The sequence below is a fragment of the Crocodylus siamensis genome, chromosome 4 (assembly GCF_052110815.1).
Source record: "Crocodylus siamensis isolate JL-2025a chromosome 4, ASM5211081v1, whole genome shotgun sequence".
In the NCBI taxonomy this organism is placed as follows: Eukaryota; Metazoa; Chordata; order Crocodylia; family Crocodylidae; genus Crocodylus; species Crocodylus siamensis.
This window is the reverse complement of record NC_143398.1, coordinates 138,587,021-138,655,140: the sequence shown is the minus strand read 5'-3', so window position 1 is coordinate 138,655,140 and position 68,120 is coordinate 138,587,021. Positions and strand designations below refer to the sequence as shown.

Genomic DNA, 68,120 nt, shown 5'->3' with positions numbered 1-68,120 from the left:
TTTGAAACCTACTATGAAGCCCACTATGAACTTACTATGAAATATGTTTTGCTCATACCAAATGCACGAGCAAAGTTGGACAGAGTGGGTAACATAATTACTGTATAGTTTTGTGGAAAAAACCCAGAATGACTTGATCTTATTGTTTCTGTGACTGTGATTTCTGGTGACTATTAAATTCAGCAATGCAGGGAAGCATAAGCCTTTTTACTGCTTACTTAATTGTTGCAAAGATATTACATTAACATAATATTTTATAAAGGGTCACCGAACACGGATGTTGTGAGAGCTAAAACTCAAAACTTTTTCAATTCCCATTACTTAATTACACTGTAAAACTGACAAACTAAAAGCCTCTGAATTAGTATATTCAGTCTTCCTAGAAATACTGAAAGGTCAGAAGCTGATTCAGATTTGTGATTCTAACCTGGGATTGACTGCATGGCAAAAACAAGGGAAGAAGCCATCTGGTACCCAGAAATCAACTAAATCATGACTAATAAAATGCTTTCTTGCACTGGTAGGCACGTAATGACCCCAACACACAGAAAAAAGTTAGTATTGCTTGCTTGATGAATTGTGGATGTCAGTTACAGATGTATTTGAGGACAATGGACAACTGCATTTAGTGTTAGTTAATTATTTTCCATGTTTCATAGAGATGTGACAGATGCTCTTTACGTTCTGCAAGATGGTGATAAAAAAGGAAAGTGTCTTCACATTATGGAATCACCAGTCTGTTAATTACCAATAATTTTCACCCATACATTTTAAGCATTCCTCTCATACAAATTAACCTCTCAGGGATGGAGAAACAGAGACAAAAGTCCAGACTAACCAGAAGCAAAATGATCTATTTCCCGCCTTATTGAGCAAAGGTTCAAACAGGAACTTAATAACAAAACTTCAAAGTTACATAAACAGTATCTTTATTCTCTTGAAACACAGAACCTTACTGGCCAAATGTTGAAAAAGCTAAAAAGTTCTATCACAGAAAGATTTTCATAAGATTTATCAGGTCAAAATGTTTTATAAACTCTTAAGCTCTGCAAAGACTGGTAAGTGGAATAGAAATACCGGCTAAAGAACCATTCCAAAATTGTACTTCATCAAGGCTGATGAAGAAAATTTTACAAATTCTGCCTATCCCAAACTCTTGGCTAGATTTCGTTAGCATTTTACAAACAACTAAACAATCTCAACCTAGGCTGCAGAGTGAGCATGGAAAATATAAGCCTAAACAGACAAAGCTTTTTGAGATTTATGAGTAACTAGAAATAAAAAATTATAATGACAATCATTGTGTAATGTTAAATAATATTTTTTATTACTATGAAAGTGTTTATTGCCAAGCCATGTTATATATCTACCTATCATATTGCTTAATTTCAATAATTTATAACAAACTTGCCACAAAGGCAGATATCTATATGCAGTTTTATTAGTAATAATGTAGCTGTATGTAGACAAAATTGCTTATTAGTTTAACTTGGGGTTTATTTTCTTTTTTATTCAAGTTCATTATTTATTCTGGCAAGTTACTTATCCCTGTACAGAGCACTGGAGAGCCAGGATGAGGATAACATTATGGCACTGTTCATAAAGTACTGGTTAAACTTTTCTCTCATTTTAAGAAAATCCCATGTGTCATTAGAAGTCATCACCTCTCTCTAGATTCTCTTCCCATACCCATCAATGTAGTATTTCAGAAATAATCTGTTTGCGACTGTTTTATTTTTCCATCCTATGTTCCAAGCATGTGTGTCAAGTTCAGGAATGTAAAATATTCTTTCCATATACAGAGTTAGGACAAAATCTTGTGTCCAGAGGCAAAATGTGCCAGAGAGTTCTTAAAGGAGTATAAACCTGGAATATGCCAAATAAAGCCCTGCACAATAGATAAAAATTATAGCAATGCAAATAAGTGTTGGACTCAAAGGGAAGGTTTTAACTTCAGTGTGAAAATACTTTTCAGAAGTACATAAGTACTGCAAGCCTTTTTACAACTTCCAAAACATTCTGCACATCCAGGACATGTATCCACCCTACTATTGTTTTCCACTCTCATTTTTAATGAGTTTTAAATTAATATTCCAGGCATGTTATGTTATCAAGGCTTTCAACCTCCCTTTCCAAGTATCACACACCTTGCCAAATAAATGTCATTTGAAGATCAGTTATCTTTTGAAAACTTTCCTGTCATGACTCAATAAAAGGTTCAGTTTTAACATGCACATAAATCTTAATTTCCAACCTTTCATCCATGGATCTTAGTGTAGACAGAAATGTTTTCCACGAGATCCCCAGTGAATCACCATTTCCAAAAGCAGGGTCAGTGGGAGTTGCCTGGCACGAAGGAGAATAAGGAGTTGCAGTGGGGGTACCAAAACCTTTGGCTCCATCCCACCAGTTACCAGTACTTAACTTCAAATTGTATTTATTAGGCCCCTGCCAATTTTGCACTTCTGGTGATTTCCTTTTTTTCCGTGGCATCCTCCTTCCCCTCAAGGGAGTATCAAGTGAGGAATACAAAGTCTGATGACAAAAGAGACTGGCTGCAAGTATGTACACCTACTGCATGAACCTTCACAGAACCATCATGCTGTACTGTTCCCAAGATTTAGCCATTTCAAATCTACGTTTTAAAAAGCAAGTCGGAGCAGGCGCATGGTGTGTTTTGTTCAGTGGAATTTTGCTGGTTGTGTCTGTGACGCGGCAGTATTCTTTATGACAAACTGGCATTCTTGTGATCATAGTAACCAAACTGCAGTGGAACATTATGCAATAGTGTATATATTTGCCCATGAGATTTAAGCTGTATTATTACCAATTTCACCTCTAGAAAAAGGCATCTTGGTTTGCATATAGCACAAAACGCCCTCCTTGTTATTCTACATTGACAAGTGTCTTTTTGCATCAGCTAGGCTGGTTATTCAGAACTATAATTTTTAAAAGGACTTGAAAGCAAGATACATGCCTAGAGCACACAGCGAGGAAGCTTTTCTATGCTAACCTTTTTTCTTACTGTTACACTACCACCATTGCCTTTATATAGTGACCTCTGAGTGCCCTCTTAAAGCAGGCTGCAGATTTCTCAGGAGACAAAGCTTCTTATTCCAGGATCCTACCAGACCACTCTCCTATTTCATGAGCCTGTAAAGTATAAGAGATAACACCTCTCCTCCCTCCTGCAATCAGGACTAGGTCAAATTACTGTAATTTCTCACATATAACCTGTACCTTTCCCCCAAAACCACCTGGGGAAAATTAGGGTGCATTATATGCAAGGAAAAGAGATCCCCATGGATCCAGAAATTTGGCAGGAGGGAACAGTGGGAGGAAGAGCAATGGCAGCATTAATTGCTGTGGCTCTGGCACCAGCTCCCAGCTGCCTTCCACCTGCTCCTCCTGCCCGGCCTGATGAGCAACCACTTGTGGCTGGGAGCTGGAGCTGGGGCCCCAGGTGCTGGGACAGGAGCTGCCCAGCTGAAGCCTCCCCACAGCCCAGAGCAGTGCAGCAGCACAGGAGCGGGAGGAAGAGCCACCACTAGAGGTGGAGGGAGCAGAGCAGCACCCGACCATCTGCAGCTGCACTGGGAACAGACCCACTGGAAGCTGTACGCTGGCTGAGGCTTGGGTTGGGGCCAAGCCAGTGGGCATGGGTGGGAGTGCAGTGTGGGCTGCCCTGGGCAGGAGCAGGTGGGTCTTGGCCCCGTGTGGAGTGCCACGGGAGCAGCCACAGACCACACCACCCAGGCAAGCTCTGCTGCATGCTCCCCCTCCCCCCCCGCCCCCACCCAGCTCCTCAGACCTAGTGCCCAGGCAGCCCCTCTCTCACATATGCACACTCCATACACCACCCCCCATACACACTGCACAGGGCAGGGGCATGCGGGGAGTGGATCATTTCCTGGTCACTGCCCCTTGACCCAGCGCCACGATCCTGGCCTCACGTCTGCCCTACTCCTGAACACTGCACCTGGCTTGCCTGCAGCCCCCTAGGGTTCTGCGGTGAGCCGCTGGGGGGAGCAACCCTATAGGGAGTTGTTGCAGGGATGGGGGAGTGCTGACCTGCTCCACAATGGCTCATCAAAACTCCTCATGTGGCCTTTGGGCCCAAATAATTGCCCACAAAAATTCCCATGAACTTAGAAGACCACCAGACTGGGTCCAAGACTTGTTCTACTAACTTCAATCAATCTTGTGACAAACGTACCAAAAAGGATGGCCATCCCCGACGCAGCACCTTCAGCAGGACCTGAAAGCGCTTTACAAACTACAGGGAAAAGATGCACAAAGAACACATAATGTTACTCTGAAGAACAGTCATCAGAGGAGCGAAGCATGAAAAATACTGTGTGGTGTTGTACAACATTAAACAGCTTTGGATAGGGCCCAAAGAGAAGACTATTGCATGTATTAGACTTTGTGGCCACAATTTGCACAGAAAGAGAACTTCCTGAGGTGGAAATTGGTTAGGATTACACAAGCACATCTTTTTCTGAGAAAAGAGCCCATTATAACAGATGGGCAGGGCCCTGAGTTTTTGCATTAAGCATCCTCTCACTTGGATACTTTAGTGTCCCTCAAGAAGCTGAAAGAAAAAGACATCCTAGCAATGACCACCCCTACCAGTAAACGCAAAGCAACCTTGACAAAGAGTCATAAGCCAGGTGGAAAGGATTCAGAGCTGTGTCTGACCAGCACGTAAATGATACTGTTATTCCCCTCATGCTGAGAAATGACCTTTTAGGGAGGCTTTGCGTACCACATCTCATAAAAAAGCATAAAAAACAAGACAAATGCGGGGTTATGAAGTCCAAACTCTGGATGCTGAGACATGTTTAAGCTTGGGTACATTTTTCAAACAGTATCTCTGACTTACAAGCCTAAACGCCAGGTGCAGAAGTGACTCAGGCACTTTTAGGTGCCTAATGGCAAAAAGTAGGGTAGGATGGCACACACTAAGGCAGCGTTTCTCAAAACTTTTTAGACTCGGGGCACCCCTTCATAACCCCCTTTTGTGAACTAAGCGGCACCCCATTTCAAGAGTATTTTGTTACAGTGCTTACCTCCTTGTAGAGGATCCAGACAACATGTGTATGGTAAAGAAATGGCTAGGGAAGGATAAACCCAAGCTTGTGGTTTACTGGCTTATCTCCTCACATCTTACAGCATGCTTCAAAGGACCTTGGGGCACCCTACCTGAAAATCACTGAGGTAAAGGGATCCATAGCATCACTGGGCTCCAGCTGAGTGTGACAGTCCATCCATCTGCACTGCAGATTTAATCTGTCTCTGTGGGGCTTTCACTCAGAAGACGAGAGGGAGAGCCCCACAGAAGCCAGAAGGGTGATTGTTAATCCATAAAGGAGGATTTGGGGATAGGGGAACAACTGGAGAGCACAAATGTCAGGGCTGGTGGATGGATTTAGTCCAAATGTAGGTTTCATTCAAAGGCTGCAGAATGGGAAAGAGAAAAAGGAAAGGAGCTCATAGAAATGCTTCTTTGAAAGCCAACGAACAAATACAAGCATATTGGCAAAAAGCAAGGTCCCTCTTGTCATGGACAGCTCTGCCTTGCAAACTGGGCAGGGCCAGGCACGAGAGCCTGACTCCAACACAAATGCATGCATAGCTAGGATTAACATGTGCACGTGTGTGCATACACACACAGGGCCAGGTTTTACACAAATGCACACGGAGCCAGGTTTTGCACACGCATACACATAAGCCCACACATGGGGCCGTTTTACATACGGACACACAGAAAGAACCAGGTTTTACACACACACACACACACACACACAGAGGGCTGGGTTTTACCCACATGGGACAGGGTTTTACACACACGTGTGCATACACACACACACTTGGGCCTTTTGCATGCACACAGAGGCACAAAGCCCAGCCCTCCATGTGTGCAAACCCTGCAGCAGGGGGCCAGGGGGAGCTGGAAGAGGTACTGATGGGGCAGGGAGGGGAAGGTTACCTGTCACCTTGGGGACCTCATAGAGCAGAGCTTCCCAGGGTGGAGCAGGGGGAGGGAAAGGGGTCACTACACTGCTCCTCTGCTTCCCCCTCCCTGGTGCCTGGGGCTGTTCTACTGCAGAAGCCAGGCCCCTGCACCCAGCATCCCTCAGCCATCATTAAGAGGTTAATCACCTCAAGTCAGGACCTGGCCACCCGCCCCCTCCAGAGCCAGGGAAAATACAGAGCAGCAGGGCTGGCAGGGACCTCTGGGGGTCATCTAGCTCCCCCCACTGGCAGGATCAGCCTTGTCCAATCCATCCTATACAGCCATAATCTCACCACATAAAACCATCCTCAACCCTGACACAACACAAACCCAATGCCATAACCTGCCACAGGCGAAGCAGGTGGGCCACGGCAGCCAATGTCCTGCTTCTGTGAAGTAGGGTTAATATATAATTCATGGCAGGAGGAAACTCTGAATCAGTGCCGCATTTTGTGGCTGGCTCCCATCACGCCTGTAATCCAACCTGGGGTCAGTGGTCCCAGCCTCTGTGCTCCCGAGTGGGGGGTCAGCCCATTGGGGTCCCCAGTGAGCTCCCCCAGATAGGGGTCCTCGTAAGCCAATAGAGCTCCCAGTTTCAGGAGCACAGGGTGCCCCTGCCAGAGCTGGGTGCACCAATAGCTGCTGGGGCTCCCAGCCACTGTGGGGTGGGCGGATGCACCCTGTATCCCTGCAGCTGGGAGTGCCTTCAGTGTTTAGAGCTCCCAGCCACAGGGGCACTCCCATGGCTGGGAGCTCTGTCAACTGATGTGGCTCCCACCCACAGCAGCAAAGATTGCCAGTGCACAGGGGAGCCTAGGATCATGATCCCAGGTTCTCCCAGCACCAGCCTAGTGATGTGATCTGATACTCAATCCCACAATCCTGTGATCCCACACTGCACGTGGCATAGCAGGAGATAAAACTGTTGGGATCATGCATCAGATCCCATCACACCTTCCTGTTTTTAATGGCAGTGGCCTGAATGTCACAGAGCATAAGCCCCTTGGCACAACTAGCCCCAACTTGGAGATGAAGGCAAACACACAATACAATTAATGTGAAGTAAATTTACTTAGTAATCAGGAGCAGGCACATGTGCATAGTAGGTCCTATCACAGTGCCTAGCCCAAAAGGTGCTGGGAGAGCTAGTTTGGGTTGGCAGCTACAGCAGAAGAATGCTGACAAAGAGAGAGGACACACTGGGCATTTCAGTAGTAGCTTTTTCCCATGTAGCAAAGCTAATACATATTTTTCACAAGGTAAATCTGAATTTGAGGTATCAATGTGTAGTAGAGCTTTTCTTCGTGTTCCTATTCCACTTTTACTATGCAATTAAGTCAATGTACTTACTATACAACAGACTGCATGATCAAATCCAAATTTCCTACTAGATCCTGCCAGTAGGTCAGAGGCATCAAACTCATTCAGCTTGCAGAGTGTCCTGGGACTGGTCCGCAGGCTGGTGAATGGCATGGGACAGGTACAAGCTAGATTGGGCATGTAGACTAGTCCCACATGTCAGATCCAGTGTGCGAGGCTGGGCTGGTGCAGGTGCTGTATGTATGGGCATCCCAGATGAGCTAGAGCATGTGCAGTGGCAAGAGTCCTGGATCAGCTAGAGCATGTGCCATATGCAGCATGTGTCCCAGACTGGCCAGAGTGGGTACAGCATGCAATGCGCATCCTGGACTGGTCCTGCATACTGTGTGTGATACATGTCTGCCCTGGCCCTGCACATCACATACAGCACACAGAGCCGATCCAGTGCATATTGCATGCAGTCTGTGGGTCCACTCCAACATGTATAATTATACATATATATGAGAAACATTAATTTCTATTAAGTTAAACTTTATTGCAAACTATTATATTTTACAAAAGCATATTATTTACCTACTATATCATTATCCTGACCACAGGCCTATTAATTTCTTTAGTGATTCTACTACATATTCCATACAAAAGGACAATAAGGAGGTAAGTAGTCAGCTATTTAAAAATTATTGTTTCACTTTTCCAGATGTTATTAGTAGGCCATATTCATCCCTTCTGTACACTGGTTCAATTGACATAATGAGAATGCGCCTGACTCAGAGAAGCACAGATTTTGATCCGTGGATTCACTATTTCCATATTAAGTGTTTTAGTTCTGATGGTTTATGAAAATCTATTCATAGCATACTATACCTAAAATCTTGATCCTGCTAAATAAATACGTGCCTGCCCTTACAGACATAGGACCTGATCTAAAGATTGCCGACATCAACACAAAAATTCCCATTAACTTCAAAGACCACCAGACTGGGTCCAAGACTTGTTCTACTGACTTCAATGGAACCAACAGGGACCAAACCTTGCAACTGATTTCCAAAATTCATATAAACAACTTTTGTTGTAAAATATGACTATAAAATATTTTATTTTACAGTTTTTAAAATACAATTTTATAAACACAACATTATATACATTTTAGCAATAGCATTCACACTTAACAAATACAAATAGGATTAACATTTTTTTAAACACAGATCTGAAAGTCAAATCTTCTAGTCTGGGCCCAGTGGTGAGAGGGGTGAAAGACAATGATTTCACCTTATCAAACACTTATTTCAATTGTGACTTCCAGTGTTTCTTAAGAATTCATATCGTTTATAATGGTTCGTAACTGATATACTACTGTTTACTCTGCTTTGCCATTTAAAACATGTAATACTTATCATTTTTTAAAAAAGAGGTTAGGCATTAGATGATTACAATCATATATACATAATCCATTTTATTGGGCTCTATCAAGTCACTAATTACCCTGAGGTCTCCTCAACTAAATATTATTATTTAACAAAAGTTAAGGGTATCTAGCACCTTTCAGGATGAGAGCCCTTTATAAGGAACAGACATATACATTAACAGCATTTTCTTCTTGTGAAGGAAAATTTAATGAGGAACTTATTGCTTCCTGGTTTTAAACCTTTGGGTTTAAAATAAAACAGTCAGGTCTTTCAAAATGTTATCCTTCATCCATCACAAATCATTCAACTGCTGGCAGCACTTGGGTGCAGTGGTTTGACTCGTGCTAATCTAGAGAGGCCAAGTCTGAGACCTTGAGTAGGTGACTTAACTGAAACACCTTTCAATGTGTTGTTACTGCTTCCTGATGCAGCTGAAAATATTATAAAACAAAAAGTGTCACAAATTAACAGAAAAAATCTTCTACAACAATTACTTTCAAAATAGACATTACAGATGTAGTAACTATTCTCCAAAACAAACTGTGGAAAAGTCTGAACAATGTACCATCAGAAGGAAATCAGCAACTATCAGTGGAAATATATGACAGCCAAAGCAGAAGGAAAACAACAGATGTCAGAGATATTATAAATAATCCATACTAAAACACTCATGGAGTGATGCCAACACATTTCATCCTGCTGCCATGGCAATGTGTACAACTGTGCATTTGCTGAGGCACAGCAGGGTCTGCACGCCCTAATGTATGGTCTTTTTCCACCTTCTTACCAATGTTACGCCTGTTCAGTCTTTATTTTCATGTAGAGTTTTAATGCATATTTGAAGAACTGGGAACAAAGTGCCTGCAACCTATTAGTTTCCTCAAAACTCATATGAAAAGGAGGGAAAAAAATAAGGGTTTGCCACTAGGGTCCAACTTGGAGATGGGCAAAATACGGCCCGCCGGCCACATCCAGCCCGCCAGGCACTTTCATCCAGCCCACAATGCCACCTCCACCCCTAAAAAATTGTGCCCCTCCCAGCCTTTCCACCTGGGAGGGTGGGAGCAAGGCACCTACACCCACCCCAACTTATCCTACTATGCCTTACTCCCACCCTCATGGATGGAAGGGCTGACTCCGCTAGCACGCAGTGGGGATGATGCTGCAGGATTCTCGGCATTCTGATCCCTCTGGGCAGCAGGTAGGGAAGCAAAGTGTGGGCAGGGCTGCAGCTGGGTGGAAGCAGGGAGCATGGGGCTGGCTACAACGTGGAGCCCGTGCCCCTGGGCAGCAGCAACACAGAGCTGCAGTGGGCAGGGTGTGGGTGAGGGGAGAGGGGACCCCTCTCACACTCCACACATGGAGCACAGCCCTGACAAGCAGTGGGGGCAGCAGCAACAGCAGGGAAGGGAAAGGGGGCCTCTGCTCCGCGCTGCTGCTACTCCTAGCTAAGGCCACAGCTACAAGAAGAACAGCTCTGGTGCTCCCCACACTTACAGAGCACAGGAGGGAAGCCCCAGGTAATGGAGTGGGCTGAGGCAGTGAAAGCATCCAGCTCCAGCACCTGGGGCTTCCCTCCTGTGCCCCATGAGTGCAGGGAGCACCAGGGAAACAAACAGCCTGGCAGGGGCTGCGCTCTTTGATGCGACATGCAGCACTGGCCAGCGCCAGGCACCAGTGTCCCCACCTACTGCTGTACCATGGGGAGAGTGTCAGTGGGTCCCACACCCCTCCCACCCCACAAACCAGACAGACACACACAGACACACCCTCCCCCACCCAGTGTCACCTGCATTGACTGCAGGAGAGGCCAGTGTGATCCAGAGCCACATACGCCACACCCCTCCATCCCCACTCATACCCTATGCCCCCCCACACCCCATACACCCCCCACCACAATATAAAAGACTAAGAATTTATTTTTGAGTTATTATGCAATCACCTCGATATACAATACACAAACACAAATGACAAAACATTTTTTTTGAAATAAAATTAAAACTTTACAGTAGGTGTTTGCGTTTTAGTATATGATTTGGTTTTTTCTGGTTCTATGATGGCAACCCCCCTCCCAAAAGGAGTATTTCCAGGGGGTAAGGGGAGGGACTTCTGGTGGCAAAGGTCAGGGGTTAGGAGATGGGACTACCCATGCAGCCCTTGACAGCTCACCAAACCTTGTTAAGCAACCCTCTGCCTGAAATAATTGCTTGCCCCTGCTCTAACTAAATCAACTCTCTGTAGGAACCAACATGATGCATAGTTAACGGTATCAACAGAAACTATTAAGTGCAAGACAGAACCAAGCAGTGGGCAGAAAATGTGGAAGGAAAGGACTAAACAGAAAGGAGGGAAAGCAAGGTGAAATAAAATGCAGGAGTCAACAGCAGTGCATTTAACTTGTTCAAAGAGACAAAAATGTATTGCACTAAAGGCAGATAAAAATACAAGCATAATTGTCTATGATAGCAAATAATGGATTGCAACAGGGATGTAGCAAACTCTTATTATGAGAGAAATGCCCTCAAGACATCTCTACTGAGGTTTGGTTCCCATTTTGGGAAAGGGTTTTAGGTCCCTTATTCTTTCAAGAGGAGAGAGTTAGTGGAGCAGCTAGGGTAGTGCTTATTAACCTTTGAAGACTCAGGACATGCCTGATAAACTAGTTTTGAAATGGGGTGCCAGTAAATTCTGAAAAGTTATTTCTTACTTCTCACACCTTGCAACATCTTAAAAAGGATCTCCCAGAGTGGCAGGCTAGGTGGGCAATCGCATGCAGGGCATCCCTGACAGGGGATAATTCACAGTGCTCAGTGACAGGAGCTGTTTGGTGAGGCAGACTGGGGAGCCTGGTTGAGCAGACAGGGTGGGGAATTAGACTCCTGAAGGAGTCAGCTATCCCAGTAGGAGGCAGAAGGGGATTGCAGTAAACACTGATGCAGAGGCTGGGACTATTTTCCACAGTCTGCCCCCTCCCTGCTCCCAGTCTACAGGTGGGTGTGGCCCCTGCTTGCTATGGCTGCTCTTCCAGGGACTTGAATGCTGGACCAGTCCCTGCGGCCCCTCCCACCAGCTCTGGGAGCATAGGAGGAGCAAGGGAAAGTATCAGGCTGAAGAAGTGCAGCCCTGCATCTGCCTGCCTGTAGCACAGCGCTCCTCAAGGAACACAAGGCAGGTAGTGCAAAGTCTGTGCTTTTCAGCTCAGCTCATTCCCCTGCTCCCAAAGCCAGTTGGAGGGGGCCACAGGGGCTGGAGATCAAATAATCTGGCAGCACCCCTCTTGAGAATCACTAAGGTATGGACAGGTTTAAGATTCTGCGGAGGGCGAGAGGTGGAGTCTCTAAAACAGGGCTGTCCAACTTCTAAGTGGCTGCGGGCCAAGTGCTTCACAGACCACACAAGCAGGGGCCACCTGCATACAGGACGTACCAGGCCAGCTGAGGGACTTCTAAGCTTGCACTCATGGGTGCCCTCCCTTCCCACGCTGATGCTGCATCATGTACCTGTGCCCTACCACCACAGCACTATGGACCCATGCAGCCCCAGGCTCACCTTCAGCTCCCTGGGCTGTGCTAGGCTGCACTATGGAAGCAAGCAGAAAAAGCTGGGGAAGAGGGACAGCCCAGAGACCCTGGTTGCTGTTGGAGGATGTGAGGGGAACAGCAGCTGGGCAGGAACCTGGGGGTTGGAACTTAACCTCTACAGCAGAGGCAGGCACCCCCTGGCACAGGTGCCAGAGAATGGGATGTGAAGGCATTTTGCTTCACACACATGCCTCTGGGTGAACAGGTGGGAAAGGGGCTGGGGCTGCACTGCCACAAAAAGTATTGGGCCCCTTGTGGCTCCCCTGCTGTCTGCTTCTGGTACACTAACATCACCCTAAAAACATTGCTGACTCAAGCCCTAGACCATAAAACCGAGCAAGGTAACTTGCATTTTTATGAAGCATCAATTATTAGTAAGTGCCAGTATTTTTTAGAATAGCTTTAAACACACATGTAAATAGGCATATTTGTTTGAAATTAACATCCTGCAAATACCTGGTGGTGTCCATTTGGGCTTGTTCTTGTCTGTTGAAGGACTTGATGTGTATAAGGGCTGTCCAACTGGTTCTGACAAATCTGGTATCTTTTTCAGTGTTGGTTCAGATTTTGTGTGGATTACCCGTGAAGCAGAAACTATCAGAGTTTGGAAAAAGGCTTTAGAAAAAATGCTCTTTAAACAGAGAAATTGTCACATTACACAATCTTGCATAAGAGATCATTTAAATTAAAAGAAATGCTGGGACATATATGTTAAGAGTATCACACCTTTCAATGAACAAAGGAGCATTCATAGAGAAATAGATCATGTTACATTCCCCATATTTACGTCCCCATTTGGATGCAGGAAGTACAATGACTTACATCAGTGGTGCTTCACCTTTTGGCCCTGCAGGCCAGATGAGCGGGATGGGGATCAGATCGGGCCCTGGGGCCCAGTACTGCCTCCTCCCTGCTCTGCACACTGGGGTTGGACCCTTTGGAGGCCCAGCACTGCTTCCTTCCAGCCCCATGGATTGGGTCCTGGGAATCCAGCTCTGCCCCTGCCCCCCCACCCCACACACACTCAGGGATTGGGTCCCAAGGGTCCAGCACTGCCTCCTCACACCAGGACGGGGTCCCAGAGGTCTGGCACCACCCCCTCCTGCCCCCAAATACCATGATTGGGCCCTGTGGCCTGATGTTGCCCTCATCCAAATCTGTGTGCTGGGATTAGGAGCCAGATCCAGCGCACAGGGCTTCAGGCTCCTCACAGGTCTGGTAATCTGGCAGCAAGGGAACAATGCTATTGTCCCCATGCCACAAAATTTCCAGACCTGTGGAAAGCTCTGGGGGGAGCTCAAGACATGGCACTGTGGGCTGGATCTGGCCTACAGGTCAGAGATTAAGCACCCCTGATTTATATAATTAAAGTTACACCAAGAATTGTAAAATTATGCAGAAAGATGAGTTGACACAAATTTGCTGCAAACTTCACAAAGAAAAATCATGCTCGCACCAGAACAAAAACTCATTAAGGTACACAGGCCATCAGACAAACCTTAAAAAAGGCCACATGTTGGCAACAACATATTCAGAATCTATTCATGAATACCCTGGACAAAGTAAGTACGAACGGCTATACCCAATAAGGAAAGCATGAAGGATGGTAGAACCAAACCTAGTACAATAGATACAAGGTGTATGTAAAAAAGTTGCAATGGACCATGTATTAATAAACAGTGTGATACATGGTGAGTTCATTCAAAGAAATATATTTTAAAAAGCTTTCTGTGCAGAAGAAAGCTGCATGAGATAGTGAACCTATAACTCAACAAACATCAATAAATTAACAAAGGTTATAAGTACGGCTTTGATAACCTGCAATCAAACCATGGGAGTGCAAAGATCCATTTTCACAGAAGTAATTATCAGATCAGAATGTATTTAAAAAACCCAAAATCATTGAAGTCTACCCATTTTTAAGCAGCCTAGTCAATTAAATCACATCATATATGACTCTTCATTTTTATTCTACTTTTATTATAAGCAACATAAAATATTTCACAGAAAAAAAAAATCTCAATTTTTTTCCAGGTTTTTTTCTTTATACATTTAACTGCACTTTGAGTACTGGTCAATTTCATTACTATCCTCAATAGTTAATCAGTCAATTTCCCTATTACTGTATTTCTTCCATACAGTATACATGAAAAAAGCATAACTGCTTGTTATTGTGTAGGAAAATGTGATTATGAAACAACAAAACTAAATTATCAGGATCTACAAGTGCAAACACTTGGCACATCTTTCCATTTACTCCCAGGAAATGACGTTTTTCAAGTTGATAGCGTCAACCTTACCTGTAGAATTAACTCTGGATTTTGGGAGTTTTTTTTCTCTACCAGTTTGGACTTTCACCTTAGTTTCCTTTCTTATTTTTTCTTTGATTTTCTTCTTTTTTTTCACAGCAAAGTCTTCTTCTTCATCATCTTCACTGAAATCTGAACAACTCTCTGATTCCTCATCTAAAACAAAAGATATTGGAAATATGAATATATTTTACTTTTGCCCCAGGGTTTTCTAAGCTAATTCTGAACAGAAACAAATGAGTTTGTGTCTCTATGTTAAATCAACCTGAAGGAAAAAGCACTTTAATTATTGAACCAAAAAAGGAAAAAAAATACTGAGAAAGAAAATCTAGCTATTAAAATGTAAAGACTAAAATTGGACATCAGTAACAGGTAACATATAGAGCAATAGTTCTCAATGTTTCTGGACTTGACGCATCACTCACTGAGTTTGAGGCATCCCTCCATAGCTTTTGTGAATTGAGTGGCGCTCAATTTCAAAAACTAATTTATATATTACAGTGCCACCCCTGAAGCACATGTAAATATGCCCAATGAGTAATAAAAAAAGGTATAAACTGAAATTCAGCACACAATTCGCTGAAAATACTACTCTCAACATAACTGAACGTATTAAAAATATACCCAACTACGACGAGTCTCACAGTAGAATACCTACCAGATACAGACGCTGGTTCATAGTCATCAGCACTGTCTCCATCATCACTGTCATTTGTCTGTAACTTCTGCTGTGATGTGACCTTGGATACTGCTCTTCTTTGCATGCCAACATCTGCATGGATATTATTTTCATCTGTAATCTGAGTGACACCTACAGGAAAAATGTTGATCTAATTAACACTAACTTAGTCCTAAACAACTGACACATTTAAAAGATAAGCAGGTACTTTAGTGTTTAGGATCTTTTTACCTGTATTACAGGTGTTCAGTTTGTTGGTTACTGATAAGAAAAGAAAGAGACATATCAACAGCCTGACCTTTTACTGTTTACACCTCCAACAAGAAATACTTATCCTGTGTCTATCTGGCTGCCAACAACAGTGCAATACAGATTGTCACCTATATCACTTGAGTAGAGTCAGGAGGGTAATAGCACACAGACTTGTAAAACGGTCCTCTTTAATTTGCTGAATTCTTCAATTTTTCCTCCAGACCATCCATATCCCAATATTTATATAAGGCTCACTGTAATATTAATTTTCTTATTATTTAAATCCACAGAAATCCTTGCCTCCATTTTGCTGAGATTTTGATAATGGGACCGAACCATTTTATCTAGGTGTCAAGTTGATGAAATTTATATCCACATGAAAAATCACAATTTTATTAAAGATTTCTTATCTCTTTCTCTCACCATTATTGAATGTTTCTTCCCATGATCCTGTTTTGTCTTCAACTTGTTTTATGGTCTTCACTGAGAAGGCTGTTTTTGTTTTTACAACTCATCTAAGAAACTTATCAAAAATATATCTATTATAGCACAGCTACATCTAACACATTAGATTACATCAATCAGTACTACTTAGGTTGTCAAGTTACAATTGTAATATGCTAAGTTTGGGTTACCTACGTTAAGGCCTTCCCCTAAAATGTCTCCTCTCAAGCCTTTTGTTCCATCTGTTTTGATCTCCCTGCTCATTTAGCTGGACACATTAACTGCTTTCTTTACTTTGCTGACCAGGCTAATTGTAAAGTCTGCAAAGGTTCACCAATAGGTCAGAAACAAGCACTGAAGCCTTCTGCAGCTTGGCCTAAGACCCTTGAAAATGGCAGGGATGTTATCAGCCTTGACTATCTAAAACCGATTCCCAGTTTTTCTGAAGATCATTACCCAGGGCCCAGCATCAGAGTGTCCTCAAATGCTTGAAACTTTCATTTTACTCATATTAAAAACTTGCTCTGAAGTGGACGTTCTGTAAATAGTTGCCAGTGTTATTCTGGAACTGAACATCCAGACAAAAGATAAAAATAAAATGAAAAGAAAGCATCACATTCATAAAGCTTCCTCCCCACCAGAAAATCTGAGCCTTGAAAGTTCATACGTTATGGCAGACAAGGTTCTTTGGATAAATGTGATATCTTTTAATAGACCAACTAATAATTGGAAAAATTGTTCTATGCAAGCTTTTAGTGCAAACACCCTTCTTCAGGCCTAGGAAGAGTTTGCTGTTTTGTGTTCTCCTGGGTAGAATAGAAGACAGTATGCAAAATGCAGGTCTGTGAAAATGCAGATGTGTGGCAGTGAGCATCATGAGGCAATAGGAGATAATAGGTGTGACACAGGCAGGTGGGGAAGGAAAAGTGGGAGATGTTGACTTGGTGACAGAACCTAGCATACATAATGGGGACATCATTACAAGGTGCTACCTGCATCCTACAAGGTGCTAATAGTGAAGTCAGGGAGGTGAGGGCCCCAAGGCATTCCAAGGAGATAATCAGCACCTTAAAACATTTGTGAACATGCTTATTCCTTTTAATTCTTATTGGCTGGTGATGGAAATATCTTTTTTTTTTTTTTTACTGGTTTTAAGACAGGGTCCAACTTTAAAGCTTTCAGAACTTCTGAAACACACCATAGGTACATAGTTTAAAACAGGGATGTCAAACTCACTCATGGCCCTGTGCTGGAACCAGACCACAGGGTTCCCCCACAGGCCAGACCTGGACCCCAAGTAGCTTCCTGGCTGGATCCAGATATGGAAGAATGAGTGTCAGCATGGGGGTTAATGAAGCCATTGTTCTCTGCTCCTCAAATGTATGTCCATCAGGTCTCTTTAGCTTGGAGTTTGGTAGCAGGTTCTGCCCCACCTGCCCCACCTTTAATTTTCCAGCCCCTCTAGGAGCTCTGCAGGCTGGGTGAAACTGCTCTGAGAGTCAGATTTGGCCCATCGGCTGTATGTTTGACTACCCGATTTAAAAAAAACTCAGTATTTCCTCTCAGGAAAATGAAAACAAAGTACTGGGGGGTGGGGGGAGGAGGTTGTGTTTCAGAAATACCATATACATTTTTGTCTACATAAAGACAGGCATGGAAAAAAAAACAACTTACCTAAGACAACACTATCTGCACTGCAGTTGGAGAGAACAAGACTGCTATCTGCATTTTCCAATTCAGGGGCTTCACATTTTTTGATACCTATATAAAAATAAAGTGAAATACAGATCTCTGATAGAGCCAGGATATCAATTATTTCAGCTGGTGGGGCACTTAATGAGTTTTGGTGAGCTGTCAAGGGTTGCCCACATAAAATCTTCCAAAAGATACTATTTTGACTAATTATAGATAAAAAAACAAATCATATCCTAAAAAAAAAAATCAAACATCAACTGTAACATATTTTAATTTTATTTAAAAAGATAATTTTTGTCCTGTATTTTGCTTTTCCATAATGTATTAGTGGTGATTGTCTAATAGCTCAAAATAAAGTTTTACCCTTGTACATTGTGCGTAGGGTGTATGTGGAGTGGGGTGTGGGAAGCTGCCTGTGCACTCGGTCCCAGAACCTGGTCAGGGGGAAAGGAAGCTGGACCAGGAGGCGCATGCAGGACAGTTTCCCTGGGAGGTCCAGTGCAAGTGCAGGTGCAGTCAGCCCCCACCCCCACTCCATCTGGCCCACAGCTGCCCCTGCACTGCTCCACATTAAAAGTTGCAGGGGCCAAGCCCTGCATATTACTGCCCAGGGAACCCACACCATGCTCCTGTCTGGACCCACCTCGCACCTATCGACAGCACTGACCTCGCCCTGGCTAGCACGCACAGCTTCCTGGTGGCCACCCAGGTATTGCTTGTCCCCCACCACTCCACACAGTTCCTCCTCCTCTTCCTCCTGCCCCTGCTGTGCTGTGCTGGAAAACAGGTAGTGCAGGGAAACAATGGCATCACATACCCAACCGGAGGGGGGGCTGGGGGAAGCTGCAGTTGGGCAGCTCCTGCTCCAGTGCATGGGGCTCCAGCTCCAAGCTGCCTTCTACCCACTCAGCTGCCTGCAGATGGCTGCTCATTGTGTTGGAAAGCTGTGCCTGCTGGCCAGGGCTGGGGCCGAGGATGTGCAGTCAGTGGGCATAGGGTGGACTGCCCAAGACAGGGCTCAGCTCCATGCAGAGTGCCTTGGGGGCAGCCACGGGTCAGATGCAATCAATTAATAGGCTGGATCTGGCCCATGGGTTGTATTTTGCCCGCCCCTCCTTTATTTGAATCTGTAGTCTGAGTGGGTTAAGAGGCTGAAATGGACAAAGGCATTTCTATAACCCCAATTCAATCCCCATTAAAATTAGCTGAATCAGATCCTATAAGAGTTGGAGTATTGCCCCTGGAAATTTTAACTCAGATCCTCCAAAATTCCTAATACTTAACCTATATTATAAAGAAGTAATTATGGGAGTTTAGCACATAAATGGTTTCGTATGACAAATGCATCCATAACTGGATAAAAAGAAAACATTTAGTTTTCTGAATTAGTCTACTCCAAAAAGATAAATACTACCTGCACAATTAGAAAGCAGATACAAAGGATGCCAAACAGCAGTATATGAAGAAGTGGCTTCCAGTGGGAAAGGCTGAAATGTTTTTTTAACTAAAGAAATAACCTTGTTCTTGTGAATCCTGCACTTCAAAGACTTCTGCAGATTGTTGTTTGACAGACAAAGCCAATGCAACTTCTAAATCTCTCTTGTAAAGCTTATCATCCAAAGCTATCCTGAAAAAAAAAAAAAGAAACTCCTAGGAAAAAAATTCTAGTAATTCTGCTAAATAATTTATTTGTGAAATAAAACATTACAAAACTATTTCTGACTCACAATTTTACTGTAAGTCAACAGTTGCATAGGAAATAATCAATGAAAAGTATTTCAACACTTAATCTATACCATATTGCATAAAAATGTCTTACTCAAGAAAAACTTTATTAAATACAGATGTTATAATAGTGCAGGACACCCTACAGTGTTCATATTCTGATGGCTCACAACCTGTTTAATTTGCTAAGTTGTTAAGTACGTAACAAACTATACATTTGTTTGCTGCAGTTTTTACTTCAAAGAAGGCATTGTAGATGTGTAACTTACAGACTAACTATATCATAGATGCATAAGCTCTTGGAAGCAACAGCTTACTTCATCAGATGCTATGAAGGGACTGCAGGAAGTACAGCAAACAGAAAGCACTGATTAGAATATAAAGGGTGGGGGGGAACAGTAACTAGGAGAGGCAAGGTGGGTAGGCAAGAGAAAAAACAATTGAGGAATACTGGAGTTATAAAAGCTAAACAAGGAAATGGGATAAAAATCCATAATCTTGGTTTATATCAGTGGTGCCCAACCTTTTTGCTTCATGGCCAAGATGGCCAGTGCCAGGTCCCTCCATGGGCTGGATCCGGCCAGTGGGCTCAATCCAGCTGCAGGGGTTTGTACAACCTGACTTTAATTTGTCCGCCCAGGGTGGGGCCAGAGTGGGGTGGAGAGGCCCCAATCTGGATGCATATGGCAGGAGGGAGCAGCCTAGTTCAGATGCATGTGGCAGGGACAGGTCAGGGAAAGGTAGCCCCAATCCACACATGGGAGAGAAGCAGCCCAGACCTGATCTCGCATGATCGGGGTCAGCAGGGCAGGCCCCATGAGGACAGGCTATGGGACCTGAACCTGTTCAGCCTCCTCAAGAGAAGGCTGAGGGGGGATCTACTGGCCGTTTAGAAACTGGTCAAGGGGGACCAGCAGGCATTGGGGAAGTCCCTGTTTCCCCAAGCACTACCAGGAGTGACTAGAAATAAGTCACAAGCTGGCAGAGGGTAGCTTTAGGCTAGGGGTCTTTAAGACAAGGCTTGACAATCACCTTGCTGGGGTCATTTGACCCCAGTACTCTTTCCTGCCATGGCAGGGGGTCGGACTTGATGATCTGCTGAGGTCCCTTCTGACCCTACTAACTATGAAACTATGAACTGGATTAGGGGGAGGTTGGGGTGGGGGAGGAAGCAGCCTACTCCCACTGTGGATGCGTAAGCAAAACAGGGAAGTGGTGGGGGTAAGGGTAGCACAGGGCAGCCCTGACTCCAACACAGGAAGGGGGTGGGAAGCAGCTTGGTCCAGGTCTGGAAAGGGGGAGTGGGGCGGTGGGGTGGAGAGACCCCAATCCAAGCGTGCAGGTGGGTGGGGGGAACAGCCCAGCCTGTCCTGGACACGCAAGGGGCGGCTGGGCCCTGATCTCACTGCATGAGCAATGGCCTGGGTGAGGCTGGAGCTGGCCACACAGAGCTTCCAGTGCTCCCCATTGCCAAGTTTCTGACCCATGGGGGAGCCACCAACATAGATCATACTTAACACAATGTGGACACTCCTTCTCCACTTAGCTGGTGCATTGTTTGCAAATCCTCATCTTCTCAGGGACTAAGGAAACTAACCCTATAAAATACCTAGGTTCTACTTAAAATGGAATACTTTAGGACTTTAAAGTACTGCAGATATACCCTGTTCCTGATAATTAGTTAATATACCTACATGAAATGCTAAAGGTTTAGTAGACTAATTTTTCTGCACATTAGTGTCACAAAAAAGTGTGTACTGATTATGGCGCTTTAATTTAATACCTGTAATTACACGTACTAAACTTAATGCACTGTAATTATGGCACATTAATGAACATATAGATGCACCCACACACTGGAAAAACTACTTCATTTGTACAGAATATCGTACTGAAACATCCACCTACATTTTTGTGGTACAATATATTATTTAAACTGAGCATAAATAATTAAGTTTTTGTTGCGTTCTTATTAATATTTACTTCAGATTTTCTGTTAAATGATTACACATGAACTCTTGGTGAAGTAAAGTGCAAATTTTTCCATTTTTTTACATTTTCCCACTTTTTGTAGCAAGCCTGTGGACCACGTGCATGCTAACAGCATACAAACGAGTGCTCCAGAAATGCCAACAAGGTCACATTTCTGCTTTAGGTTCCAAACTTCATTTGGATCCATGTGGGCAGACTGCTGTGGCCATGTAGAGATGATCCTTCTCTCATGAATATAGCAACAAATATGAAAATAAATATTAAACTAACACTTTTAACTACCTAAAAATAAAGATCTAGTCTTTCTGAAAAATCAGAAGCCAAGAAATAAAGAAACCAAACGAGATTCATTATACTTAGCCATATCTCACCTTTTACCTGATGTCTTTGTCTGCAATGAAGTCACCTCTTTCTGTGGCCTTTTCTGCTTCTCCTTTTTCTCCCTTTTTGTATCATTGGGCTCTTTTTTGGATTTTTTGTTTAAAGGTGCAGGGATAGAGGCAAAGTCTTCATCTGTTTAAGGAAACATATGCAACGTAGCAATTGGTTTCCCTATACAAGGCAAAATCTTCCAAGTTACCAGGAAAGAGAGCCTCTTTCCTTAAAAAACTTTTTTTGGTGAAAATTGTCACTATTCCAAAAAGATACATTCTTACAAACCCTTATAAAAATATTAAATGGATTTTTGGAATCAGCACAGAAAACAGATATTGCTGAAATGGGCCCCAGGACACTCTTGACCAAAAGGTTCAAGATAATAATAGGTCAGAATCACAGCAACCCCTTATTAATATATTTCTGATTCAATTTAAGTTATATTCAAGTTAGTTGTTTTGAATATGAAGATGGGTGCAATTTCAAATATGTTACCAGAATTCTCAATACTATGAGTTTCAAGGATTTCTGACAGTTGAGAACCACTCAACATAAACCACTGCTACAGTTCTTGGTTATTTTTAGGGCCTTTCCTTTTAGTTCCAATTTTTAAAAGGATCACCGGCTCATTCATAAAGAAAAATCAGTCTTAAACCTAATCAATCAGAACAAAGAATGGTAGGTGTAATGGAAGACAGACACTAAGGGTCAAAGTGCAAGCCAAGGGTGATATAGACAGTTTTTATCTCAGCATGATGCACAACTGCTCTCTACAAGAATATTAAAGATTTTGCCTTTTTCGAATTCACCTTACCCCCATATTTAAAAGAACTTTAACAAAAATTCTCTGAGGCTCACAACTTATATCTCAAGTATAATAAGCTACAGAAAATTTCTATATCAAATTCAAACCCCTGAACAAATGGCAGTGGAAAGGACTATACACACGGCAGTGATCTCCAACACTGTCTCCCCTACCTCCCACATAAGGGAAGGTTCGGTAGTTTTTATGACACTCTTTCCTACTGACTCCAGAACCCAGAAGAAACTTCTCTATGGGTCCAGTATAGAAGAAGGGTAGGTTATGGGTGAGCTGGAGGATATGTGGCACCCATCACTGTTCCCCTCTCAGATCCAAAGGAAAGGTAAGCTAGAGCTGTATTTACAATTTCAGAGGCAGTGTGGACTTGGCTTGCTATGGACTGGGGTAGAACCAATACAGACACAGAGCAGCAGCAGAAGCATTCAACATTTACACTAATGATTCAGGACTTTTAAGATCCCTGATATTTACAGGGAGGTCCTGTGTCCATCCCATTCCACGGAAGAATATGTAATGTATCACAACCCCTGAGGAAAGGTGTCAGAGCTCCCCTGCCCTGAGCTTCCTCCTGCAGGTTTTCTGCAAAAGAGGTTGAACTAGTGCAGGGGTGGCCAACCCACAGTAACATGGTCAGTCTCTGTGGGTGACATGTGATGGATAAGAGAGGGGGCAGGGAACACAGAAGCAGATACGACAGGCAGGAGTGACAAGACCAGATCACACAGGAAGCAAAGGGCAGGGAGCAGCAAGCAGAGCCACAGCTAAGCCAGGGAGCAAATAACAGAGCAACAAATTGGGCAGGGCAAAAGGATCAGAGTGGCACTCAAGTAAAGTGCAGGCTTACCTTGTGGCATGCTTGACAAGAAGGTTGACACACATTGAACTAACCCAATCTTATGAATGAGCTATAGTATAAAAATCAGTATTGTGCTGTGCTATCTGCTTAAAATATAGATTGCAGTCCAATAAGGCCCAAAATATGCTTCCAGTTAAGCCAGTGTTTTGCAATTGATTTTAACACAAATAATGAAAGGGTTGACCTCTTTCATTTCCAAACTTGACACTTTTTTGCACATGTAATAGTAAACAGCTTACCATCATTTTCTAAGTCCCCAAACTGTGAATAATCAACAATTTTCTTATTCCTGTAATAAGAAACTTCCATCAGTCATTCAGTACCAAAATTATTTGTTAATTTAAGTCTCTCAGCACTGCATAAAATTCCATTTAAAAAGATGTACTTAAAAAAAATAAAAATGAGCCTAGATGCATATGTATGCTTGGTTACTGCTATCATATAAACCCAAGTTCTATTCAATACATATTGTTTCCAGATAGTCAGCGTTTCTGGTGGGAATTCACTTTTATGAGGCTTAGCGCCTTCGTTTCTTCCATGTAAACGTCTCTGAATTATTCTTTTCTGAAAAACTTACTCATCTTCTAAATCCAGGGTACTCAACCCGAGGCCTACAGGCCAGATCCAGGCCCTGGCACTGTGTCATCCAGGCCACTGGACTCTCCACAGGTCTACAGGGAGCCCCACAGGCTATGGCCCTGTATGCTCAATTGGGCACATGGAGGCAGCACGGTGGACAGGAAAGGGCTATGCAGGGCCCCAGTCCTTGCATGCTGTCTGGACTTGGAACAGTCCTTGATCCTGGCATGTGGGATCAGGCAGAGGTGGTACAAGGCTCCAAGGCCCGTTCCCAGCACACGGCACCAGATCTAGGTGTGCAGGCTCGATCCTGCTGTGCAGGGTCCAATCTGACCCGGGGACCAGCCTTGCACTACTTATCTGGCCCACAAGTCAAAAGGTTGAGCACCATTATTTTAAATCATCTCATCTAATTTAGTCATGTGCAATGTGTTTTCCACAGTACATTTAGTTTCCTATTATTTGTACACAAAACACATGCAACTTGCGGCCTCTGCCCCCTGGCCTGGTGCAGCATGGTGCACCGAGGCCCTGCCTTGCAATGAGGCAGGGTGAGACAGCCTTCGCTGAGCATTATCACCACCACTGATGACCAAAGAAAAAAGGAAGGGTGGGGGGGCAGGGAGAGGAGATTTACTGCAGGTCATATGAGGAGTGACTAAAAGACTTGGGACTGTTCAGCCTGGAGAAGAGAAGACTCAGAGGGGACTTGGTGGCAGCCCACCAAGGTGTGGGGGAGCATCTGTTCACCAAGGTACCCCAAGGGAAGACAAGAAACAATGGGCACAAACTGACTGAGGATTGCTTTGGACTGGACATAAAGAAAAACTTCTTTACAAGTTGAGTGGCAAGGGTCTGGAACAGACTCCCTACCTTAGTGATCTTCAATAAGCACTGTGACACCCACCTTGCTGAGGTCATCTGATCCCAGCAGTCTTTCCTGCCCAAGTGCAGGGGGGGCTGGACCTGATGAGCTGTAAGGTCCCTTCCAGCCCCTAACATCTATGTACTGAAACTTTCGTCAGGTTTAGACCCTCATTCATCCAATAAGCTTCATGAAGCTTGAAGCCCAGAAGACCCCTCTAATGTCAGGGGCGTTCTTGATGACTGCAGGGATCTGTCTTTCTACACAGTATCCATCATCACGAGACAGAGAGAGAGAGAGAGAGAGATAGACTTTTAAGTGACAAGCTACTGTGCACTCAGTGTCACCAAAAAGACATTCGGTAGAGGTGCATCAATACATTGGTCTGATATTGGATCGGTTCCGATATAAAGAAAATTGTCTATATTGGATATCAGCCTGATGAGGCTGATAAATGCCTGTGCTGCATGCAGTCGCTGATAAGTCCAGCTGATAAATCAGAAGAGGGGGGGGGGGGGGAAATGGGGTGAGGGGGGGAGATCAATGCCTCCATGGTGAGGGAGGGAGGGGGCAGAGGCACAGTTTGTGGGGTGGGCGTAGCTCTCATCACTGATTGCACCCTGAGAGGGTGGGGGTGGAGGGGGTGTGCCCCTGAATCTGAGTGGTGCGGGGCATGCTGCAGCTGCAGGGTGGAGCTGGAGCTGGTGCTGCGCAGGGCTTTTCTTGCCAAGGGCTGGGCTCGGAGTGGGCTCTAGAGGCAGAGGGAAGAGGCTGCAGCCACCCCAAATTTTGGTGAAGCTCCACTCCCAGCCCTGCACCACTGCCCGGCACAGGATGGCTGGATGCCCTGCCTCCACCCAAGCGCCGGAAAACGCTGGGGCTGCACTGGTGGCGGTGCCCAGCCCCTGGCAAGAAAAGCCCTGCGCAGCACCAGCTCCACCCCACAGCTGCAGCCCACCCCACACTGTGCAGATCTGGGGGCACACATCCCTGCCCCCCCGGGATGCAAGCAGAGACAGCAGCTACCCCCACCCCACAAGCTGCACCTCTGTCCCGCACCCAGCCCCAGCGCCCCTTGCACCACACCGGACTTAGCAGCTGAAGGCAGCTGCATCAGATAGCGGGATGGGTATCAGCCAATATGCCTCTTTAAATATCGGCTATCGGTATCGGCATGGGCTCTCTATCGGTGCACCCGAACCGCTCGGGGACACGACTGCACAGTAACTCTGGTTGCTGCCGAGTCTCTGAGCGCAGCGGTTCCCAAACTCTGATAAACTGCGCGCCACCGATTTAAAACGATACAACCGTCGGTACCACCAGCAAGTGCGCGTCATACAAAGTAACTGTAATGTGTTAACCCGCACCACCGACAGGCTGTCCGCGTGTCACCGGGGCTCCACGTAGCACAGGCTGGGAACCAGGGTACACGCAACGGTGGGGGTGAGCGAGGAGGCGAGAGGCCTCGGGAACAGGGCGGGAAAGCGGTGCCCGCAGACGGATCACAGGCGACTGCCCATCACAGGACTGAGGAGCCTCCCCGAGTACGGGGGGCACCGGGGACACATGAGTTGCGGGCGGCGGGGGAGGGGGAGTCGGCACTCACCTCCTGACCGGCCGATCCATGGCGGCGGCGGCGCGCGGGCTGCGGCTCCGCCCCGGCACTTTCGCCGCCAAGTGAAAAGGGGCGGGAGCGCGGAAGCGGCGAATCTACTGGCGGCGATGCGAAGGGCGCAAGAGGGGCGGGGCCGGGGCTGGCCCAGGGGTCGCTTCCCGGCGTGGCGGGGCCCAGGTGAGGCGGGACCGATGGGCAGTAGGGGTCTTCCTCTGCGTGACGTCGCGGGGGTCGTGGCTCTTGGGGGGAGGGGTAGAGATGTCGCACTGGGCGGGCGGGGGTGCTGGGTTGGGAGCGCGCTGCCAAGTCTCGCGATAGCTGGGGAGGGGCGGAGCAGCGGTGCCCCCCCATTAGAGGTCGAGCTAGGGCTGGGGGCTATGTGGAGGAGGGTTGTGGGGTTTCCTCAGGGCTGGCAAGGGAAGCCCAGTAGCCTCTAAGTCCTCTTCCAGGGCGTGCTCTGGTGGCTAGGCTCCGTGCTGTAGAAGGGGGGGGGTGCACTGGCATGGCCACCTGCATCTGCCTGTCATTTTCCTCTGTAGCCCCAAGGCGAACGCTGGCATTTGGTGCAGGGCTAATGAGGCCAAAAGCCCTAGGTCCATGGCGGTCCCAGCATGTGTCTGACGAAGCCTGCATGGTGCTGGCATGAGCAAATGGGTGTGTCTGCATCGCTCTTTCTAGAGCTGCATGTGTGTCATAGCCACTGTGTGCACCTTTGGAGCCTGGGGCAAATCTTGCTGCCACTCTCCCTCTTTTGCCATGGGCTCCAGAGTTGTGTGAAAACAGTGGCTCCAGCCAGAGTCTGGACCAAGACCTGGTGGACTTTGAGCAGTGCTTTTCTGCGTGGTCCTCAGCCCCTTTTTGATAGCAAGGTTTGGTCCACTTGTTGAAAGTGTTGAGCGACGTGGCTGTAGGGGCTTCTAGTTCCTAATCCTTTAACACAAGTGTTCATTCAGAGCAGGAGAGCTGCTGGCTCGTCTTCCCCACATCCCTATGCTTGGAAGGTGAAACAAAGGCCCTTGACAGACTTCATGCTTGTGCGTTGTTTGCAAACATCATTTGATGCATACTACAGTGCCAGACATTAAGCCAGTTTATCCAGGAGGAAAAGGGGCAGATCATTGCTGCAAAGAAGTTGCTTGTTGAAACAGCAGGAAATAAAATGCAGTGATTTTAATGTGCGGCCTGTTGGCATGCTATGATTGATGGCATGATACTTGCTTGTGGCGTGCAAAAGGTGGAAACTTTCCTGTGGTCATGGGCCTAAGTCAACTGGTTATACTTTTTTAGTTCTTGTCACTAGGGCAAAGCCAACTTTGCAGGGGATTGCTGGGTAAAAACACCATGCAAAAAGTGTATGTGGATCTCAGTAATCCCCAGGGACTGGACTTAGTCAATGTGGAAGTTCTTTCCAGTCTCCTGTGCATGTGGTTTGTGAGAAATGCAGATAGTCATTTTCAGTTTTGTAACTCATTAAAATGATCTTGCCACTCTTATACTCTCTCATTTCTAAAATTCCACACCCCCTTTCCACACCTGTGCTGCTTGTCTTAAATTCAAGAGGTCTGGTTGGAGGGGAAGGGAGATCCTAATACAGATGTAGGCTCATGAACCAAAGAAAGCGTGCAAGGGCAGAAGGCTGTATGATTACTCACAATGGCTCCTACTGTTGCAATGGTGCATCTAAATATGGGAGCTTAGGCCAAAATTTTCAAGAATGGGAACTGAATCAGTTTCTGCATTTAGGTGCTAAAATCAGTGAAGGTTTCCAGTTAGTCAAAACATCTGAAAAATCGGGCCATGTATTTAAGGAACGATACATGGGTTTAAACATTTAAATTTTGACTTGGCCATTAGATCCTCTTCCCCAAAGTTTTTTTTTGTTTTTTTTTTTTTTTAAATTATTGTCCGAGATGTGGTTTTTGTGTGTGTGTCTCCTTTTGTTGACATTTTACTTTTATGTTAAGATACTGCTTTTTGCTGATTATTCAGAAAGTCAATCAAAGATGAAGGCCAACCAAGGAAGAAGCTGCACAAGAGAGAGAGAATTTGAATATAAATTCAGTGCTGGAAATCAGCGTTTTGTCCTTACAGTGCCTCTCAAATTTCCTGTGCAAGAAAATGTCAGTCATTTACATGGACGTCTAATGCTTCTGCACAACTTGCCATGCTTTATAGAAAACGGTAAGAATCTGACATGAAAGTGATTGGTGTCATATGTACTATAAGAGCCAAAGGAGAGGATATTATTGATTAGACTTCTTAAAAACAATGTTTAGCTGTTTGAGATAATCAGTAGTAAGAAGGTGGGTGGTTGGCAAATTTATGAACTCTGAAAACTCTTTTAAACCTTTCTTTTTTTCTATCCATGAAAATCTCTTTGAAGCTTTGTTTGTTTGTTTCAAACAGACTTAAAGCAGTTTCTTAGTAAGTTCATAGAAGAGGAAACTATAAAAGATTATGATAGAGAAGCTGAGGCAGCCCTGGAAGCTGTGAAATCAGGAAAAGTAGATCTCGGCTATCTGGCAGATGCTTGGGCTAAAGCTTATAAAGAGGTAAGACAAAGTCTGAAACGGGAAATTCCAGGGGTTTAGTATTGTTGGCTTCTACTACCACACATGGATACGCCCTGGAATTCCCTTTGATCATCCCATGCACGTGATTATTTCTACAAAACTTTAGGACATCATCCTAAAAGTCCATAATCCAACAGGATGACATTCAATTAAAAAAACCTTGATCTCAAGCTATCATCAAGAAGATCAATAAAGACAAGTTCTATACATAGGAATGAGATCAAAAGCACAAAAAGAAAACGTAGAGTAACTGTAGGCAGCGGCATGGAAGAATCTGGTTATAGTGGTGACAAACTTTAAATGTGAGAATGTGGTACTGTTTAGGTGAGGTGGAGGCAAATCTTGCTTTGGGACATATGACACCTATTAATATGTAAAGCTAGGAGGTAATTGTTCCTCTGTACTTTGTGCTGATGGGGCCTTAGCTGGAATACTTGTCCAGTCTGGAGCACTATACTTTAGGAAAGATTAGACTAGACTAATTGGGAGAGTGTCCAAATTAAAAAATAAGAGTAAGTTATGTTGGTTTTTTTTTCTCAATGTTATAAGAAAAATATTTTATGAAATTTAGGTTTCTTTAGTTTAAAAGAAAAATATGGATTACAGAACTTATGTTGCCCCTTAAAAGGTGATCAGTTGTACTCAGTGGATACCAATGTGAGGAGGTCAAAAAGAAAAGAGCTTTTAAGTTGTAGCAAAAGAAACATAGGTGGGTTATTAGGAAACATTTATCTCTGTTCAGAGTGGTAAAATGCTGGAAACAATTATTTGGGAAGCTTGTGGAATAGCCTTCACTGGTTAAGAACAGGTTGGACAAAAAACTGAAGGGAATGGGTACAAGTTACTATGAGGTAGCTACCCTGTAAAAACTGCTGGTATGCATGCTCTTACCCTTCAATACACGAAAGCTAAACTATGGCAGTTTTTTTTTTTTTTTTTTTCTTTGAAAGGTAAGATACCCCTGTGTACAGCATGCACCTAGATAGTTTGAACACTAGCTACTGAACTGTACATTTCTTCCCTTGTTAAAATCTCTTAATACTTGTTTGTGGGCCCATGTCCTACATATACTATACTTAATTTACCCTCAGTGCAAGAGGGTTTTTTTCTTTTTCAACATCGCATTCAACCTTGTATTTTTGTAATTCTGTGTAAAATAATGCCACTGAAGTCAATTGGACTGTCAGTATGACTACTTCGTAATATACTGATACCTTCAGGCTGAACTGTCTTGTTGGCTAAAATGTGTAAGTTTTCTGAAAGACAGTGGAGTTGAAACGATGTAAATGGGGCAGAACTGAATTTTATACTTTGTAGAATGTTTTCTGTTACTCCTGGTTGGCCCCTTTCTTGAACTGATCAGTTGGGATTCTGGCTGTAGAGCTCAATTTTGGAAATTGTTCAGGTAGATTTCTTCCCCCCCCCCCCCGCAGTATTTCCAAGGATAGGAAACCAGTTCAGCTTTCTTTTAAACTGTGTATAAGGTATTGAATTAAATCAGGTTGTCAATTTAAATCTTATTCTAGAGAGTGAGGAACTCCTTTTTACAGTTGCCAGCTGAAGGTACAGACTAAGAGAATAAACATGATAGAAATTAGGGTGTAGGGAGAAGGCAAGTATCAGGGAAGAGAGCACAAGCTTGGTTCTTTGAACTTCCTTAAAAATGTCTTACCATATTTTAAAATACTCTGCCTTTTTAGACAACTTTGGAACATGCAAATCCTGAAGAGCCCAGTTGGGATGAAGATTTTGCAGACGTTTACCATGATTTGATACATTCTCCTGCTTCTGAAACTCTGTTAAACCTGGAACACAATTACTTTGTTAGTATTTCAGAATTAATAAGTGAAAGAGATGTGGAACTGAAGAAGTTACGAGAGAGGTATTTCTTAAATGTCTTATTAAGCATGGCTTTTTACAAATCCTGTTATGCTCTCTTAGGCCTTATATTTCAGGCTCTTTCTTGGCATTCCATGTTAGAAAGAAGAATACAGGGATGTTACATGATGTAATTTTTGTATTTTATTTAGCGTCTAAGTGTAAACACAAAGACTGTTGAATTACAAATACTAAGGTCAATTGGTAACATCAATATGTTCATGCACATACATTTATAAGAATCCAAATAAATGTTAATAATACTGTATTGCACTGAATGTGCTTGTACAAAATTTTCTGCACCTTTTTAATATTTCTCAAAAAGGGAAATCAACAATTCTTTCAGACCAGGAGAAGGGGAGAGAACCTGAATTCCAGCTAGTGATTTTTAACTCCAAAGGCATGTTTTGGAACCTTAGATTTTTAGGAAGCTATAGAAGTTCAAAAAGCTGCCAGCGTAGCCTTTAGCCACTAGGGGAGGCTTTCATTTCACAGTGGGAATAAAATGTTTGAGGAGAAACATTGAGAACATATTCTAAATATTTAAAACATTTTTATATAAGTGTGTAGCTTAATTATATAAATACCAAAGTGTCCCAGTTACATGTGTTCTCTTAAGGATGAGAAATCTTCTCAACATCAACTTTGTATGTTTTAGAAATAGTATAAAATAAGTACAGAATATACAAAGCATGCAAACTTCTGTTGGTCTTTCTCAGAGTCCTTCCAAACTAAAACCACTTTATTCATGATAGCTGTGGAGATGCAGAATTGCAGGGCCCTTGGCACGGCTTTATGAGCACTCTTGGTGCTCGGGCCAGGTGCCAGATGATTGGAAGGTAGCCAATGTGGTCCCCATCTTTAAAAAAGGGAGGAGGGAGGACCCGGGCAACTATAGGCCCGTCAGTCTTACCTCAGTCCTAGGGAAACTCTTTGAGAAGATCATCAAGGAGCACATCTGCAATGGGCCAGCTTCAGGGCAACCAGCGCGGTTTCATTAGGGGCAGGTCATGTCAGACCAACCTGATTGCCTTTTATGATTAGGTCACAAAAGCATTGGATGCAGGTGTCGCCCTGGACGTAGTCTTTCTGGACTTCAGCAAGGCCTTTGACACCGTCTCCCACCCCATCCTCATTAAAAAATTGGGTGACTGTGGTATTGATGCTTACACAGTCAGATGGATTGCAGATTGGCTGAAGGGTCATACTCAGAGGGTGGTGGTGGACAGGTCATATTTAACCTGGGGAGAAGTGGGCAGCGGAGTTCCCCAGGGCTCGGTCCTTGGGCCTGCACTGTTCAATTTCTTTATCAGCGATTTGGACAATGGGGTGAAAAGCAACCTGTTTAAATTCGCTGATGATACCAAAATTTGGGGTGAGGTGAGCATGCTAGTAGGGAGGGAAAGGCTGCAGCAAGACCTGGATAGGTTACAGGGGTGGGCTAACAAAAACAGGATGCATTTCAATACTGACAAGTGCAGGGTGCTGCACTTGGGCAGTAGTGACTAGCAGCACACTTATAAGATGGGGAAACTCCCTTCTTGAGAGCACGGACGCAGAAAGGGATCTTGGAGTCATTATTGACTCCAAGGTGAACATGAGCTGACAATGCGAGGTCATGGTTGGCAGGGCTAACCGGACCTTGTCGTGCATCTCAATGTTTGAATGTTACTTAAGTTGGAAGTTAATCTAATTGGAAAGGGAATTGATGATGTCAGTTTTAGTTTCTGGTGACCATATGCCCATATCAAAAGGGAACTGGAAGCCCCCCAAAAGATGGAAGGAACCAAATGGATAAAGAAACAGAACTATCTTACCTTGCCAGATGTTCCTTCAAGTTAGGATTGGGATCCCTCAACTTCTGTTGTTCCCTTTTATAAAATGATACTAGCTAATTGCCTGTCAAGAATGACAGATTTCGGGGAGTATTTTACATGCCCCCCCTTCATTCCCACACTCAACCTTTTGGGCCGGCCATGTAAAGACTCCCTCTGCCTCACAGCGGAGCATCCCCCCACCTCCCGTCCCATCCCCGCTTTGCTCCCTGCTGGCTGTTGTTGGGGCTGGGCTGGGGGCGGGGAGATACTACCACCATGATCCTCCCCTCTTCCTTCCTTTCCTGCCTCCTAGCTCTGACCAACAACTGCCACCATGACCCCCACTCTTCGTCTCCCCCCTATCAGCTGTTGTTGGGGCAGGGGGGCCCTTCCTGCTCCCATCCTCTCCTTGCCTGTCGCCTCCCCTTCCTTGCTGGCTGTTCTAGGGGACAGTGGAGATGGGCGGTGTGGGGTGCTGCCACTGTGAACCCCTCCTTTGCCCTCAGGCAGGGGGAGGCATGGGGCAGCACCACTGCTTGGGCAGCTGGGACATGTTCCGCTACCACAACTTCCCTGGCAGTGGCTCAAACTTGGACCCGTGCAGCCTGGGCCTGTGCAGCCAATTGCTGCCTGCCCTCTCAGCAGTGCATGTGCAATTGGCCAAAAGCATTACAGATGGACAGACTAAGCCTTTTATTATATTAGAATTAAGCTTGTATTGAAACTTGTCTAGTTCATGAAAATGTTGACGACACTTTAAGCAGTCAGCACTGACTAACAGTAATTGTGCTCTGATTTTTGTTTTAGACAAGGTGCTGAAATGGATAAAGTGATGCAGGAACTAGGAAAAACACTAACAGATCAAGATGTGAATGAACTAGCAGCTCAGCATTTTGAATGTCAGCAGGTAAATTTTAAATACAGTGACTTGGCGGGGGGTGGGGGAAGAACATACGAACAGTTTTTGATTTAAAAACCAAAATAAATTAATTGGTTGGGATGATGTCTGCTTTTAGGACTTGGAAAATAAGTGGACCAGTGAACTCAAACAATCAACAGCTATCCAAAAGCAGGAGTATCAGGAATGGGTGATAAAACTTTATCAAGATCTAAAGAATCCCAACAACAGCTCCATCAGGTACTTAATTGCTGTCTTCACTTTTTGTAGGTTAAATTTAATTTTTAGTAATAAAATATTTTAATAGTAGCCATTTCAAATGCATGGGGAGTCTCAATCTTGCGGCTTAGACCTGCTGGAAAATAAACACTTCCGCTTAACAAAGATTGGTGATTCTGTTAGCCCTTTTCCACATTTTATTTAAAGAAAGAGAAAAGAAAAATATTCCAAGGCTTTAAATTGGATCTTCTTAACTTGCATCCCCCTATTTGACCTACTTTAAATGTGTATCCATCTTCAACATTCCAGAATGAGATCACTTTGTGGAGGGCAGCATTGTACAATGTGACAGATGTAATAAAAAGTACTGCAGTGGTTTGCAGTAAATCAATATCATATCATCCTTGGGTGATGTCACCCGATAACTGGACAGTTTTTTGGTTTCTGTTTTGTGACAGTCTGTGCAAAATCAGATGGAACACCAGGTTAGATTTAAGGCCTGTAGTAGGGGAAAATTCTTGCTTGTCTGTCTTCTGTAAGGTGCCTCCTCCCTAGTTATCTGGTGTTCTTGCTGCTGTTTTTTAATTGCTTTCTCAAGCCATGATCTAAAAGGGGAAAACTTAGTTGTGTGTGGAGGTTAGGGTAGGGAGTAGCAAAGAACCAGCCTGCCGTGCACAGCATCTTTTCAGAGGTGGATGGCTAACAGCATGAGGTGGACATGTGAAATGTGATGTGGGTGACTTGCCTGTGGTATTTCATACTTGGTGAAATAACAAGGCGGCAATAAAAGGGAGGAGGGTGAGTGAGCGAGTGGGTGGAAGAGGTAAGGGAGAGGAAAGAGGATGAAAACTGACATGCTTTCAGTAAGTCCTTCTTCCAAAGACTATACATTAATTGTAGAGGTTATTGCAAAATACATTTTGAGAGTACCTCTACAGCATCAGATAATATTCCTGTAAACGTGTTCTAGAAATACCAGCTCAGCCTTGTTTTCCAATTTATCTAAAAAAAATTACTTTATTTTTTTAAAATTGTTTGACCTCTGTTCTGTAGTTCAAGTTCTAACTTGAACTACATACTTGCATACTTCTGTTGACTCAAGTTCTAACTCCAGTCCCAGACTAAGAGGGTGTAAATGTAGTCCGTGTAATAATTAATGAAGCCATAGTTAATTTCTTGCTGAGTGAATAGGCCAGGTCATGCTTCTCAGCCTCGCAACTCATGCATTCATTTTTTACAACAGTAAAACTCCACAGACTTAGTGGAGTCTCCTCTGATTTACCGTGGTAGGAAATGAGAAAATTGGGACCCAGAGAAGGAAACAAACAATAACAACAACTCTAGGGGCTAGGAACAGGTTTTATGTGACCTTAATTTTGTGTGCTCAGCTTGAAAAGATGAATCAAGAGGTCTCAATTTATATAATCTGGTTTAGCCACACAGTTGTTTTGACTGACTTCAACTGAGAATCTGGCCTCTTGTGCCCAGTTCTCAGTCTTGAAGGCTGAGAGTGTCAGAAAACAATGTAAAAAGAGTTTCACCTTTTAAAATATCAAGCTGTTTACATAAAGCACCTCTCTCATCAGTAGGTCTCAAAGTCCTTTACAAAGGAGTTCAGTCTTGCGAGTCTCCTGTTTTTATAGTAGAAATGATTACTTCTGCTTATCTTGGAATGGGCATCACATGCTGGGATTTGAAACCTTCTCTAGGTTGTATTATTGTAGGTTGTACAGCTAGGCTGTAAGACTGGCTTAGTTGTGCATATTTCAGTGCAGCCTTCTCATTTCCATAAATTAGCTAGACAAACTCTTCCTGTGACTCCTCTCCTGCTCTTCCCAAAACATTGATAACTTCTCCCCCTCCCCACAGTGTCTCTAAGATGGCGGGCATCTTAGCTTGAGCTTTTTGACTTTTATTTATGTATGCCTTTTTAGTGATGAAATTAAGGTTCAGCCCAGCCAGTTGAGAGAATCTGAAGAAGGAAATGGAAGAATCTATGAAGAGCAGAGACAATTAGAAGAGAGTTTTACAATTCATTTGGGTAAGTATAGTCACTTGATCTCTTAGACCAAGTATGCAATGAATGCTGAAATACTGAACAGAATTTTGATGTTGGTGCTTATTTTCCCCTTTTGTCTCTTTAAAACCACATATAACATTTAAAAGGCAAAATCATCTGTGGTGTCGCACCTAATTTAAGTCTTGTAAAAATGTTCCTGTTGATATAACATCTTGAACTTGATAGATGCTAAAAGGGGAAAAAAAGAACTATTTTTTTTCCTCTTTCTCCATTCTAGGTCCTTATCACATGCACAGATCATGCTTTGAGCATGTATTGATAGCTCTAAGTAACCTAGTGTGTACATGAAGTTGCATGTATTTAAGTTTTCTGGGTCTACTTTTTCACACAGGGGCCCAGTTGAAGACCATGCATAACCTGAGACTATTGAGAGCTGATATGCTAGACTTCTGTAAACATAAGCGTAATCATCGAAGTGGAGTAAAACTTCACAGGCTGCAAACTGCAATGTCTCTCTATTCCACTTCTCTTTGTGGTCTGGTTCTGTTGGTGGACAACCGCATCAGTTCATACAGTGGTATCAAAAGAGGTAAGCCATCTCGCTGGGTCCATCATGGAAACAAATACCAAAGTTACTCTCTGAAAATCTTTACTTCCTTGACCTTTCTGAGGGGAAAAAAATCTTGCTACAAACCATCCAGTCTGCCATCTGGACAGGTAATCTTGTAGTGGCATTTGAGGGGATTTTTGTTTCTGCACTCCAGAATCTATGAAAAACTCCTGAATGTCTGGATCCCTCTCACTTGCCTTCAGTGTTAAATGTTCAGTTTTAGAAACCAATCCCAGAATCTTGATTCAGAGGCAGTTCAGCAGGTTAGGTGTCTACTCTATAAATAATACCTATCTGTCTTCAAATATATTTTCAGTGTTGTTAGTTCAGGAAAACGAAGTGATTTATGAAGTATGTAATGATAACCCAAATGTTTGCTAGAGCCTCCCAAATGGATATGGGAATAATAGTTCTCCAGAGCAGAAAATAAAAGCAAACGTAAGACAAAGCCTTTTGTAGAGGGTAACAAAACTGGAGTAAAAAAATGAAGACCAGAAGAGATGAGTGATAAAGTATAGATGATTGTGGCAGAAAATGTAGCTCAAGCTTGTTAAGATATGTGGTGCTCCTTCCTGCTCTGTAAATGCACAGTTGAGTTCAGGTGAGGTGTTTTGAGGTTGGCAGCCCTTGTCAGCAGCCTCATGCCAGCTTTGATTTTTGTATCTTGGAGCAGCAACGTGCTCTTGGTGGAAAGCCTGGAACTTAACTGTGATATGATAAACAGTTTACTAGCAAAGATTGAGGCTGAAGTGAAACCTAAGACTCTAAATTAATTGGAAAATGAAATTAATTAAAAAGTAATACCCCTGATTTTAAAAAAACGATGACAATCTTACATTCCATTTGAAGTCAGTGTGAGCTCTATATGATCTCCACTCCTGAAAAACAGGCAGATAATGGTTGTGAGCACACTCCTAAATAGCTAACGTTTATATAAATACCATGCCCGCAATGGCTAACCAACTGATTTATTTTATTTGCCTTCGTTCCAGTCTTGGCCACACAGCCCTTCTCTCTGAACCACATTACAGACCTCTCCCAGCTTCCGCCTGACATTTAGTACAAAAATGTTTACATTTCAAGTGTGTGTTTTTTGGCCAGAACAACTGTTGTTGAGTCTCCTGTTCCTGCCATCCAGTTGATCATTTTCTTTTAAAATGCTTCCAATAAGGAGGTAGTACAAGGGACTTCTTTTCAAAGGGCATATGGGTGCAATGAGACTTGAAGCAAGAGGAGGGAAATAGAGTAGGAGCAAAAGTTACAGCACACAGACTTGCAGTAACTTTTTTTTTTTTTTTTTAGTTCTCTTTCATAGAACAGAGACAAAAGTGCCTGTCTTAACACCTAGACAAAATTTAACAATAATTTAAAAGACCTATTAAACAAAGCCATTCCCACAATGTAGAAAATCATTGTACTAATTTTTGCAGCCAAAAGGGGCAGGGGGAAGAGGGGGAGACATCCTTTAAATCTACTACTTAAGCAACAGGCTCCTTTCTGAAAGACTCTAAAAGAGAAACTGGAACATGCCCTGAAGCTCAACAAAGTATGTGAATGATGAATTGTCGGTTCAAAATTGGGCTTTGATCTAAGTAGAGAAAGCATGGTCTTCCTTAGTTTGGAGTTTGCATTGGCCAGCATGGTGGCTCACTTACTGCAGCTGGGGGTCTTTTGGCACTGCTGGAATAAAAGAAAAATAAAAATTTGATCCATATCTAGTGGCTCCATACTTTGCACCCAAGAATGAGAAATGTTAACTTTTAATTCTGACTAAAATAGTTTCTGTTTTAGGGCAAACTCTCTCCTTTATTCCAAGACTTCTCCTTTTTTCTTTTTCCTCTGTTTTGGCTTAGAGATGTCTTGTATAGGCTGAGTGGCAAAAGTTTAAAATAGTGTTTTATAACAGAAACTTTAAAGAAGTATCTTTGCATCTTAACATTTGAAAACTTTGGCTGTACCAAACTGGCTTCATTTCTTCCAATTTATCAGGAGTTTAGCACCCTTTTTATGGGATCCCTAGGCTACTCCAAAAACAAGTGCTTGGATTTGGTGGATGAACAGTGAAAAGCCATGAAAGCAATAACTACTTCAGAGATCCTTGCTAATGGCTTGCTCTTTCTTCCATTGACTTGCATAGAGACCTAACCTCTGGGTAGGGAACCTGGAAAACCAGCTGCAAAAAACATACTTGTTGCTATTGTAATATATTGACTGTTGAGATGTGATGTCCTGGGTATGACGCATGAACTGCATCAGCCTGATGGCAACAGGATGGGGCTACTTGTGCCCCCCCCCCCCAAACCCTCCTATACAATACTACAATGCTGCAACCTCCAGAGCAAGGCAAGTATAGGGCACTTCAAAACTGTAGTCCCTGCTGCCTTGAGGATACTCCTTGGTTGGAGAAAATCTAAGGGACCCTGGCAGAAAAATGCCCTTGCTGAGGTGTTTTAGCAGTTGGCAGCAGTTTTCATCCAGCGCTCTTTGGCAGAAGCTACAGTCATCGAGGCGCTGAACATCTGGGCTTTGGCTTTTGGATTCTGTCTCAGTAGTCTAAATGGTGTGTGATAGGTCTTGGGCAGCCTCTGCTCCTCCATACTCTTGCCTGGGTGTACACGTCAGAGGTCTTGGTGTGATGGTCACAGGACTTTATACAAGCAAATTCATCAGGCACCTGACTTGCGTATACACCATGATCCAGAGGATTGATAGTTGCCTATTTTTATGTGATATCAAACTCATAGCAGCTTGTCTACTGGGAGGCCCTTTGGAAATGGCATTCTCATTTAGCTGTAAAATTTTTGTTTTGTTTTTGTTTTTTCACTAGTAGTCATCATGGCAGTGATTTGTTAACTAATGTTTGGAGAACTCCCCCTAAAATGTCTCTGATAGATACCACTGAAAGATTATAGGCCCATATTTGAATGCTTACAGAATAAAAGGAAAAACAAATTTGTGCAGGTCTGTGTTTTGGTTCTGACATAATTTCTCAAGTTTACCTGGTATACAACAGCATTATTGAAAATTCCCTTTCTAAATGAGGTGTTCATTTAAAAATGTTTTAGTTCTGTCTTTAAAGTGCTTGGGATTTTAAGGGAAACACAGTAAATACCATGTTTAGTCGAATCTATGATGATGTGTTTTTCCCCAGTCAGCATGGAGGGGGGAGGGGAGGAGGTGTGTACAAATCAGGGTGGGGGATAGGTAGCTGGTACAGCTTTGACTCCGGCACTGAGCCTGAGTTAGGACCAGAGTCCTAACCCACTAATGCCCCCACTGTCAAGTACAGCTAGGCACAGAGCACCTGGAACGCTTCCCCCTGCCCAACCAGCCAGCAGTGCCAACCATCTGTGTGGCCTGGCAAGGGCTGTACTTCCATATGCTGTGGCCTGGGGAAGAAACGGAGCCAAAGCAGTGTCTGACAGTGAGTGGCGGGGCGGGGAAGGGAGATGGAGTTTAGGGTGAGTGGGGCGTGCAGGTGGCAGGGCAGGAAGGCTACAGGGGGAAGAAGTGTGGGGAGCAGAGGGCAAGGGGGTCTCTTGACCCCTACCACCCACTGCAGCCATTGCTTTACTTGCTGTAGCAGTGGGGGGCAGGGGCATGAATTCAGTACCTGGAAAAATTGCATCAAACTTCTTGTACATTTTTTCCATGTATAGTATCTAATTATTGGGGGGTCATCTTAAATTGAGAATCATGTTGGATTCAAGTAAATAGGGTATGTGTGCTATTCTTGGTGGCTCTGTTAAATCAGTAGTACAAAATGTATATTGCATTCACAGATACAAATCTACAAGTTGTGTGCTAAACTTTTATTTCCTTCTAGATTTTGCAACAGTTTGCCAAGAGTGCACAGACTTCCATTTTCCTGGGATTCAAAAACAACTTGAAATTGTCCAGAAGGTTGTTTTTTCTGCTAGAGCACAGCGTAGCAGTAAGTCAAAAAGGCATCCGGGTCAGTGGCAACTTGTTTCTCTTGAACAAAAACAGTTCTGAAAAGGATTCTGTGGGTGTGGGCAAGTTGCTTTTACTCTCTCTTCCTTAGTTTCCCATATATCTAAAGTAGCGAACTCCCTGGTGTAAAACATTTTGGGGACTCGGGGCGGGGGGGGGAACAATGCAGTTTTAAACTCAAGGTGGCCCTTTTCCTTCCATATCACTTTCAGCTGGTTGAACGTTTTTTATATGCAGTAAAAGAAGATACAAAGCTCAGAAAACACAAACTTTTAGAGGTAGCTGTGGTGTCCAGTACTCTCACATTTTGCTTCCTAGCAATAATTCAGCTGGTTCTCCTCTTAACTTATCTCCAAAGATCCAAACTGGACAGAAAAATATTCACCTCTTCCTGATACAGTCTGTGAAGTTGTATGAAAGGAACAAGATCCAAAATGACCAACTTGCTCTATTTATGTCGAAGGCAAAGAGTCTTCTTGGTAGGAGAGTAAACAGATCTCATTGAATAAACATGTTTTAGAGGCCTTGTTCCTCATATGTAGATAGTAAGCTCTGCCAGGGTGCTAACTTTTATCTGTCCCTCTGTTAAGGTACAGAGTCCACTTAGTGTGAACTCCAGGGAAAAAACTGCTTTTCAAGCTACCAATGAGCAGAGGCCAAAGATTCAAATATATGCCTTTTAGTATAGTGAGCTCTGTCAAGTATACGCTTTTATACTTGTGCACATGTGTCCTATAATGAGCATCAGGGGTCAAATTAGATCAAGCCTACTATGAAAAGCTAATCCTCCTGATCCTCTCTGTAGCCAGGGTTAGTTTTTAAAAGAAAAGATAGTGGCACTTTTCCAAGCTCTATCCCAAAAGAAGCTGCCTTCTTGACATATGATAGATTGGGCAGATGATCAGAATATAATTCTGTCCTTTGGGTTGTTTGGGCTGCATTCTCCCTTTGTGGTGGTCATGCATATTTACAGGTTCTAGTGCAGACCCCCCACTTCTAATTTGAAAGCAGAAACTAAGTGGTGGTGTCTCCATATTCAGAGTGAGATGTTGCTTAACCTTGTAGTGTACCAGCGTCAAAATTTAGTGTTTACTGAAGTAAATTTGGGAAATTTGCCCTCAGAGCTGTTCTATCCTATGTATGGACTCGGGCAAGCAGTGCTATATAAATTTAGCCTCTGTTCATGTTTTATCTGAAGCCAAAACAGACTTATTTTTTAAATAATCGTGGAATTCTAAAGCGTATGAATATGCCAACCCCCTATATTCCTGGGCCCCCTTCTCCTTCCCTCTGCCCCTCTCCCCCACTTGAACATCATTAGCAATAAGGTTTAATTGTGATTTGACCTGCCTCTGTCTTTAAAGTGTTAGAAATTATAATGGGGAATAAGAGTTGCAAATACTTTACTTCTAGGAACAGGGTACTGAAGTGAAAAATTATCAGTAACTGATAATGGGGTGTGTAGATCTTTTACAAGTGTATTTACAAATGGTAGGAAGTTTTCTGGCTACATGCCTTTGAGGACACTAATCTTACATTAGGGAGATATTTTCTTTTCTCATGAAGAACTGCTTATGTGGTTTAAATGAATCAGTAACACAAATAGGCACATAAATCTATAGTGGAATAAACTTACTATGGTATTGTGTATTGTAATAGAATGGTCTCATTAAAAACATCTGTCAGTTTTTCCTTACTCTTGGTTTTATTTGAATAGTTATAATTTTGTTTGCAATATTAGGAAATAACAGCAATTTAATGTAAAAAGTTGATTGTCTACCTCATTTTGTATCTCACTCTTAAACTATTTTCTATAGCTTTTTTCTGTTGAGTGGCAAACTATCAGTTGGTCACCAGAAACACTCTAATTCACTGTTTTTCCCCTGGAAATAAAGTCTTATTAGAAATGCGTGGAAAGCTTAAGAGCTAAAGAGGTGAGAGAACTGGTAGTAAGAGTCTAGGGCAAGGCTATACAACAAATTTTAATGAGGTCTACTTGCATGGTGCACTCTTGATGGACTGCAGAAAGTAGGGGGAGGCATGCACAGATTGGTGAATCACTATTCAGTAAGGGCACACAACTCGCTGTTTTATTTTCCAATTTTTTGGCTCAATAAAACACTTTTTTTTTAAAAAAAATTATGGGATTGCCCTAGCAAGTTGCATGTCAGCTGTAGGTGTGCACCCCACAATAGGGTAACTCTATGAAAGGTCCCAATGCAGTATTTATCAAGAACTTCCCGATTTATTCAAATACAAGATCTCTCATTTTCAGGTCTGTCTGTTCTGGGAGATGAGGAGGAGTGAAGAATATTGAGTTATCTGGTTTTTGTATTTATCTTGAATGTGATGGTTAAGGTCAAAGTTGATTTATTTACATTCAAGACCAGATTCAATGTCCACTGAACTCAATAAAGACCACTTTTGATTTCAGTGCACTTTGGATCGGCTCTTAAGTTGTTAGAATACGGCACACGTGAAACTATTGAAGCTTTTCAGCTTGGTAACGCGGTAATATTAAGGCAGTCCATATACAGTATATTTAATACTTATACTACAGATTCACTAAACCGAGATGGTGGAAGTGAAGATAAATCCAAGAATATTGAACGAAACCAATCAAATATTTTACCAGGTGAGATTCAGTGTTTTTCTTTTCTTTTTTTTCTTAAGTAAACCTGTTTTTATTCTTATCCCTAGCATTTGCTTTATGTTACTTATCCCTAGCATTTGCTTTATGTTAGTTTATTTATATTTTATATATATATATATATATATATATATAAAAAAAAACTAAACACAAAGGAAGGATGGCACAGACTGTGGTGTTGGGACATTTGGTTTCTATTCTCAGCTGTAAATCGGGTGAAGAAGTAATTTATAAGGCTTGCAGGTAAGTCTCTAAAAATACTTGGTTCTGCATACTATCACAAAATATTTACAATTGAGCACAATTTTAAGCATAGGAGTGGTCCATGAGAATGTAGGAGCATATGATCTTATGTCCTCTTACAGGTTATCCTTTCAGTAAGGAAGTTATCTATAGCAATTTTATTTGAAGATCTGCACACTGGCGTTGCTTTTGGGAAGGAAAAAAGCTTTAGTTATTTGTTTAAATAACCATCAGAATGGATAACTGGACATCATTATGGGGTATCTTAAATCTATGTAACAGAACGGAATTGTGGAACAACTTAAGCCAAGGGTAGTGATCCTTTCCTATAGGATTAGAAGGAGATTTAGTTTAACTATCTAGTGGACAAGCTATTTTGGACAGACCTTGAAGGATAACTTCTACTTTTGTGTTTCTGGCAGGCTAATTTCTCCCTACTTACAAAGGGCCCAGTCTGTAAACCTTTCTCACTTCCTTTTGACCTCCCCTTACAAGCATTCTTCCCTCCTTTACTGGAGAACAAGGGTTTTCTTTGAGAGTAGGCATCTACTTTCTGTTTTTCCCTGAGTTTTCACTCGCTTATATTCTGGTCTTTCAGCTACTTATTAAAAACAATTTAATAATGTGAGCAGAGGCAGGAGAGATAACAGTCTTACCAAATGGTGTGGTCCATTTCTATATTGCCTGAGAGTATCCATTTAAAAAAAAAAAAGAAACGGTTCATGGTAATGTTATGTCCTAACAAGGCTGTTCCTGTCCCCTGTTTTTGCAGTTAGGCCATGATCCTGTGTGAGATTTGAGCAGGCACAGATCATTATCCTGATTATTGGGGCTGCAGCTTGTTGCATTGGCATCTTAGTGTGGGTTGCTGTCTCCTTATCTTGCTGCAAATTTCAGATCTATTTCATGAGCCAAGGTTCTGCTGCTCCTTGTTTCTTTTTCTGCTGTAAGCATAAAGTTGTGTGTTTTGTTAGTTTGTTTTTTCTCCTCCAGGTTTAGAAGTGTATCTTAACCAGTTGCTTTAGGCTCTTTTTTAAAAACAAATCTGGTTAATCCTATCCTGTTAAATTCTTATTCAGTTCTGATCTCTGGTATCTGCACCTTCATGTATGCGCCGCAGTTAAGTAATCTGTACCCACTGTCTTTCCCACAGGCTTTTTGCATCTTTTTATTTTAACTCATCCTTTTTTGGTATTTCCTCCTCCCACATCTGTCTGCTCTGCAGTGCTTGAGTATATATTTTTGAGTGTTACATCTCCTTCCCCCTCCTTTTGTCTTCCACATTATATTATTTCCTACCATATGTAGGTCACATCCATCTATCCATTGTCTATCCACTGACTAAATAGCAAGGAACTGTCTAGATTGAACAGAAAGAATAAGTACAGACAGTGAAAGAGCCTGAGGCTGAATTGGTTCAATCTTTGCAAGTTGGTCTAAGCTGCACAGATTGAACAGACATTCACTTTTGATTCTGGAAAAGCAGCCACATGTCTGTAGCGTCCCAGGCCAGAAGCCGGGGGGCACTAAGGCACACCTCCCTGCTTGGCTGGAGCAGACAGCTTGGGTCAAGGCTAGCCTGCCCACCCTACAAGGGGTGGGGAGGGGGTTGTGGGATAGGTGCAAAGCATCTTGGGATGCTGGGGCACTATGACTTAACTTGAATCTGGAGGGGATCTGGGACAGAAGTCTGATACTACATCTCTCCAGGTTTATCTTAAACTGATTTCACACATTTTGAAAGTGGTTGATGTGCACTGAACTTCTCTTGTGTTACAGATTTGAACTGGTTTCTGATCACCTATACCAGTTTATGTGTACTTCTGTCCCTAGCCAAGCAAGGGAAGGTATCATGTTTCATAGACTCTTACGTTTTTAGGCTGTGGACAAACATACTCTTTTTAAAGGAGAAGAGCTGCTATGCAGTGTCACCCATCAACTATTATGATTTAAGGATCTACCAAATTAACAGTGGAAGTAGTGTGCTGGACCCTTTAATCTTGCATTTTCCCTCACATGCACTTTTGCCCCTTGCCCCACACTCTCACTGCTGACTAGCGGAGGACCCTAATTAAATTAATGTTAAATACTTCCACTGTTATTCCCACTGTGCTACTTACAGCTGTTGCAGGTTGATTTTTTTTTGTATTGAACTCTATATCGCAAGCATGATGGATTCTTTTGTCTCTTGCCTTGTTCTGCAGGTGAATTCTACATCACACGTCATTCAAATCTTTCTGAAATTCATGTTGCTTTTCATCTCTGCGTGGATGACAACGTGAGATCTGGTAACATTACTGCTCGTGACCCTGCAATCATGGGCCTCAGAAATATTCTCAAAGTCTGCTGTACACATGACATTACTACAATTAGTATCCCTCTCCTGTTAGTACATGATATGTCAGAAGTAAGTAAACTAAAAAAATTGTATGTGTTTTTAGCTTTATTGGTATTCAGAAAGGTAATACTCTCTAACAGCTGCTAGCCAATTTGAGAGGGTGTATAGTAGCAATAATGCTTCATCAATGTCAGTTTCTGGTTGAAAAACGGTTAAAATCAAAAGTAGATATGAGATATTTAGAGCTGTCTACCACTGTTTAGCTCTTTGTATTTATTTATATTTAGGAAATGGCCCTAAATTTACAATTTTAAATGTAGCATTGCTCATGCCTTTTAACAACAAATACAGCCTTGATCCTGCAAAAAGAACCATTAATATGGATCCTTAATGTGTACTCTGCATGTATCTGCAGTTTATGGGACTCCATGTGGGCAAATCTGTCTGTGCATTTTGTCTCCTAGAAGGATCAAATCCTGTTACAGTGCAAGATCTAGCTGTGGAAATAAAACCTCTCTGTTAATGTTGAAGTAGGCATTAACGGACAATACCTTAAACACAAGTTTTTAGTCATGGATAATGCACATTGAAAAAAATGAAACCTAATCTAATAATGTTGAGATTTGATTTGCTGTGATGGTCCAGGAAAAATATGAAGAAGCAAGAATTTTATGGGTGATTTCTCTTTTATTGAACCAGCTGCAGGGTTGAGACAGATGTATCCAATAAAGGAATTGCCCGCATGAATCCAAACCTAATCTGACACCATTTTCTCCTCCCCCAACCTTTGAAATTCTTATTGAGACCTGCAATCATGCCAATTTTTATTGATGTGTTTTTTTTAAGGGTCTACCCAATAAAGTAACTGTTGGGAATAAGTCTTAATAGGGAGGAAAGGAAACCATTCAGTGACATATGTATTGTGGATTTTCCTGTTTTAACTTTTTTTTTTTTTTTTTTGTTAAAATTTTCAGACTACATGAGCAGTTTATAAAATACCTACTTTAAAGGATGCTATAGTATTGTATGAAATTTGAAGACTATAAAATGATTGCCTAGGTCTTTTAAAATTGATAAATAAGCCCTTATTTGTTTTGTGTTTGAATGTTTGCAGAATAAACTTGATGACCTGCATGATATATAGATATATATAAATTTAAACAAAAGTGTAAATTGCATTGGAAACATTGATAACAAACAGTTTGCTGCAGCTGGCTGACCTTTATTTAAAACCTGAAACTTCTATAACTCCTTATGGAGGGAAGAATGAACAATATTACCTTTCTAAATGCTAATCTGAAACTACTGAACTCTGAACTAAATCTGAATTTAGTGCCTAGTTTTTTGAAGCTGTTTACCACCTACATAAAAACATTTTTGTAAAGTGGTTAACCAGTAGCACAGCTGCAAAGATGTTTGGATGTTTCACTGTGACAGGCATTCATCATGAGCTTTCTTTTGTTCTCCCAGAGATTATTCTGTTTTTGTAGATGGAGACGTGAAATATATATTTAACTCAAGGATGGCAATGAGTTTATCAAACTGAAGGAGGGCATCATATCTCACTTGTATGGGGCCCTTTGTATAGAGCAAATGAGTGTCACTTTGGGGAGAGGGTGGCAGAATTGTTACTATTTCCCTTACTGTGACGTTAGTATAAAGCATGGAACAATTTGCCAGGCACTTAAACCCACATCTAAGAAATTAGAGGGAGAATTCTGATCTGAAAGGACTGTAACAGTGCCAGCTAAGCCAAGACCAGGCAAGAACTACTTGGTCATCTGATAGCTGTTATATATCCTAGGTGAACTGATACAAGGGATAGAACAACGCTAATAGCCAGATGTTCACACTTAACACTTGAACGCAACTTGCACCTTTGTTTTATAGCTTCAGTGTAGAGGCCATTGCTGCTGCTTGTAATATTTGTCTGAAGAAAAACGGACCTCATCAAGGCTATTAATGGGTGCCTTTTGTGATCATTACATTTAATGTAAAATACTCCTTTTTGGAAAGGAAAATTTTAGAAGAAAAAAATCTGTAGTATACATTCTTCTCTTCCTTCCCTTCCATCTATCTAGTTAAATGGCTTCTAACTAGATGGTTTTTATTGAAGACACTTTATTTGGGGCATATCTACTATGGCCAAATCCTAAAAACCTTTTCCTTTTTTCTAATATGCAGATACTAAAGCAAAAGTCAAGTTAAAAATAACTATTTAGGAACTTGGGACCCCTGTTAGTCCAGTTTCTGCAAAGACTTAAGTGCATATTTAAAATCTTATGCATGTGACTGGACCCACTATTTTGAAACTGCCAGTTAGAACAAGTAAGTAGGAAGTCCTGCAAGACTTACCAACAAACTTGGGCTCTGATAAGCAAAAGGAATAACAGCCTTGCTACTAACAAATCAGGTCTCTCTCTTATTATCCTTTTGGATACAAGGATAGGTGACATGGAGTTGCTAATTACAGGCAAGGTTCCCAAGCACTCTACCTCCCTAGATTGACACTAGTAAACTCAAACCTTTCTTGTCCTGTGTCCCTGCACTTGAGACCAGTGTCCATCTAATCTTCTGTCATAAGGACAGCATCAGAGTACATTTTTATATGTAAAAATAATATTCCTAACCTGGTGAAATAATGAGAGCCATCAGTTTTAAAGATGACACAGTAGTGATTCAGGTTGTAATCCATTTTGAGTTCTTGTGGGTTGAATTAATTGGTGTTCTGTGTTCAACCTGTTATTTCCCTTAGTGCCCACAACACTTAACATCTATATTCCTCTAGAACTGTCCAAGAACTGGTGTCATATCCTGCTGCTTCAACTGATCCTTTTAAGGCATCATCTCACTTTCCATATTGACTACAGAATGTGCTGCTAACTTGCCTTCAAGGCAACAGGACCTTTCTTTTTAGACTCTGGTTTTTAACCTAAGCCAAAACAAGGATCAAAACTACCAGCAAACGCCTACCTTTCATGTGACAAGAAGCTTGTGTGGGCAGATAAATTACAATGGAGACCCAGTATTTCTTCCGGAAAACTTGAAGAAAATACTCTGCTGTCCAGCATTGTGCTATCTGATTTCATGTGTTGTGTAACTGAAGGGTGAAGCAAACAGATGTGAAGAAAACAGATGTGAGGATTTGCATCATGAGAACTGTTTTTAAATGTTGGTTTTACATATAGTCTCTATTTTATGGTAGGGGGATGGGGAGATGCTCTAGATATAGTGTAGGTGGGAGCTGTGGTTTCCAGCAACCCTTGAAGGTAGTCATGTTGGGTGAACAGTACTGTCATCACCAATCCTGGGTCTCCCTTTTCAAAAAGCTTACCTTTAAAATGTATTTACTGTTTACTCAATAGTATCTTCTAGTAATTTAAAATAGTGGTTGAGCTCTTGTCATCCATAAGGTATGCAACATTTCTAGGATGGCTTGGAAAACTCGGGTTTGCTTTATGGCTTCAGTTTTGTTTGAAAAACTGAAACACTGGTAAACCTGGTCTCACTGTGGTCTGATATTCAAGGGGACCTGGGTTCAGAGAAAATGGTTTTTAACAAATGTGTACACATGGAAGTCATAATTTAGGGACCTACCTAACTCTCAGCAAATGAAAGCAATTTTCATGACTTGGTCACAGCCCAAAGAGCCAATTTTCATGGTTGTTTGGCAGCCTTGCTCCTGAGCATTGATTGGTGGAGAGGCCCGGGCGGGGAAGAGGGATGAGGGGACAGCTGCCATCTTGATTTCTGGCTGCTGTTTGTGCAGCCTTGCCCCTCGCGCTAATTAGCGGAGAGGCACGAGGGGGTAGTCACCATCTTGGCGGCTGTCTCATGCTGTCCCACCAGCTGGCACCTTTCACCTCCTGGACAGGATGTGAGACTGAGCTGCAGTGGCAGCAAGAATTTCTGGCTCCCACTGAAGAGCCAGTATCTTATTTTCATTACAGTTTTTTGGATGGGTTTTTGGGAAAAGGTGGCCAGTGTCCCTTTTTTTGTAGAGATCACTGTTTTTCATGATTTCCATGAAATTAAGTAGGTCCCTACTCGTAATACTATAGATCATAAAAATAAATTGGGAGTGATTTTTAAAAACCTGATTTAAAATAAACTGCCTGGCCACAACAAACAATACTCTGTCTTCAGTCACATGTTGTTGCTTGGTTGCACTAAAATGTAAAATTACTATTTTTTTTTTTTTTTTTTTTTTTTTTTTTTTTTTTTTTAAGGAAATGACTATACCATGGTGCTTAAAGAGGGCAGAGCTGGTATTCAAGTGTGTCAAAGGTTAGTGTTACGTTTCACCTATTCTAGATCAGGACTATCCAGCTGGTGGCTTATGGGCCACATGCAGCTCACAAGGGGTTAATATGAAGGCTCCCCCCCGCCCCCCCCAATTGCTCCAGTCCTAATAGCAGCTGAAAGCTTAAGGATCCCTCTCCCACCCCTGGCTTCTGCTATATGCCCACACCCACTGGGCAGGGCAGAATGGCATGGTGCAGCTTGTAGTGCCAGGGGAGTTGGCAGCCCAGAGCACCGATGCACTGTAGTGCCACAGGGGAGTCTGCAAGGAAAGGTGAACCAGTGTGTAGTACTGCATGGGAGTGTCTGTTCCCACATACTCACAGTCCCATAGAGTGTGGGGTTGCCTGCACGCATGTGAGGTATACAGCCTGGAGGGCCCTGTGGTCCATACTAGTGCTACCCCTGTGATGTGTAGCCCATGAGGCATGTATCTAGCTGCTTTGAATCTGGACAGTCCTGTTCTAGATGTCCTTTGTTTGCAGGAAGTGGGTCAAATTTACCTTTTTCAAGAGAGAAACAAAAGGAAATGAAAATGGAGAGCTAGAAAAATGCTGAACTTTTAGCACAACTTTAATACACTTTAAATACATTTTTTAAATCTTAATTGAAACAGCTGCTGCCTTCTCAGAATTGGGGGGAGGAGGGGATGTAATGTTAAGACATGTGAAAATCCTAGAACATACACAGATGGATAGATGGCTTCAAAGAGATAGCTATGTTAGCCTGAAGTCGGGATAGATGTGCACCTTTTACAAAAGCTTCTTTGATTTAGTTTATAAGCAGTGGACTTGCTTCATCAGATGCTATGAAGGGACACAAGATAGCTTCAAGCCATCTCTATACTAGTGCCAAATTGGTCTTTGAAATACACTGTCAAGTAGCTCAACCTCTTTCCCACCCACCTCCATTTTTTTTTTTTTAATGGGGGACTCCACTATTTTTTCTTTATTTTATATGCTAACGCATTTTATCATTGGGAGTTTTTCTGATTACTGAGTTTTAGCTTTGCCTTTACTTTCCTAATACTTCTGTGCCCCATAAATAATTCTTCCAATTTTTGGTGGTCAGGTGCTTCAAATACCTGTAACATGTTATGTTCCCTCCACCAGAAGTGAAGTAGCTACCCCTTTAGTAGGTACTACATAGTCATAATTGTATAACATGCCTGTGACCCATAATTAGAAAACTACACACGGTCATAACAAAAGTGTACTTTTATTTGTCAGTAATATACCGTGGGCTTGTTTTGGGTTCATGGGTCATAGTTTGGCAATCCCTGTCTTTATAAATGCCAAGTTGTCACCTAGCCAGGTTTTATATATGAAGACTTTTTTTGATAATAAATCCTGCCTACACTTCCCCTCTCTTCCTTCTCTGAACTGCTTCCAATCTGTCAGTCTGTTTCTAGTCATACCATACCTGTTTGCAAATTCAGCATTCCAAGGTGCACCATAGGGTTGTGCGAAATTTCAGCAGCTGTTTCACTTAGTTTCAGATTCGGACGTTTTAATGGTTGAAACACTGAATCCAAAACGAAACACGGGGCTCTGAAACAAAGAGGCCATCCAAAATAATTTGGATGTTTCAGAGCTGGGTTATTGACATCTGTAGGTGGTGGCCAGTGACAATGATCTGTCCCTGAGGTCACTCCAATCCAGGGGCTGGGGAATTGATCCGGGAGCTGGGGGAATGTCAAGGTCCCTGAACACTCCCCCAGTTTCCGGTTCAATTCCTTAGCTCTCTGATCACTTCCCCCAGCTTTTCCTGCAGGGCACAGGCCCCCAGATGATGCAGGATGCTGCTGTCAGCTGGGGATGGTGGTGGCTCTAGTCTATTTTCCCAGCCAGCAGCAGCAGCCTGCTGAAACCCTGTGTGCAGATCCAGGGGTTACAGGCCCCAGGAAAAGCTGGGAGAATGATTAGAGAGCTGGGGAATTGAACCAGGAGCTCTGGCTGACAGGTGGAGCCACCCCAGCTCCCAGGCAGTGCACAATGCCCTGGCACGCAGCGCTGCACCCACACCCTGGTGCAGGTGCCAGGTGGTGGTGGGGGTGATCCCTGCACTATGCAGGGGGGTTCTTGCCATGAGCCCTCAGGCCCCAATCACCGCTGCCAGAGCCAATGTGTGCAGGGCTTTAAAAAAAAAAAAAATGTTCTGTACTCACCAGCTGCAGAACATGTGGATGACAACAGGCTGCTGCTGCTGGCTGGGGCCAGTGCCAGCACCTGAGTCTGCCCAGCGCAGCCCACACCGGGAAGAACCCAGTGCTGGCCCTGGCTCTGGCCCCAGTAGGCAGTGGCAGCCTGCTGTAATCCCGCACACAGATCCAGGGGTCCACACCCCCTAGGAGGGCTGCAGGGCTATGCCAGGCTCCTGCAGGGGGGAGTTGGCCCCCAGATCTGCATGTGGGATAATGGCAGGCTGCCTCTGCCAGTGAGGTGATACTAGTTTTACTTGGAACAGTTTGGGGTGCAGTTTTCCAGAAACCCCTGCACCTATCTCCTTGAAACACACCAGGGTTCGTGTATTTGGAAGAGGCTAGCATCCCTGCAAGTTTCATCTGACTCAGGCAAGAAATGACAAAATTACAGGCAGTTTTGTGATTTCCCCATTATAGCCTATGGCCAAAACACCATCAAAATTCCGAAACAGTTCCAGCCAAAATGAAATGGGACAGTGATTCGAACACTGAAATAATCACTGTCCCTCGGAAATGCCAAAACCAAAACAGAACGCAGGCGTTTCTCACAGTCCTAGTGCACCAGACCTATGTAGAGAAGGCAGCTAGCTCTGGAAGAATATTCTCAAAATAAGCGATCTTGGGAAGTATCTTCTAATTCCTGTGAGTCTGCAATATGCTGTACATTTTGGCCAAGAATGTCATACCTTTCAAGATTTTTTTTTTTTTTTTAGTGTTCTATGCAAAAAATCATTTGGCCAAGGACTTGAATCAGCAAGCTGGCCAAGCCAGTGAAGGGTAGGAAGCCAAAGGCACTGATCTGATGGCTGGGGTTGGAATAGTTCCATCTAGCTGGCTGGAAACTTTGCTGTTGGACGTTGTTATATGTTACATGATAATGTCATTAAAAGAAAAGCCTGTTATCTATAAATGTGTAAATCATGAATATTTCTTTCTAGGCTTCATGATGGAAATGGCCTCCTGGGATGGAGGAATATCCCGTACTGTACAATTCTTGGTACCACAGGTGGGTTAAATTGAGAAACGTGCTCCTGCTATGATCCAAGAGACGGTCAGAACAGGAGCTCTATTTTTTTCTATAAAGACACAAAAAAAGGAAGCTGGAATTCTTTGAAGAGATTGGGATCAAACTTCATTACTTCATTCTTAGGCTTTTCACTGGTTGTTTTCCTAGTAACCATGGGAACTGTGGCAGACCATGGGATCATGCAAGCCCTGCATTAGAAAAGTGGTGCTTAACCTTTGGCCCCATGAGCTGAATGAGTGGCACAGTGCCAGTCTGCAGGTCAGGCCCTGTGCCACCCCACCCTGTGCACTCAATACAACATGCAGGGCCATGTGCTCTGACTTGCAGGGCTCCCTACAGTTTTGAAAACTTTGGCAGCAGGGGCTATTAATGCTGTACTGCACCCCTGCCAACAGTTTTTCAGACCGATGGGGAGTAGGGTGATCACGTGTCCCTAATTGGGCTGGACAGTCCCAGAATGGGACTATCAAGTCCCAGTCCCAGGCTCCATGACTCCAGGACAACATTTGTCCCAGATTCACAGCATCATGCAGGGATCTGGGTTTCCCCTCGCAAGCAGACAAAGTTCCAGCCTACAAGGGGCTGCTTGGGGCTGCCAGGAGTGGGACTTTTGGGGAGGGTGGCTGGGCTGCGTGCATGTGCATGTCTGCACGCAGGCATGTGGCCAGCGAAATGCCAAGTAGCTTGCTGTGGGTAAATCTTTGGGGAGTAGAAGGGGGGTCTTGGGGGTGGTGGTGTGGAGATCAAGGCCCCCACAGTGAGGGAGGGAGTAGGGCTGGGGCAGTGCATGGGGCCCCAGGGTGGGGAGTAGGACAGCCACAAGTAGCTCATTCAGGGTGTGTGAGGCATGTGAGGGGTGGCACCCCATTGCTGTGCACATACCCCAAGGCTCCCCATCCTGCTGTCCTGTACCCAGGAGCCCTGCACTACCATAATGACATGTCCCCTGCCCGCTTGGCAGTAGCAGGGGCAGCAGCGAGCATGCAGTTGTACCACCTGCTGCTGCTGGACAGGCAGGGAGCATGCAGCTGGCATGGGGCTCCATGGGGGAAGGGCAGCAGGCCAGGGAGCCCTGACCCCGCAGTGGGCAGCCCACATCACTTGGCTCTGCTCCAGCAATGCCACTGGGCGGTAAGGGGGGAATTCGGAAAAGGTGGTCACCCTAATGGGGAGTCTGGCAGGCTGCATCTAGCCTGTCGGCAGGGGGTTGAGCACCCCTGCATTGGAACATGCCAGTTCTCTATGTTAGTAACTAAACTGATAATTCTGTGTGGTGTTCAGAACCAGGAAGTCCTCAAACATATGAAAAGTACTAAGATTTTTGTTGTGGCTATTCTGAAAATTGGCCTTCAGAGTTTAAGAAAAGAACTTGTACATATTGATAAGACATTACACAGCTAAACAATGAGGAAACCAAGAATAAATTATATAGCAAAAATTAGTTCTTAATCTTGAGTTTGGAGAGATGTCTTAGTACCAGCAGATAATATGCTAGATCTGCTTTAGAAAGAACTTGTGAAAAGTGAAGGAATTCACTAAAATGGGTAAATTATGCACCTATTGGGTAATATTTTAAAGTAGGCTTTGCCATACTTACTGAAAAACCATCATGAGGGACCTTCTGCTGTAAGGTTCCAATATCCCATGGATTGCCAGGAGAAATACCTGTGGGCACAGTTATTTGCAGCTGTAAGTTAGATGCATTTAAATCAAAGTTTTTATGGTGAATCTTTTTTGTTTTTACAGACTATTTCGGAAGAAATGTTTTATCAGTTGAGTAATATGCTTCCCCAGATCTTCAGAGTGTCTTCTACACTGACTCTGACGTCTAAGCATTAAACTCTGTGGAGCAGTAAGACATGGCCTGTTGAAAAAAATGAGAATATTTGTTTGTATGTTAAATACTTGAAAATTTTTGCATCTTCTCAATAATGGTTGATAATCCCAAACTGAAACTTCAGTTACATGTTTCAAACCAAATACTGCACACCTGTTTAAATATTAATAATGATAATATAATTATAGCAATGTCCTGCCTAAAACTGGATGCTTGCAAAAAAAAAAATTCTGTTTCAGTAACATAATGTTGACTTTCAATTCATGAAAAACAAATGTGCTCTAATTTTATATGTAATCTAGAAAAACAGTAATTGTTATACTGACAGTGGGAGAAGAGATACCTGCTTATTTTGAAAATGTTTTCAGAAATCTGTCCATTGACTTTGTTAACAATGGTAAGCAAGCCGCCTGAGAAACTTTTAAAAATGTCCCACTTGTCTTTCCAAGGTCATGCTGACCATGAAAACAATGTAAATATTTCGAAATGTAAAATAAAATAAAGTGAAAAGTAACCACTAGTCTGCTTTTTTCACACCTCATTCAGTAAGTATACTTTTGCCACAGTGATTTACTAATTTTTGAGTTCTGTTACTGTATTATACTCTTTCACATCTGGTACTCTTAGCACAGTGGGAACCAACCTTGGCAGACATGCTACCAATTTGGTTCTGCATCCTCCCTGAATGTCGCTTCAATCCTCTTCTTTTGCATGATCTATTGATCTGCTTTCTGCCCTGTCCACCGCTATGCAGCTTCTGTTCCCTCTTTAATTTTGCGGCATGTTGTACAAAGCTGCCTATTCCACTTGTGCCAGATGCACTGCAGGTTGGTGACCCCTGTCTCTAGGGTATGGACACATGTACATTTTTGGAGCAGTTTTAAAAAAAAAGCAGCAACTCTTGCATTCTAATTGTTACGGGTGGACGTGCTGGGAAGGAGCTTGGCATGTTTGTATCTTTCCTGGCTTTTAAATAACAATTAAAATGTAACTGCTGCTCCCCTCTGGAAGCAGCTCCATATATCCATGCCCTTAATAGGAAGATTTGGCATTAGACTCAGGGGCAGGCAATTATTTTAGACAGAGGTCCACTTACTGAGTTTTAGCAAGCCATTGAGGGCCACATGACAGGCAGCCCAGGAAAGATTAATATTAATTTTGTAAATCTTTTTAGGGGCCCCCCAGGCTGGATAGAATAGCCTGGCGGACTGCATCCTGCCCCCGAGCTGCATTTTGCCCACGCCTGCATTAGAGGAAGTTCTGCACTGGCAATTCAATAATGGTGCATGACTTGGTATATTTTGAGAGAGTCTCTGCTGTGACTTTCTGACCATCGAGCTGGTCACAGATCTTTCAAGACAGTGGCTCAGGTGGCAAAAGGAAATTTATCAAAAGAAATATCACTGTGAACCTAATACTTTTTGAGCCAAACTTCCACCAAACCACAAGTTGGGGCTCCAATAGAAATCTGTTTCTTGCTTAGTAGGCTGCTAGGGAGTTGGGGCTTTTGGGCTCCCTCCTATAGGTCCAGCTCTATCAGCCCTTGTTTTAACTGGAGCATAGCCATCAAATTCATAGTAGGGAGTCTGAGCGTGTTGAGTCACAGCTCAAGAGTTGTCAGGACTTCCAGGTTCCCTTCCTTGCAGGTAAAATGGAAGCCTTAGGAAGGGTTTTCAAGGCTCACTGCTTTGAGCAGCCCAGCCATTGAGACTGGTAGCTCTGGAGTTCTTGAGGAAGACTGGCCCACTGGTTCTCTGTGGTATACAACCCCTGAGCCTGTTAGCCCTAGCAACTGCTGACTTCAGGTTAGGGGCAGAAATTACACATAAACAGGGATAAACAATTGGAAAGTGGTTGAAATCTGTAACAGCAGAAGTTCAATGCACATAAACCACTTTCAAAATGGCAAAAAACAGTTTAGGATAAAGCAGGATGGGTACAGTATGAAACTTAGCTGATTTTAGGTTAAATCAGTTCATTGAACTTCTGTCCCAGATCCCCTCCAGGTTCACACTGACTCAGTCCCCTAGCATCCCAGGATGCTATCTATGTACCTTCCCCATAAATGCCCCACCCCCTTGTAGAGTGGGGAGGCTAGCCTTGGCCCGAATTGTCTGCTTCAACTGAGCAAAAAGGTGTGCTCCAGCACCCCTGGCTTCTGGCCTGACCCACTAAAGGTCTATGGCTCCATTTTCAGAATCCAAATTGAATGCTTATTCAGTTGCTTATTGGTTCAATCTATGTATCTTAGGCTAACCTGCGAAGATTGAATTGGTTCAGCCTTGGTCTTTTTGCCTGTCTGTACTTAGCCTTAGTGAGAACACTGGCTAACTTTAAAGGTGTGGTACTTTGCTTGGTAAATATGAAAAATGTAAAGGTGTCTTTCTGGGAAGAAAAAGCAGCTTTGCTTACTCCTAATTTTTTTTAGCTCATTGCAAGCATTTCTCAATCACTTTATCATGTATTTTACTGAGGTGTTGCACGGTACCTTTTAGTGTAGCACAAACATAAATAAACTAATAGAAATGCATGTATTCCTCCCACGTCGTCTTGGCTTGCATAAATCCTGCTCAAAGGAGCTAGGGCTTGTACCCTTCAGGGATTGAATGCCACCTGTTCCATGCAGGCAAACAGCCTCTCTTGTGAGCATTATGACCTAACTTGGTTCTCTAGAAAAGAAGCAGGATGTAAATTTATCCAGAAGTAGCTGGATTAATCCTCTTAGCTCATTTTACACTACTACTGTTAGCTGAAATCAAACCCATGTCCCAGAAAAGCAAGTGCTCTAACTATGCATCTCTTCTTATGAGACAGTAACATAAGGGTTTCTTTTCAACAGTTGTCAGTGGTCTGCACGTGATATACTTGGACTTTTATTTTTATTTTTTGCCCAGTATATTGACTAACTAGAAACCTGGAGCACAGTGAAAATCTTTGGGCAAATGGAGCTTGTCCCTGGAGATGGTTGTGGTGTTCTGCTATTACTTGAGTGCAAATTGTAAACAGTTCTGTTGAATTCAGCAGTTGACTAACAATTTATGCTGGTGTAACTGAGAGAAGTATTTGGCCTTCATTTTGGTTCTAGTTTCCCCTGCCTCATCCTGAATTTTTCCAAATGTGCCTGCCTTCAGTGGGATTGTAGTCTGAGCAAAGACTGATGGAGAACTTCCGCAGAAATATTAGTGCAAACCAACTGATGGAAATTATGCCTATTAAAAAGAATATATATACATATATATCCTACAGCTTAATAACATTAAAGAGCAATTTCTTCACAAATTAGCTTTCTAATGAAAACCGTACTGAAAGCCTCCTTAAAGGCCCGATGCTGGCAAAACTGATACAGTGTGTTTCACCAAACCTATAATTTAGAAGCCTGCCACTCTTGCTGCTCTTCCTACCATGCTCTTGAGAAGATGGGGTGTTAAATAACTTTCCTATTGCATGTAGCATAGAACTGGCAAAGACCACTTGGGTTACCCTGTTTGATCCACACGCAACAGAGACGGCTGTATTTAATTATAAGGGAACTAGACAAAACAGTAGCATAAACACTGTAATTTATGGAGCAAAGCCATAGGATGGATCCTGTTTGGATCATGGGAAGCTATCTGAGAATAAGGGGAAAATGACTCAAGAGTCATAGGCTTTCTATTTGTATGTGCAAGGCAACATTCCTTGGAAGGATGACAGTACTGTTCTGATGCCTTAAAAATACTTCTTTAAAACTGTGAGGTGGGGGAGGGCTGGGCTCACCCTAAATAATTGTTCTCACTAGTAGGAGAAACAGGCAAGGTATATAACACTACTGTGGAATAAGTTGTTGGCCTATTCACTCTAGTTAATATAAATTCCAGTTGGATTTTATGAAGTCAGAACTCGAGTTATTAAATAAAAAAACCAAAGAGAGTGTCGATGTGTGCAGGCATAATTGGCTAACCTCCAATGAGAGACAGTCAGCTTTCTTTTTGCGCCTAGTTATATGATCCATGACACTGGATGATTTGATGACCAGTGGCGATACAGAGAGGAAGAATGCAAACAACTGAATGACTTTTTTTCTAATTCTTAGGAGAACATGCAATAAGAATGATAGGCAAAACAGAATAGCCTCTGGAATTTACTTCGAACTAGTAAAACATGGGAGTCTGTGCTTAGATGGGTTTTGTTAGCCTTTCTTCTCTAATATGGGTGTTTGTTAGATGTTCCTGGTACAATTGCTCCTGTTTCAGCCCTGCAGAATTGTTTTTAACCTTAGCTAGAAACATTAACTTGGATGAACATTAATTCAGGTGTGGAAATTCACTTTCAGTGAAACTTTGGGAGCATGGTCAAGGTGCTCAAGAAGGCTAGATTTTGTCTTAAAAATCTGAAGAAGAGATGTACATTTAATTCTAATGACTACAGGACTAATTAAACAACAGTTTTTTATTATTTTGCCTAAGTTGTAGTTTTATACATAATATATGATACAGCAAATTAATAAATATTCCAGTAAGTTTTTTTCTTTTGCTACAGTCTTAAACTGAGTAATATAGCCTGGACCCTTAGCATGTTAACAATGCTTCTAGTATAATTTTAATGGGAGAAAAATGTGTGTTGTCATATGCAATAATGCACCACACCTTCTGCACCACACCTTTTCAAAATCCTAGATCTGTCCATGCTTGTCAAGTTAACTTAAAAGTGGTTGAGAGGTAGCATAGTCTAAAAGAAGGGGTTGTAATCAAGACCAGAGTCCCCAGTTCTGATCTGATTCTGTTGCTAAGGTGCATGTAATTTGGGGCAAGTTATTTCATTTCTTTCCCATGTGCAAAATTTGGGAAATACTAGTCAAAGTGTTTGCAACATTTTAACCATAAATCTGAAGTATTTCCTCTGTACTGCAGCCTGTAGCATATCATCCATCCCAAATTTTAAAACCAACTGCTTGGGAGAGGCAGCTGCATTACTATTCAGGCAGTGCTAAGACAGTCAATTGATTTAATTGTCATCTCCCTGATTCCTGTTAATCTCTCTCCTTTCCACAGGTGTTAGTGACTAGCTATCCTTTTTAATGGCCTTTCTACTAGGCCTGTGTGAGTAGGCAGCTGTTCAATCTTTGGATCCGGTTGCTTTGGATGCCAAGGATCCAATCTGGAGCTCCAGCCAGACCAAAGCGGGAACCTGGTCAGAAGTGGCTCTGAAGCTTCGGAGCTGCCTCGGAGATCCAGCCATAGAGTATAATGGGGAATCAATGAAATATCTATAACTTTGTTGTTGTTTTTCTGATTTGGATTAAACTTGCAGGGGTGGTAGCCTATGGTGAAAGCATGAAGCCTGCCAAGTTGCAAGAAGATCAGTGCAGGGGTTTGGGGGGAACTGCACCCCAAATTCTTGAAAGAAAAACTCACGTCATGTCTGTGTTACACCACGGGAGGGGCAGGGGGAGTGAAAACTGTAGGGGTGATAGCCCCTGGTGAGGCCACAAAGCCTGCCAAGTTTCAAGAAGATTGGTGCAGGAGTTTGGGGGGAACTGAACCTCAAGCTGTGGACAAGCAAAACTCATGACACGGGTGACCCTGTGTACGTTAAGGTGCAGCAGGGCAAAAGCTGCAGGCCTGCTAGTCCCTGCTGCGGCCACAAAGCCCGCCAGCTGTCAAGGAGATCAGTGTGGGGGGTTCTGGGGCCCTGCACCTCTACCCGCTGACAGGCAAAACTTGTGACATGGGTGCTTGTGTAACTGTCCGTCTTGGGTCGGGGGTGGAAACTACTGCAGGCCTGGCTGCTAAGTTACTGTATTACCAGTTACCAATCAATCATGATTCACTCAGGGACCAGCTCAATACACAGTTGCTAATGTAACCAGTTAATTAGCAATAATTAACACCTACAAAACAACAGACTAAGGAGAGGAAAGAATCAATACAGACAATCAACTGCCCCAAGACAAGAGACAGTCAGTTGCACAAGTACCCATGTCACAAGTTTTGTCTGTCAGTAGCCAGAGGTGCACAGCCCCAGAACCTAGAATCCCCCGCACCAATCTCCTTGACAGCTGGCAGGCTTCATGGCCACAGCAGGGGCTACCATCCCTGCAGCTTTCACCTTGCTGCATCTGAACACACAGTGTCACCCATGTCATGAGTTTTGCTTGTCCGCAACTTGAGGTGCAGTTCCCCCTAAACCTCTGCACCTATCACCTTGAAACTTGTCAGGCTTCATGGCCTGAGCAGGGGCCACAGTTTTCAGCCTGCTGTGCCTTAACACACACAGGGTCATCTATGTCACGAGTTTTGCCTGTCAGCAGCTTGAGGTGCAGTACACACTTAAACCCCTGCACCGATCTTCTTGAAATTTGGCAGGCTTCATGCTCTCAGCAGAGGCTACCACCCCTGCAGTTTTCACCCCCTTGTGTTGTAACACATGACATGAGTTTTCTTTAAAAAATGTGGGGTGCAGTTTACCCTGAACCCTTGCACTGAGCTTCTTGAAACTTGGCAGGCTTCATGCTCTCAGTAGAGGCTACCACCCCTGCATGTTTTATCCAAATCAGAAAAAAACCAAAAAAATTATAGATATTTCATTGATTCCCCATTATATCTTATGGCCGGATCTCTGAAGCACTTCGAAAGCTCCAAACTGCTTTGGGAAGCCTAATGAAGCCAGTGCTTTGATCTGGACATGTTGCTTTGGATGCCAAAGCGTCTGAAGCTTCTCCAGATCAAAAGCAGGGTCCAAAGCCTCACACAGCCCTACTTTCTACTATTCAAGCTGTTCTTCCTTCTGCAATGTTGCTGTCAGTTATCCATCCCCAGTAATGTCTCTCTTCAGTTTCACAGCCCCGCAGACTGTTTTTTAGCTCTAGGTCTACCACTGTCCTTCCCTTTGAGCAAGAAGGTCCCTTTCACTGTCCAAGTGGTCATAGTATGGAGACAGAGTATTTGGTGAGAAGGTTGTGTGCTCAGGGTCCCATATTACTTTAAATCCAGCCTTATTTCAGGGCAGAAGTGGGGAGCGTGGGTAGGTTAATGAATGGCCACATCCGTGGGACTTGGGACAGGGTATATGAGCACGTGTTGGTTCCTCCTGCTTTTGTCAAAAGCTGTGACCCAATGGGGGAAAAAAACCCAAGATTTTTAAAAAATCCCCAAACCAGACTTTCTTCTTCTGCTACTGGAATAAGTGGTGAAGTCAACATTGTCTCTGATGTGACTTTTCATTGGGATGACAACACAGGGCTTGATTGCTTTTAAAAAAAAAGTGTGCTGTCCTTATTAAGGAAGTCCATCCTTTTTTATGTGCTTGCGACAAGGTGTTTAGCAGAATTCACAGAAATCTGACACACTGAATGCTTCTGCTACTTGCAACCTCTGGGCTGTCAATTGCATGCCTTAGCACTTAAGGAAGTGAAAAAGGGGAAATCAGCCATTCAATGCTGGTGGTTTAGTCCACATTACTAGGAAGGAGTTAGCAATAGCTCCAAATGGATGAACCAATGTTCTCTTCTTAGAAATAAGCAGTAAGGCAGTGGGCACTATAAAATGACAAGAAGCAGCTTTTACTTTACCCAGAACTTTCTCTGAGGAAACTGGAAAGTTATCTGGTGAATAGTAGGGCTGTGCAAAGCTTCAGTCCCTGATTCGATTTGGCAGAGATTTGGCCCAATTCAGTGGCCAAATCTCCAAATCTGAATCGAATCAGGAGATCCTTTAATCTTTCTGAGTCAAATCAGAACCCTCCAAATCGATTCAGAGAGATTCGATGATTCGGACACGGATACCGTTTTTAATGTTTTTTCTACATACCTCTAGGTAGCAGGGGTTCTGAATGCTGCAGTGCTGGGGCAGATGCAGTTTCCCATGGAAGCGTGGGGGGGTCCCCAGCATGCTTGGCAGCAGACCCAGAAGTGGACCAGAAGCAGTTCCAGTCCACTTCCTGGTCCACCAAGGAGCGTGCAGGGCCCCCCCCCCCCACCCAGTGGCTGGTGCCTCCTGGGCGGGCACCTGGGGTTCCCCCATGGTCATGTGCCGAGCTGGAGGAGCACGGCAGGGGGGGGCGGGGGCTCTCAGTGTGCTCCCAGGCAGAACCAGAAATGGACCAGAAGTACTTCCAGTCCACTTCCAGGTTTGCTGCCGAGCACATGGGAGGAAGGAGGGGGAGAGGGCCACCTCAGTCCTGTGGGATGCTCTATGTGCCCCAGAATCGTAGCGGTCACGAGCCGTGCATGCTACTTCAAGGTATGTGGAAAAAAAAACTTTTAAAGGTGTGCCTGTGTCTGAATCACTGATTCACCAAATCAGCATTGAATCTTCAGATTCACATTTGGCCGAATTGAATCAGAGAGAGTGATCCAAATCAACGGATCAAATCGCTGTCCCCGATTTGGGCCCAATCCAAATCAAATAGGGCCCATTTCACACAGCCCTAGTCAATACAATATGCTTTGAGACCTGTGCATTCAGCACTTTTTTGGATCAGGCTATTATGATCATATCAAATCAAAGAGTGGAAAACTGACAAGATGATGACAGGAAAAAGAAATGGACTCAGTAGAAAGGCATAAAAGGAGGTGGGAACACAATGGCTTGGAGAACGTTTTTGTCAGTTTTGGGGCCTCAGAATATCTATGGCATTAAAGTTGATTCATATTGCTGCAGCAAAAAGAATAACGGAAAGGTATGCGACATCCTAGACCAGAGAGGCAGGTAACAAAGTGGCACATGGAGTTTATCATTGCACGTTGTGATAGCCCAGCTATGCTCTTCAGAGATTATAACAGGAGGGAGCTAAGGGAAAAAAAAAAGCTGAGAAGATACTGGTGAAGGATGTATGGAAAACTGTGGTGTCAAATCAAGCACAGACCTGGAAAAACATAGGTGAACTTTACCAAGAAGACACACATGTTCCCATGGGCAGTTTTGCCAGTAAGAAGCAGGTTTTGGCTTGGGAAATATACTGTACCCAGTTGTTTATCTGGCAGTTGTACATGTGGTGTCTTTCAAAGACCGGCATATTATTTGGCTCTCACAAAATTCTCTCCTTTCAACAAAAAAAGGTGGATGGGGGGAACCGCTTCAGTGCGGTCTTCAGCAGAAAAGAATGAGAATTTCTCTGCAGAAGGGACAATCAACAACGTCCAGTGAGAATGTTAATGAATTCACAGAAGAGAAGAAGAAAGCAGAAGGGGAAAAAAGAAACATTTCTCTGGTAGAACTAGAAATAATGCTCCCCCTATTGACTCACTTAAATGTGTGCCTTTGATAACGAGGAAAAACCAATGCAGGCAATTTCTGTAATAAAGACAACAAAGAAGTTACATAAAAATCAAAGAGTCTTACCCAGCCAAAGAAAGAAGGTTGTGAATAATATTTCAGAACTACTCCTTTGGGGTTTTAGCCTTCACCCAATCCGGAAGTGAACTCCATATTAACATTAAAATAATATTTAATGAGGAGTCAACTCTGTAAGTGCTCTATTACACTGCTGCAAATGCAGAGTCAGTCTCCAGAAGTCAAAGCCAGACATTCATGGAATTACTCCAAAATTACGGAGATGGAACAGAACAGAATGTGGCCTCGTGTTGTTCCGTTCCAAGGCTGCTAAGTATGAAGGGATACAGTAACACTGGCAATCAAAGGAGAATCTGAAAACCATCTGTATGTGTTTGAGAGGTGTAAGCTTTTTAAAGGAGAGGAGGAAGATTTGTGGAAGCTGCCTTACAAGGGGTGAAAACAGGAAGTAACGGAGTTAAAACTGAGCAAAGGAGCAGGCAGGATGGCAATGAGAAGACACCTTAACCATGAGATCAGATGGATAGCGTGTGAAATGGTCTCTCAGTGTGATGTGATGCCCATTATGTAATTTACTCATATGCAAGAAGAAGCTGTCCACACATTAAGGAGCAGTCCTAATCTGAGGTGGGGGCTGAACAGATGTGGTCTCATTTCCATCTCTGTGAAATGATGATAAGCCCAATTCTATCCCATGGTGCTCCTAAGGGGGCCATGTGCAAGAGCATGTGGGTCCCTGCTCACCCTGTTTTTGGTTTGGTTAATTCAACCGTACAGTAAGTTGACTTGACCATATAATAACATGCTTGACTCTTTTCTAACATGCACAAGCTGCTTTTATGTATATCCCATCTTTGTATCACCTAACCATGCTTTTTTCTGACCTGACAGTGTTGTGCAGCACTGAGGCTCAGCTGGACACTAATGGCACTGCTCATTCTCTGACACGGCTTCCGATCGCTACCATGGCTCTTGTTGAATTTTTGTAGCTTCTGTCTCCCTGTTGCACAGTCATCAAGGGCAGCATGTTCTGTGCTTCAATCACAGCAGGGGATCCTTGGGTGGATGGGCTCTATCAGAACTATAAATGGAAAAAAACAGTAATGGGAAATGCTTGCAATCCAACCATCGAATCCCAACTGGTAGCTGGTGAAAGAAGTGGCATGTCTTGGCTTCCTAACAATTTGCCAGCCGGGCATTTTGCTCAGCTGCCTTTCCACTGATAAAAGTGGTTAGTAGCAAACAGGTCTCTCAACTGTTTTCGTGTTCAACCTGACCTTGGCTACCCAAGGGGAAGCTTGCTGCCATGCTCTGGAGTCAGATTAATCCATTCAGCTCTACGTAACATCAATAACAAGAACAACTTGTAAAGTCTTTCATCCACAGATCTCAAATCCCTTTGGGATGAAAGTCAGTATCATTATCCCCACTTTACAAGCAGAGAAAGGGATGCCTAGGGAACACGCTCAAAGTCACCCACCACAGCAATGCCAAACCCAGAAATACTGTATTTACTCACATATGACAAACAACTTTCCTCCACAAATTAGCCGTCCAAAATTGGGGTATGTGTTTCAATTGAGGAAGCTGATTTCCATGCCAGAATGGATAAATGGGGATGCTGTGACAGCTGATGGGAGCTATACTGCCTTCCTTTCCCTTCCTGGTCCCAAACAGGAGGGGCCGAATCTGCTGCTCGGGTCTCTCTGTCCTTGCAAACTCTATAGTTCAAGCTTTAACCCTCTCACAGACGCTGCTGAATTGGAAGCAGATTTTGGCTGAGCACCCAAACATTGCTGCCACTCAGGTGTGATCACACATGAACTGTGGAGCTGGAAGGAGGGTAAGTGCTTGTGGCTGGGAGCATTCAGCCACAGTGTGCCTGTGCCATGACAGAAAAGACTAGAAAAATCTTTTTCTTCATTCTGCCTTCCCCAGACATGAAGTATGTGAGAAAATATGGTAGTACCTAGGTCAGTGTCCTAGCCACTTGGCAACACCATGCATCCTTCCCCTTCTTCAAAGTACTAGGAACAGCTGCTTTTCCACCAAGTTCACTTGTGCCGCTATGTTCAAATTCATGCCTTGGAGTACAGCCTATGTGCACACAAAAACACTCTCAGTTCATGCCTTCTCCTGGAAGAAACATGGGGATGGAGTTCCTTAAGCAACTTAATTTATCCAAGTTTGGATCTAGAGCACAGGAGGATGGCAAGAGCTGTTTTGTTTTCCCCTAAAAAAGAGTGATCTCACCTGACATTGAGCAACAGGTCTCTGGGTTCCGCCATAGGAGTATCTTTGACTCTCACTAGCTTCAGTGGGATTTTAGGGTGCTCAGCACTGTTGCAGAACATGTCCTGGGAGTATAAATTTAGGAGTGCCATGGACTGGCAAGCTAGCAGACTTGAGACTGGTTTGGTTGTCTCCCAAAAGTCTTATTTTAAAGCCACTTGAATTGAACCGTAACGGCTTCTGTCCGGCATAAATTATAATTCTCCATAGTACTCTGTATTCACTCAGACAAGTCATTTATAGCGATCACTTCAAGCTTGTTCCAAAGGATGCCTTCAGAGCTGGACAGAAATAGCATCACTCAACAAAGAAGTGGGCTTCCTTCCATCTTGCACTTCCTAGTCTAATAGGCCAGGAAAATTCAGGGTATTGATCTTCAATGTTTTGCATGTCTATTCTTGCAGCGGAAACCCTACTGGGGCAAGCAGCACGTATCTCCTTTTTTGAGAAATGAATCTTTCCGTGTTCACCACAGCATGAAAAGTGAAAATTGCAGTGGGTCACTGACACGTGTTTTCCCTCAAGCTTGACCAGCTACACAAAAGGATGTGGATTGCTACTGTTAAGTAGTTGTTTTGAAACCACGGTCTGACCACCAGTTTTTATCTTGGATGTGTTTTTATCCGTTTTGGGCAGTTCTCCCTGCCCATGGAAACGGTTCTTCCTTTCAAGCAGTACATAAATTATGGGCATGTCTTAAAATCTGATGTAACTACATGCACAACAGCACATGGCCCTGTTGTGTTGATCACTAACCTTGCTAAACTATTTATGAATCTTCCTGTGATTTGAGCTGTAGATAAAAATATGCTTTTGGAAATTGTTCTCTCTTTTTCCTGAAGTTCTCTTATATGCCAATTTAGTTTGATTTGTGGACCCTAAACATAACTTAGAGAAACTCCACTGTTATGCAGAGGTGAGTGACATTTTGCTCACCTTAAAGGCAAACACCTTTCCCAATTTTTACTTATTTAAAATATTCTGAAAGATGACATCTACTGTACAAAGCAGTCTATTGGTCCTTCATTTCTGCCTCTAGCAATGTGAATTACAATGTAAAAGGCATTTTAAAGTCACAAGCCTCCCTCTCTAGTGTTTATATATCAGATGTTTATTTGGCATAGGAACTGGTAAGTGAAGTTAACTGTTTTCATGCTTCAAGATGAGAAAGAAATGCAAATGGCATCAAGGATGGGATGCAAATTAACTTCGATTGCTTTCCATATTAATGATGAGTTATTTAGCTAATAAAGGACTGATTTGTTAAAAACTGACTTTCAAATATAGGGCATGCCTTTAACTGTAATCTGGACTTGAGGTAAATATATCTAACCTTCTATGTGGTTGTTATTGGTGTGCATCTAAGAATAATACCCCAGCTATGGTACTCTGACTGTTGTACTAAATAGTCTCTTGTTCAGGTTAGTTTCAAAGCCCTTCTACAATAGA

The 68,120-nt window shown here is 43.2% G+C and overlaps 2 protein-coding genes across 6 annotated transcripts; one reads left to right on the top strand and one right to left on the bottom strand.

Moving 5' to 3' along the window:
* Positions 1-7,853: 7,853 nt before the first annotated feature.
* RAD51AP1 (RAD51 associated protein 1) lies at positions 7,854-26,670 on the bottom strand. Of its 3 annotated transcripts, none has more exons than XM_090043900.1 (10): positions 26,530-26,670; positions 23,719-23,768; positions 21,797-21,938; positions 19,226-19,335; positions 17,688-17,774; positions 15,549-15,578; positions 15,297-15,449; positions 14,630-14,794; positions 12,786-12,923; positions 7,854-9,179 (listed from the first exon to the last, which is right to left on the bottom strand). In XM_090043900.1, the coding sequence occupies exons 1-10, from the start codon at positions 26,547-26,549 to the stop codon at positions 9,052-9,054; spliced, it is 1,023 nt and encodes a 340-aa protein (XP_089900026.1). In that variant the 5' UTR covers positions 26,550-26,670; the 3' UTR covers positions 7,854-9,051. The 3 variants fall into 3 exon arrangements, with proteins under 3 accessions (XP_089900026.1, XP_089900024.1, XP_089900025.1); XM_090043898.1 differs by lacking the exon at positions 26,530-26,670 and adding an exon at positions 24,966-25,183; XM_090043899.1 differs by lacking the exons at positions 15,549-15,578; positions 26,530-26,670 and adding an exon at positions 24,966-25,183.
* On the top strand, positions 26,602-55,621 carry FERRY3 (FERRY endosomal RAB5 effector complex subunit 3). 3 transcript variants are annotated; one of them, XM_090043896.1, is made up of 14 exons: positions 26,602-26,715; positions 28,528-28,719; positions 28,945-29,090; positions 30,812-30,993; positions 33,614-33,713; positions 33,823-33,944; positions 35,858-35,964; positions 36,335-36,532; positions 40,380-40,487; positions 43,068-43,142; positions 45,605-45,807; positions 49,968-50,025; positions 53,182-53,249; positions 55,017-55,621. In XM_090043896.1, the coding sequence occupies exons 1-14, from the start codon at positions 26,646-26,648 to the stop codon at positions 55,107-55,109; spliced, it is 1,722 nt and encodes a 573-aa protein (XP_089900022.1). In that variant the 5' UTR covers positions 26,602-26,645; the 3' UTR covers positions 55,110-55,621. The 3 variants fall into 3 exon arrangements, with proteins under 3 accessions (XP_089900022.1, XP_089900021.1, XP_089900023.1); XM_090043895.1 differs by having other exon boundaries at positions 40,380-40,508; XM_090043897.1 differs by having other exon boundaries at positions 26,664-26,715; positions 28,503-28,719; positions 40,380-40,508.
* The last annotated feature ends 12,499 nt before the right edge of the window (positions 55,622-68,120 follow it).

Coding starts and splice junctions, on each gene's coding strand:
- RAD51AP1 (XM_090043898.1), bottom strand. CDS start 25,060: ATGTTAGGGGCTGGAAGGGACCTTACAGCTCATCAGGTCCAGCCCCCC. Junction 21,939..23,718: donor TGGGGACTTAGAAAATGATG/GTAAGCTGTTTA, acceptor TTCCTTAAACAG/ATGAAGACTTTGCCTCTATC. Junction 15,579..17,687: donor TGCAGATAGTGTTGTCTTAG/GTAAGTTGTTTT, acceptor TTTTCTTATCAG/TAACCAACAAACTGAACACC.
- FERRY3 (XM_090043895.1), top strand. CDS start 26,646: ATGCGAAGGGCGCAAGAGGGGCGGGGCCGGGGCTGGCCCAGGGGTCGC. Junction 36,533..40,379: donor ATACAGTGGTATCAAAAGAG/GTAAGCCATCTC, acceptor ATTTCCTTCTAG/ATTTTGCAACAGTTTGCCAA. Junction 45,808..49,967: donor TAGTACATGATATGTCAGAA/GTAAGTAAACTA, acceptor TTTTTTTTTAAG/GAAATGACTATACCATGGTG.